General features: G+C 45.1%; 1 long non-coding RNA gene across 1 annotated transcript; it reads left to right on the plus strand.

The window, feature by feature from the left end:
* Window positions 1-17,110: 17,110 nt before the first annotated feature.
* Window positions 17,111-32,061, plus strand: LOC141084351 (uncharacterized). Its single transcript, XR_012230982.1, has 2 exons — window positions 17,111-17,725; window positions 29,877-32,061. It is a non-coding gene; the product is annotated as an uncharacterized lncRNA (long non-coding RNA).
* Window positions 32,062-72,089: the final 40,028 nt, after the last annotated feature.

The raw sequence follows: 72,089 nt of genomic DNA on the forward strand, positions 1-72,089 counted from the left end.
CTGCTGTTTGATGTTGGTCAAAACTAGACAGAGACAGCGTGTGTCAGGCCCTATACAAATAGACGGAGATTGACAATTTTCCATACAGCTTATAGTGGTGTACGCTCCTCACACACTATCGTGTACCACCTTGTATCACAGACAAATAGAAGCTATCTGTGTGTGACTCTGGAAAAAAAGCAGAGGATTTTTTCCATTTTTCCAGACCTACACCTTAGAGTGCTGTCCGCTTTTCAAACAGTTTCGTATATCTTCTATTTGATAACGGTCAAAACCAAATAGTGACAGCGTGTGTCAGTCCCAATACAAATAGACGGAGATTGACAATTTTCCATACAGACACCCTATAGTGGTGTATGCTCCTCACACACTATCGTGTACTGCCTTGTATCACGGACAAATAGAAGTTTTCTGTGTGTTATTCTGGAAAAAAAAAGCCAAGGAGTTTTTCCATTTTTCCAGACCTAAAGCTTAGAGTGCTGTCCGCTTTTCAAACAGTTTCATATATCTGCTGTTTGATGACGGTCAAAACTAGACAGACAGCGTGTGTCAGGCCCTATACAAATAGACGGAGATTGACAATTTTCCATACAGACATCGTATAGCGGTGTACGCTCCTCACACACTACCGTGTATCGCCTTGTATCATGGACAAATAGAAGCTATCTGTGTGTGACTCTGAAAAAAAAAGCCGAGGAGTTTTTCCATTTTTCCAGACCTACACCTTAGAGTGCTGTCCGCTTTTCAAACAGTTTCGTATATCTGCTGTTTGATTACAGTCAAAACTAGACAGAGACGGTGTGTGTCAGTCTCTGTACAAATAAACGAAGATTGACAATTTTCCATGCAGACACCATATAGCGGTGTGCGCTCCTCACACACTACCATGTACCGACTTGTATCATGGACAATTAGAAGCTTTCTGTGTTTTACTCTGAAAAAAAGCCAAGGAGTTTCTCCGTTTTTCCAGACCTACACCTTAGAGTCCTGTCCGCTTTTCAAACAGTTTCGTATAACTGCTGTTTGATTACAGTCAAAACTAGACAGCGACAGCGTGTGTCAGTCCCTATACAAATAGATGGAAATTGACAATTTTCCATACAGCCACAGTATAGCGGTGTACGTTCCTCACACACTACCGTGTACCGCCTTGTATCACAGACAAAATAGAAACTTTCTGTGTGTGGCTCTGGAAAAAAAAGCAGAGGAGTTTTTCTGTTTTTCCAAATCTACACCTTAGAGTGCTGTCCGCTTTCAAACAGTTTCGTATATCTGCTGTTTGATGACGGTCAAAACTAGACAGAGACAGTGTGTGTCAGTCCCTATAGAAATAGACGGAGATTGACAATTTTCCATACAGACACAGTATAGTGGTGTAAGCGCCTCACACACTACCGTGTACTGCCTTGTATCACGGACAAATAGGAGCAATCTGTGTGTGACTCTGGAAAAAAAAGCCAAGGAGTTATTCCAGACCTACACCTTAGAGTGCTGTCCGCTTTTCAAACAGTTTCGTGGTCTAAACTAGACAGAGACAGTGTGTGTCAGTCTCTGTACAAATAAACGGAGATTGACAATTTTCCATACAGACACCGTATAGCGGTGTAAGCTCCTCACACACTACCGTGCACCGCCTTGTATCACAGTCAAATAGAAGCTATCTGTGTGTGACTCTGGAAAAAAAAGCCGAGGAGTTTTTCCATTTTTCCAGATCTACACCTTAGAGTGTTGTCCGCTTTTCGAACAGTTTCGTATATCTGCTGTTTGATGACGGTCAAAACTAGACAGAAACAGCGTTTGTCAGTCCCTATACAAATAGACGGAGATTGACAATTTTCCATACACACACCGTATAGAGCTGTCCGATTCTCAAACGGTATTGTATATCTGCCATTTGCATTACAGTCACATCTATACAGAGTCAGCGTGTGTCTGTGTGACACTCCGTAAATACATATACGGAGATTGTTAGTTACACAAAAAACGTATACAGCTGTACACTTCTGATACAGTTCCGTATATCTGCATGTTGAATTACGGTCGAATACATACTGTGAGAGCATCTGTGCCTAACAAAATATATACGTAGATTTAATTTTTTTAATACACCTTACACAGCTGGATGCTCCTCATACAGTACCATCTCTCTGCTGTTTTTTTTGGTACATTTTCCCAAACATGAGAAAGTATGGTGGAAGAGGCTGCGGACGTGGGCAGGGGGGCGCAGCTGGTACTCATTGTGGTGGTGCATCGGCTGGTTCTGGCAAAAGCACAATAGCAGCTAAGGCAGGAAGTGTTGAGCCTGCGTCATCGTCTGGCCCAAGAAGGCCTGTAAAGTTGCCTTTTCTTGGAGTAGGAAAACCGCTTTTAAAGCCGGAGCATCAGGAACAGGTTTTGGCATACATTGCCGAAACAGCCACCAGCTCTATTGTCTCCTCTTCTGAACGTTCGAAACCCGCAAGCACAGAGTCGTCAGTGCAGGGTTCTGGTCAGGAAAAACACCTTTCGTTGTGTCCTTCACCCACACCAAAAGTTAAGGATGCGGCAGCCCACACTTCAGATTACTCTATGGAGCTCTTTTCACATACCATGTCTGGGTTATCTAGTCAAATCCAGAATTCCCCAGTCCAAGATGAATCTGAAATGGAGTGCACTGATGCACAGCCACTGCTAGATGATTCTGCTGGTACATCGACCCAGAGCACTACATTGCCCTCGCAGTCTATTGCGCCAGAATCTGACCCTGATGAAACTCAGGTACCCCTTCCCGCATATTATACCACCTTACACGGTGACACAGAGGAAGGTAAAGAGGAAGGTGCAGATAATTTTGAAGAGGAGCTGATGGATGACCCAGTTCTTGACCCGGATTGGCATCCATTGGGGGAGGAGGGTGGCGCTGGCAATAGTTCAGATAAGGAGAAGGATCCGCAGCAGGCATTGACATCGCAGCAGCGGTTATCTGGCAGGACTTTAGCTGTCCAAAAACGTGGAACAAAAACTAAAAGAGTTGCAGGACAGCTTTGCCAGATGGTCAACTTAGCACAGTGTGCAAGGCCAGAAAATGTATACCATAGTAGTAAGAGTACAGTGTGGCACTTCTTTGTCCAAAATCCTACTGATGAGGCAAAGGTTACCTGCAAGAAGTACGGAAGGACCTTTAGCCGAGGTAAACAACTCAGAAATTTGAATACCAGTTGCATGCTTAGACATTTAATCAACATGCACTTGCAAGCGTGGACGGACTACAAAACCTCAGGTAGCCCAAGCGCACCTGCTCCGACTGAAGGTAGCCAGCAGCGCTCCATCGCTTCCCCCACTGTAAGACCACCGCCACCATTAAGCACCCCACCAGCACTAAATGTGGAGGTGTCGTCGCAAGGCCAAAGCACTCAGGGAATCACAATGATTTTGCAACACAACACTGAATCTAGGCCATCACCAACAATACCATCACCAACCACCTCTCACTCTGTCCGGTCCTCCGCTACTGTCAAAGAAATGGTTAATCTTATTTCTCTTAAGTCTAGGAAAATATCAGAAAATCAATTCTGTAACCCATGACACCATTTTTAATTGTTATCATCTGTCTACGTGGTTGAATACTTCTGCCATTTATTGTGTAAACTCTAATTCATTTTGCCAATTGTTACACAATGTTACGGAATTGTCCAAATTTGTCCATTTCCTCTTCTGATGGGCTATAAAAGATCTACCCTGACCCCCCTATTAAAGGAGATTTACTTGATAGACAAGAAACCTGTGTCTCTCGTTTTATTTCTCCCACTCCTAGGTTCCTAGGTAAGAGAAGTTCCACCGAGCTTCAACCGAGGTTGATGATTAGAGAAAAAATCCCGACGCTGACACTACTTCCCTCATATTCAGCTCTCCAGTCCAGCTCACCCTACCAGACACTCTGAGTAGGACAAGAAAGTACTCAACCTCTCATCCGTGTACACTTTGTTTGAACGCCTACATTGCCAAACTAATCTCATTAGAGATGATGCCCTACCGTTTGGTTGAAAGCGAAGCTTTCCGTGACCTCATGGCCTATGCTGTCCCACGCTATGACCTACCCAGTCGGCACTTATTTTCTCAAAAAGCCATCCCTGCCCTCCACCGGCATGTGAAAGACCGCATTGTCCATGCACTAAAACAGTCAGTGAGTGGACAGGTGCACCTCACAACAGATGCATGGACCAGTAGGCATGGCCAGGGCCATTAAGTGTCCGTCACTGCCCACTGGGTTAATGTGGTGGATGCAGGCTCCACTGGGGACAGCGGGGGTGGAACAGTGCTGCCTAGCCCATGGTATAGGAAACAGTTGGCTGTAGGCTTTCGATCCTCCTCCTCTATCAGCGAAAGCTCGTCCACAGAGCGAAGTCGCACGAGCACTCCATCCACAGCTGGCAGTCTTGGACATGAGGTGTCCCACTATCGAACAGATAGTGGTATATGTCAGCAGGCTGTGTTAAAGATGATGTCTTTGGGCGACAACAGACACACCACGGAGGTACTGGCCGACTACTTGCAGCGACAAACTGAGTCATGGCTGGGCAGTCTACATCTTGAGGCAGGCAAGGTAGTCAGTGATAACGGACGTAATTTTGTGGCAGCCATAGCCCGTGCAAAACTCACACACATACAGTACCTTGCCTGGCTCACACTTTGAACCTGGTGGTGCAGTGCTTCCTTAATAATTATCCGGAGTTAACATCCCTGCTCCATAAGGTGCGAAGACTGTGCACGCACATCCGTCGCTCAAACATCCACTCCACTCGTATGCAGAAGCTGCAGCGATTGCTCCACCTCCCCAAGCACCACCCAATCATAGACATTGCAACAAGTTGGAACTCCACCCTGCACATGGTTGAGAGGCTGTGCGAACAGATGCAGGCTGTAATGCATTTGTGGGAGGATACAAGGGCAGGCAGTTTGAGGGAATACATGGAATTGTCGGGTGTGCAGTGGTCAAAGCTGAAAGACCTCTGCAAAGTCCTTCAGTGTCTTGAGGAATGCACATGGCTGGTAAGCGCAGAGGACACCATCATAAGCATGAGCATCCCACTTATGCGTCTGCTCATGCAAAGTTTGTCGCACATTAAGGATCAGGCGTCTGCAGCGGAGGAGGAGGAGGGAAGCCTTGATGACAGTCAGCCATTGACTGGTCAGGGAACTGTCCTGGACAAGGTGGAGGAAGAAGAGGAAGAGGAGGAGGATGAGGGGGATGATTGTTTAGGGCAGGAGGATGCTTCTCAGGGGGCAAGAGAAATTGTTGGCGTTCCAAGGTCAGGTACAGTGTTTGTGCGTGACTGTAGGTATGTGGATTTGCCAGAAAGTGCTCCTCCACCCACCACTGGCAGTGCATCATTGACACCTGGAACATTGGCCAACATGTGCGATTATGCCTTGCGGATCCTAAAAAGGGACCCCCACATTGCCAAAATGATGAGGGATGACGACTACTGGCTGGCCAGCATCCTCGATCCACGCTACAAAGGCAAAAACAACATCATGCCACAGGAGAACCTAGAGATAATATTGGCTAACAAACAAGCAACTCTGGTAAACTGTTTGAGGCTTTCCCAGCACACAGCAGCGGTGCTGGTTCTCCCACGAGCCGTAGTGGGCACAATGGAAGAGGTGTTCGTGGTGCACACAGCTGAAGTGGGGTTGGAGACAGGGGTTTAATGACCACGTTGTGGAATGATTTCTCAAGTACCGCTCACATGACTGCTAATACTGCAGTATGGTTACAAACTACTTCTCCCTCACAGGTCATTCCCCTTTGACTATTGGGCCTCTAAACTGGATGCCTGGCCTGAATTGGCACAATATGCCTTACAGGAGCTCGCTTGCCCTGCTGCTAGTGTGTTAGTTGGCCAGATACTACTGTCGTTTCATAAAGAATTTTGCACGCCGAGCCCGAGCCCTGCAGGACATGCTAAAGGGGGCTTTGGCCGGGGCGAATGGGTGGAAAATCCAGTGGCAACAACCGCAAGAGGAATCCTTCCAAGACCTTAAGGCTGCACTCTCGGGTGTCCCAGTGTTAGCTTATGCGGATTTCTTGCAACCGTTCATACTGCACACCAACGGGAGCCTCCACGGGCTAGGGGCTGTATTGTCCCAAGTTCAAGATGGCCGGGAGAGGGTGATCGCCTATGGTAGCCAATCACTTCATGACTCCGAATGTAACCCTGACAATTACAGCGCCTTTAAACTCAAACTCCTCGTGGTAGTGTGGGCCATAACGGAGCGGTTCACAGAGTACCTGGCAGGCTCCGAAGTGGTGGTGCGGACCGACAACAACCCGCTGGCCCACCTGGAAAATGCCAAACTAGGAGCTCAGGAGCAGCGATGGGTGGTCCGGATGGCCAAGTTCAACTATAAGATCATCTATAAAAGAGGGGCAGAAAATGTACACGCTGACGCGCTCTCCAAGATCCGGCATACCACTGCAGGGAGAGGTCGAGACGACGAATTAGAAGGGGAAGAGACGCCAATTGCCCTCACTGCCACAGTGCTCATGGCTTCCACACAGGAAGAATCCCATCTAAGACCCCCAAGGGGTATGCTGGAACAATTGCATGACAGATGGATCCAACAGCAGCAAGAAGATGAAGAAATCGGGCTCCTACGCTGATGGGTGACCACCGGCAGGCTACCGGCCGACTCCCAAAGACAGACCTTGACTCAGGATATGTTGCTGATGTTACGCGAATGGGAGAAATTAGTCATCAAGAAAGGACTATTGTATCATAAGGCATTATCACGGGCGACGTTGGCAACAACTTGGCAGGTAGTTGTGCCCGGAGCCCAACTCAGTGAACTGGCTCGGGAAGCGCACGCAAAGGGGGTTCACTTCGGAGCTCAAAAGACCTTGCAATGATTGCAGCATATAGTTTACCATCCGCGCTTGCACGCTGCTGTGGAAGAAACTTGCCGGGCCTGCCGCCTATGCGAGCTAGCTAAACCACCCACACAACGGGCCCCGGTCCAAACGATAGTGACATCAGCACCCCTCGAACTCTTGATGGTGGACTATTTGACCATTGTTCCCGCATACCAAGGGTATGAGCATTGTCTCGTCATGTTGGATCATTTCACCAAATTCGCCGTGGTAACCCCCACCCGAGATCAAACTGCGGAGTCGGCCGCCTATGCAATCTGTAAAAACTTTATCCAAGTGTACGGCTGCCCTCAGCGGATACATTCAGACCAGGGGGCGTGCTTCCTGGGGAAAGTCATGGAGGAATTACATCGTCTCTATAGTATCAATTAGAGTTGAGCGAAACGGGTCGAAAAAATTCAAAAGTCACCGACTTTTGGCAAAGTCGGGTTTCATGAAACGAAACCCGACCCTAGGATGAGGTCGGCCATGAGGTCGGCGACTTACGCGCCAAAGTCGCGTTTCAAAAGTTTGTTTTGCGCTCTTTTTCAGCCAATCAGGATCCACGGACACTGTGGGCAACGTGATGACATAGGCACGGGTCACCACCATCTTTCAGAAGGGCATGCAAGTGATTGGCTTGCTTTGGTGGGCGTCACAGGGGGTATAAAAGGGCGTGCATGCCGACCGCCATCTTACTTCTGCCGATCTTAGTATAGGGAGAGGTTGCTGCTGATTCTGTAGGGAGAGCGTTAGGCAGGGAAGAAGACAAAAAAACTGCTTCTGCTGCTAGCGATTTGGCCTGCACAACACACAAGTCACTGTGTTTGCAGTGCAAGGGGAGGCTATATTGTGGTGTACCAGTGGTGTTGGTTGTTGGGCTGCCTTCTAAGGCTTCCTGACACACTGGCATTGCTCTTTACCCACTGCTCCGCAAACTGCTTTTTTAAAAGCAATCCAATCTCCCTTATCCTCTCGTCACTTTGGTCACAGGCAGCTGTGCCATCGAGCGTGTCACATAGCGCTCAGATATCAGTGGGCCGCACACAATCCACAAGTGTCCAGTGTCCAAAAGTGTACGCAGAGATTCAAAATCTCCATTATCCTCTCGTCACTTTGGTCACAGGCAGCTGTGCCATCGAGCGTGTCACAGAGCGCTCAGATATCAGTGGGCCGCACACAATCCACAAGTGTCCAGTGTCCAAAAGTGTACGCAGAGATTCAAAATCTCCATTATCCTCTCGTCACTTTGGTCACAGGCAGCTGTGCCATCGAGCGTGTCACATAGCGCTCAGATATCAGTGGGCCGCACAAAATCCACAAGTGTCCAGTGTCCAAAAGTGTACGCAGAGATTCAAAATCTCCATTATCCTCTCGTCACTTTGGTCACAGGCAGCTGTGCCATCGAGCGTGTCACATAGCGCTCAGATATCAGTGGGCCGCACACAATCCACAAGTGTCCAGTGTCCAAAAGTGTACGCAGAGATTCAAAATCTCCATTATCCTCTCGTCACTTTGGTCACAGGCAGCTGTGCCATCGAGCGTGTCACATAGCGCTCAGATATCAGTGGGCCGCACACAATCCACAAGTGTCCAGTGTCCAAAAGTGTACGCAGAGATTCAAAATCTCCATTATCCTCTCGTCACTTTGGTCACAGGCAGCTTTGCCATCGAGCGTGTCACATAGCGCTCAGATATCAGTGGGCCGCACACAATCCACAAGTGTCCAGTGTCCAAAAGTGTACGCAGAGATTCAAAATCTCCATTATCCTCTCGTCACTTTGGTCACAGGCAGCTGTGCCATCGAGCGTGTCACATAGCGCTCAGATATCAGTGGGCCGCACACAATCCACAAGTGTCCACTGTCCACAAGTGTACGCAGAGATTCAAAATCTCCATTATCCTCTCGTCACTTTGGTCACAGGCAGCTGTGCCATCGAGCGTGTCACATAGCGCTCAGATATCAGTGGGCCGCACACAATCCACAAGTGTCCAGTGTCCAAAAGTGTACGCAGAGATTCAAAATCTCCATTATCCTCTCGTCACTTTGGTCACAGGCAGCTGTGCCATAGAGCGTGTCACATAGCGCCCAGATATCAGTGGGCCGCACACAATCCACAAGTGTCCACTGTCCACAAGTGTACGCAGAGATTCAAAATCTCCATTATCCTCTCGTCACTTTGGTCACAGGCAGCTGTGCCATCGAGCGTGTCACATAGCGCTCAGATATCAGTGGGCCGCACACAATCCACAAGTGTCCAGTGTCCAAAAGTGTACGCAGAGATTCAAAATCTCCATTATCCTCTCGTCACTTTGGTCACAGGCAGCTGTGCCATCGAGCGTGTCACATAGCGCTCAGATATCAGTGGGCCGCACACAATCCACAAGTGTGCAGTGTCCAAAAGTGTACGCAGAGATTCAAAATCTCCATTATCCTCTCGTCACTTTGGTCACAGGCAGCTGTGCCATCGAGCGTGTCACATAGCGCTCAGATATCAGTGGGCCGCACACAATCCACAAGTGTCCAGTGTCCAAAAGTGTACGCAGAGATTCAAAATCTCCATTATCCTCTCGTCACTTTGGTCAAAGGCAGCTGTGCCATCGAGCGTGTCACATAGCGCTCAGATATCAGTGGGCCTCACACAATCCACAAGTGTCCAGTGTCCAAAAGTGTACGCAGAGATTCAAAATCTCCATTATCCTCTCGTCACTTTGGTCACAGGCAGCTGTGCCATCGAGCGTGTCACATAGCGCTCAGATATCAGTGGGCCGCACACAATCCACAAGTGTCCAGTGTCCAAAAGTGTATGCAGAGATTCAAAATCTCCATTATCCTCTCGTCACTTTGGTCACAGGCAGCTGTGCCATCGAGCGTGTCACATAGCGCTCAGATATCAGTGGGCCGCACACAATCCACAAGTGTCCAGTGTCCAAAAGTATACGCAGAGATTCAAAATCTCCATTATCCTCTCGTCACTTTGGTCACAGGCAGCTGTGCCATCGAGCGTGTCACATAGCGCTCAGATATCAGTGGGCTGCACACAATCCACAAGTGTCCAGTGTCCAAAAGTGTACGCAGAGATTCAAAATCTCCATTATCCTCTCGTCACTTTGGTCACAGGCAGCTGTGCCATCGAGCGTGTCACATAGCGCTCAGATATCAGTGGGCCGCACACAATCCACAAGTGTCCAGTGTCCAAAAGTATACGCAGAGATTCAAAATCTCCATTATCCTCTCGTCACTTTGGTCACAGGCAGCTGTGCCATCGAGCGTGTCACATAGTGCTCAGATATCAGTGGGCCGCACACAATCCACAAGTGTCCACTGTCCACAAGTGTACGCAGAGATTCAAAATCTCCATTATCCTCTCGTCACTTTGGTCACAGGCAGCTGTGCCATCGAGCATGTCACATAGCGCTCAGATATCAGTGGGCCGCACACAATCCACAAGTGTCCACTGTCCACAAGTGTACGCAGAGATTCAAAATCTCCATTATCCTCTCGTCACTTTGGTCACAGGCAGCTGTGCCATCGAGCGTGTCACATAGCGCTCAGATATCAGTGGGCCGCACACAATCCACAAGTGTCCAGTGTCCAAAAGTGTATGCAGAGATTCAAAATCTCCATTATCCTCTCGTCACTTTGGTCACAGGCAGCTGTGCCATCGAGCGTGTCACATAGCGCTCAGATATCAGTGGGCCGCACACAATCCACAAGTGTCCAGTGTCCAAAAGTGTACGCAGAGATTCAAAATCTCCATTATCCTCTCGTCACTTTGGTCACAGGCAGCTGTGCCATCGAGCGTGTCACATAGCGCTCAGATATCAGTGGGCCGCACACAATCCACAAGTGTCCACTGTCCACAAGTGTACGCAGAGATTCAAAATCTCCATTATCCTCTCGTCACTTTGGTCACAGGCAGCTGTGCCATCGAGCGTGTCACATAGCGCTCAGATATCAGTTGGCCGCACACAATCCACAAGTGTCCAGTGTCCAAAAGTGTACGCAGAGATTCAAAATCTCCATTATCCTCTCGTCACTTTGGTCACAGGCAGCTGTGCCATCGAGCGTGTCACATAGCGCTCAGATATCAGTGGGCCGCACACAATCCACAAGTGTCCAGTGTCCAAAAGTGTACGCAGAGATTCAAAATCTCCATTATCCTCTCGTCACTTTGGTCACAGGCAGCTGTGCCATCGAGCGTGTCACATAGCGCTCAGATATCAGTGGGCCGCACACAATCCACAAGTGTCCACTGTCCACAAGTGTACGCAGAGATTCAAAATCTCCATTATCCTCTCGTCACTTTGGTCACAGGCAGCTGTGCCATCGAGCGTGTCACATATAGCTCAGATATCAGTGGGCCGCACACAATCCACAAGTGTCCAGTGTCCAAAAGTGTACGCAGAGATTCAAAATCTCCATTATCCTCTCGTCACTTTGGTCACAGGCAGCTGTGCCATCGAGCGTGTCACATAGCGCTCAGATATCAGTGGGCCGCACACAATCCACAAGTGTCCACTGTCCACAAGTGTACGCAGAGATTCAAAATCTCCATTATCCTCTCGTCAATTTGGTCACAGGCAGCTGTGCCATCGAGCGTGTCACATAGCGCTCAGATATCAGTGGGCCGCACACAATCCACAAGTGTCCACTGTCCACAAGTGTACGCAGAGATTCAAAATCTCCATTATCCTCTCGTCACTTTGGTCACAGGCAGCTGTGCCATCGAGCATGTCACATAGCGCTCAGATATCAGTGGGCCGCACACAATCCACAAGTGTCCACTGTCCACAAGTGTGTGCAGAAATTCTAAAACTCCCCTGTCCTATAGACACCTTGTACCTTGTTTTACATTACTATATAGTTTGTTGGATTTTGTCTACATTTCTACCAAAAATGAGGAAGGCTGGTGGAAGAGGCCGTGGAATTGGGCGGGGGTTGGCAGCTGGTAATGATGGTGTTGGTGGTGGATCTGATGGTAGTGGCAAGAGCAAAATAGGACCAAATGCAGGAGGTGCTGACCCTGCGTCATCGTCTGTCTACATAAGGCCTCGAACGCTTAGTTTACTAGGAGTTGGCAAACCGCTTTTAAAGGCAGAGCATCAGGAAAAAGTTTTGTCTTACATTGCTGACTCAGCCTCCAGCTCTATCGCCTCCTCTTCTTCAGTTGTAAAAAGTAAAAGCACTGAGTCGTCATTGGAGGCTCATGTTCATGAACCACACCTTTCCTTGTGTCCTTCACCCCAACCAAGATTGAAGGATGACGCAGGCCATACTACTGATTACTCCATGGAGCTGTTTTCACATACCATGCCTGGATTATCAAGTCAAATGGTGAATTACCCAGGCCAAGATGAATCTGACATGGAGTGCACTGATGCACAGCCGCTGATGGATGATTCTGCTGGTACATTCACTCAGAGCACTACATTGTCCTCGCAGTGTACAGAGCCAGATTTTGACCCTGATGAGACTCAGGTGCCCCTTCCCGCACACTATACCACCATACACGGTGACACAGAGAAAGGTGCACATGACATAGAAGAGGAGTGACCGGTCTGCAAACCCTGTCTTATGAGGAAAGGTTGCAGGATTTGGGAATGTTTAGTTTGCAAAAGAGAAGACTGAGAGGAGACTTAATAGCTGTCTACAAATATCTAAAGGGCTGTCACATTGTAGAAGGATCAACTTTATTCTCATTTGCACAAGGAAAGACTAGAAGCAATGGGATGAAGCTGAATGGGAGGAGACACAGATTAGATATTAGAAAAAACTTTTTGACAGTTAGAGTGATCAATGAGTGGAACAGGCTGCCACGAGAAGTGGTGAGTTCTCCTTCAATGGAAGTCTTCAAACAGAGGCTGGACAGACATCTAACTGGGATGATTTAGCGAATCCTGCTTTGAGCAGGGGGTTGGACCAGATGGCCCAGGAGGTCCCTTCCAACTCTACGATTCTATGATTCTATGATTCTATGAGGAGGTGATGGATGACCCAGTTGTTGACCCAGATTGGCATCCATTGGGGGAAGAGGGTGCTGCTTCCAATAGCTCAGATGAGGAGCATCCACAGCAGACATCGACATCGCAACAGCTGTTATCTGGCAGTCCCGGAGCACTCCAAAGACAGGTTCCAAACATCAAAAGAGTTGCTGGACAGCTTGTCCAGAGGGTCAAAAGATCACAGCGTGCTAGGCCGCAAAATGTCTGCCAAAGTAGGAAGAGTGCAGTGTGGCAGTTTTTTGAACAAAATCCTCATGATCAGGCCAAGGTTATCTGTAAGAAGTGCGCAAAGACCTTTAGCCGAGGGAAAAATCTGAAAAATTTGAATACCAGTTGCATTCTTAGACATTTAACCAGCATGCACTTGCAAGCGTGGACACAACACCAAACCTCAAGTGCCACATGTGCAACTGATCACAACGAAGGTAGTCAGCAACGCTACATTGTTTCCCCCACTGTAAGCACACCGGTTAGCACAGCAGCAAATGTTGAGGTGTCGTTGCAAGGCCACAGCAGTCAGGGAATCCCACTGTTATATCAACGAAAGACTGATTCTAGGCCATCAGAAAGAACACCAACTCCATCACCATCATCAACCCTCTCTCAGTCCGCCCTGTCCACCGCTACTTCCACCATATGCAGCTCTCAAGTCCAGCTCACCCTCCCAGACACTATGAGTAGGTCAAGAAAGTACTCAGTCTCTCATCCGCGTACACTGGGTTTGAACGCCCACATTGCCAAACTAATCTCGTTTGAGATGATGCCCTTTCGGTTGGTGGAAAGCACAGCTTTCCGCAAACTCATGGCCTATGCAGTACCACGCTATGACCTACCCAGTCGCCACTTCTTCTCTCGCAAAGCCATCCCAGCCCTCCACCATCATGTGAAAGACCGCATTGTCCATGCACTCAAGCAGTCAGTGAGCGGAAAGGTGCACCTCACAACTGATGCATGGTCCAGTCGGCATGGCCAGGGCCGTTACGTGTCATCACTGCGCACTGGGTTAATGTGGTGGATGCAGGGTCCACAGGGGACAGCGGTGGTGGGACAGTGCTGCCTAGCCCACGGTCTAGGAAACAGTTGGCTGTAGGCGTTCGACCCTCCTCCTCCTCCAGAAGCGACAGCTCGTCCACAGAGCGCAGTCGTACGAGCACTCCATCTGCAGCTGCCACTGTTGCACACGATGTGTCCCCCTATTGAGCAGCTAGTGGAAAGCGTCAGCAGGCTGTGTTGCAGATGATGTGTTTGGGCGACAGACACACCGCCGAGGTGCTGGCCGAGTACTTGAAGCGACAAACTGAGTCATGGCTGGGCAGTGTACATCTTGAGGCAGGCAAGGTAGTTAGTGATAACGGCCGTAATTTTGTGGCAGCCATAGCCCTTTCAAAACTCAGCCACATACCTTGCTTGGCTCACACCTTGAACCTGGTGGTGCAGTGCTTCCTCAAAAATTATCCGGAGTTAACAGCCCTGCTCCAGAAGGTGCGAAGACTGTGCGCGCACATCCGCCGGTCGCCTGTACACTCCGTTCGTATGCAGAAGCTGCAGCGATTGCTCCACCTTCCCAACCAGCGCCTCATTATCGACATTGCAACAAGGTGGAACTCCACCCTGCACATGGTGGAGCGGCTGTGCGAGCAGAGGCAGGCCATAATGCATTTGTGGGAGGATACACGGCCAGGCACTTTGAGAGGAGACATGGAGTTGACAGGCGTGCAGTGGTCAAAGCTGAAAGACCTTTGTAAAGTCCTTCAGTGTTTTGAGGAATGCACACGGCTGGTAAGCGCAGACGACGCCATCCTAAGCATGAGCATCCCACTTATGCATCTGCTCATGCAAACTTTGACGCACCTTAAGGAGCAGGCGTCTGCAGCCAATGTTGATGAGGAGGAAGAGGAGGAGGGAATCCTTGATGACATTCAGCCATTGTCTGCTCAGGGACCTCTCCTGGACGAGGTGGAGGAAGAAGAGGAGGAGGAGGAGGAGGATGATGGGGATGATTACTTAGGGGAGGAGGATGCATCTCGTGGGGCAAGTGAAAATGTTGGCGTGGCAAGGTCTGGTACAGGGTTTGTGCGTGACTGGAGGGATGTGGATTTGCCAGAAAGTGCTCCTCCACCCAGCACTCGCAGTGCATCATTGACACCGGGAACATTGGCCCACATGTCAGATTATGCCTTGCGGATCCTAAAAAGGGACCCCCGCATTGCCAAAATGATGAACGATGATGACTACTGGTTGGCCAGCATCCTGGATCCACGCTATAAAGGCAAATTACAAAACATCATGCCACAGGAGAACCTTGACCTAATATTGGCTAATAAACAAGCAACTCTGGTAAATCGGTTGCTTGAGGCATTCCCAGCACACAGCAGCGGTGATGGTTCTCACACGAGCCGTACGGGCCGGGGGCAGCTTGGCAGAGGTGTTCGTGGTGCACACAGCAGAAGTGGCGTTGGAGACAGGGGTTTCATGACAATGTTGTGGACTGATTTTTCAAATACCGCTCACACAACTGGTAATACTGCATCGATGGAAAGTGACAGGAGACAGCAGTTGTCAACTATGGTTACAAACTACATTTCCTCCCATATCGATGTTCTCCCACACAGGTCATTCCCCTTTGACTATTGGGCCGCTAAACTGGACACCTGACCTGAATTGGCCCAATATGCCTTACAGGAGCTCGCTTGCCCAGCTGCAAGTGTGCTATCGGAAAGAGTCTTCAGTGCAGCTGGATCAATCCTGACAGAAAAAAGGACCCGTCTGTCAACCCAAAATGTGGATGATCTAACCTTCATTAAAATGAACCACGCATGGGTTTCCAAGGATTTTGTCCCACCTTCCCCTGATGACACATAGGGTGACAGAAAAATGGCTTGCTTTGGTCCACCTCTTCCTGGCACTTCACCTATTTCGCCTTTTGCATCAGTTGAATGTCCAACATCAACATATGCCACTTTCTAAAACTCCCTAACTGTGCTGCCTCCCCCCCCATGGCCGGGGTCACCACCTAGCGCATGACACCGTGCGAGTGCCGTTGCCCTGGACAGGTGGGTAGGCCGACTCTTGGGCGCGGGCACTGGCTCAGGGTCCCTCATATTGCAAACAAGTGTCTCTGACGGTGGTGGTGCACACCCGCCGTCAGACACACCGCTGTACTATGAGGGGCCCAGTGCCAGTACCGACGCCCACGAGTGTGCCCCCCTTGCTTGGCCAGGGCCCCAGCATTTGCAATATTTACCTCTCCCTGCTCCTCCGCTGTGTAATCTGGGCCGTCAAATCCATACTGTGCCAGACACCGTCTGAGCCTGCCTCCTGATGTATAGACATATATTTTGAATGTGTACGCTATCCATACATGTTATCCGGGGATACGGTACCCCTTCTAACCTTTGTGCAATGACGTGCAATCCATACTGGGCATAACACCGTCTGAGCCTGCCTCATGCTGTATAGACATATATTTTGAATGTGTACGCTATCCATACATGTTATCCAGGGATACGGTACCCTTTCTAACCTTTGTACAATGACGTGCAATCCATACTGGGCCTAACACCGTCTGAGCCTGCCTCATGCTGTATAGACATATATTTTGAATGTGTACGCTATCCATACATGTTATCCGGGGATACGGTACCCCTTCTAACCTTTGTGCAATGACGTGCAATCCATACTGGGCCTAACACCGTCTGAGCCTGCCTCATGCTGTATAGACATATATTTTGAATGTGTACGCTATCCATACATGTTATCCGGGGATACGGTACCCCTTCTAACCTTTGTGCAATGACGTGCAATCCATACTGGGCCTAACACCGTCTGAGCCTGCCTCATGCTGTATAGACATATATTTTGAATGTGTACGCTATCCATACATGTTATCCAGGGATACGGTACCCTTTCTAACCTTTGTGCAATGACGTGCAATCCATACTGGGCCTAACACCGTCTGAGCCTGCCTCATGCTGTATAGACATATATTTTGAATGTGTACGCTATCCATACATGTTATCCGGGGATACGGTACCCCTTCTAACCTTTGTGCAATGACGTGCAATCCATACTGGGCCTAACACCGTCTGAGCCTGCCTCATGCTGTATAGACATATATTTTGAATGTGTACGCTATCCATACATGTTATCCGGGGATACGGTACCCCTTCTAACCTTTGTGCAATGTGATATAGAAGAGTTAATGGTTTGCTTTTATATCCCTTTAAATGCCTTTAAGACTTCAATTGCCTTTTGCCTTATTATTGCTAGAATTATTCTTATGTAGACTAGTAGTCTCTGTCTTCAAGGAAACTATACTTGTTATCATATTTGTTCTCAACAACGTGTTCTGGGTATATTGTAAACAAGGTACGTACGACCCTGAGGTGATGGTGGGGGCCAAATGAGCTCCAGAGTCACATATTGTTGTAAATGGTATAAAAACATGTCTTATATTTCATTACGTCAGATAAAGTGATTTGACCACGACCCGTGTGTGTTGAGTCCTTTGTCTCCAAGCGCTTGTCATCAGAAGGGCGACAAAACCTCTCAATCCGGCCTCACTGGTGATCTGGAAAGATCTGACGCTTGGTCAGAACAAAAACAGCTACGACAGTTTGGCGCCCGAACAGGGACCGTGGAAACCAGTCTATTCGGAATCCGTATGTGGGAGCTTCCTGGGAGGTTGAAAATGCAGAATCCAGGCTGCAGCAGGTGAGAACATTTATTCTTACATTGATTCTGCATCTGCAACCTCTCTAAGGATGTCCACATACCTCTGGGTAAGACTGTAACAGCACGGTTCAAAAGAACCCACATCACCAGTGAGGGGTGAGTATGTCTGTATGAGAGTTGAATAATAGAGTAATAAGATAATAATTGTCATCTGTATTATCTGTTAAACTGTTCTGGCAATATACTAATATACTAACTGGTTGTGTACTGGTGTACTGTGTAGCACAAAGTCTGGGATAGACTCTGTGCAGTGGTTGTTGTTTTGGATTGGCAGTAAATCATATGAGGCTGTATTTTGTATAGGGCTGTGGTTTTTTGGTTGCTCTGGTTTTCAATGTTTCTTGTTGTTTAAGAAGTTGGCTTTGGTGTTCTCGGAGTGTCAGTGGATACTGCTGTAGGTTAAAGTGTCAATCAAATCCAAAGTGCAAGATAGGCAGGCTGTGTGAATCCTTGTATGTATGTCTATGAGAACCTCTGAATAAGATGAGAGATGAGTAATTGTGTATAAAAAAAGTCCCTGAATGTGATGAATGAATCATCACACATCATTTTTGTGTCAAGAGATTGTTACCTTTCTAGTTGTGGGGGAATCCCGGACAGATGCGTTATAGATATTTCAAATCTACATCTGAGACTGAATGAATTGAGTAATGATATAGCTCGTGTTATATGTGGCATTACATTGCAAAGTTTCCTGAATGCATTTGGCCAGAAAAAGGGCAAGGCATGGTTAATCTCATTATACAGTTATCTGCTCTTACAGTGAAATCCCGTGATTTTGAGTTTTCTTTGTAGAAATTGATTTTGATAAGTCTAAAGAACTACGGAACTCTGTGAAGGACGCTCTGATGGGAGGGGGTAATGATACCGCTGCACAGTTTTTCTTCTCCCTTCGCTCTTATCTCTGCTGAGTGTGAGCTGTGCTCAAAATTCTCTGTATCGTTCCAATTTTGTACGCGCTGAAAGATTTGTGCATTTTAAAGCAACAGTACTTAATTGAAGTTGGAAGTTAAAAGTAAAATATGGTGCCTAATTTAGAAGGAAATTGCAAGTGATTGATGGTCATTGTAAGTGATTGTTTGGTCATTAATGTGTTTGAACCTGCTTCTAGTTGTGTGATTGATTTGCATAGCAAATTGTGTATCAACAGAGGAGGTAGCCGACTGTACGGCTGATAAAGTGGGTTAGAGTCCTATCACACCTGGGACTTCTTACTTTAGTCAGCAGGTTTTATTGTTGTGGGTGAGAGGCGAGGGTGAGGAGCCCTCTGGATATACCTTGGCAGGCTCACTCTGACTTGCTAAGTGTGGCCTGTAAGACAGAGGTCCAGGCACACTGGGAGGGCATTTCAGAAGAAAGGTGAGCTGTCTAAGGTTGAAATAGCCTTCCCACAACAATCCATGGAGCTGGGCTGGAAGGATGCAGGCCTGATCCTATTCTAGCCAGCTGATCTAGCGGGTGAGAGGCAGAGAGCCTTCCCGCTACATCCTGTAGGTCTAACAACAGAAGTCCCATAAATGAGGGATATGAAGGAGACAAGGGACAACCCAGCTCCAACACCCTAAAGCAAGCTCAATAACATGTAATACTTAGGAGAAAGAACATGAGAGCACGCCATAAATTCCATATAGAAAAAATATAAATTTTTTTTATTATTATTATTATTAAATAGTTGACAAAAGATGGATAAAACAAGATGTGCTCATAAACAATATGGACCATAAATCCCATGTACCGACCAAATCCCCTCCAGATGGAAAACCAGGTAAGAATATACTGACGGCCTCAAATCATGTCCAGGAAATAAAAATCGCCCCAGCAAATGTGGAATCCACAAATCACAATAGCGGTAACTGGTATTACCCGTATCAATATACGCTACCAGCAAAAATCAAAGTGCTGGTGGACATGGTAGATGACCATCAGAAAAAAGCCACCCCAGCAGATGTAAAATAAGTAGTCATGGAGGTAGAGGCTAGTAATACAAATGCCAAAAATACACTGCCAATAGTATCAAAGAGCGCTGGTAGAGGTACAAAGTCAAATAAATGACAACTCACCAAGGAGGGGAAAAGGGGGGGGGTCCGGTAGTGGGGCCTCCGACGCGCGTTTCGCGACGTCCCCCGCCGCTTTATCAAGGAGGAGAGTGAATAGAGAGATCCCAGTAGGGCCTTCAAATAGCCCCTGACCCCGGTCACATGACCGGCGTCAGCCAATCAAAATGGCCTAAACGGCGCATGCGCCGTGGTGTCCGCAGGTCCTATGCTGCAGCCCGGCGTCCACACACTGCGCGTGCGTCGGTACCCGAGGCATAGCGCACTGTGTAAAGGGACGCCGACCGCAACATGGAGCAGCACACAGCACGGCGATGCGCACAGCCATGTAACGATTGAACTAGGACACAGTGTATGTAATCCCTGATCCAAGATTCCCTAGCAAGGGGCCAGGATGACATAAGAATAAGCCCCATAATAACAGGAGCAGCGATGCTGTATGAAAGTCCTAAAAAATACTATAAACAATGATCCACAAATAACCCCCCCATCCGATAATATGTATATAGTATCGTACATTATATTAATTATAAGGAGTGAGCAGAAGATCATTAATACATAAAGAGTAAAATACAACAATGTACAGCAAAAAATTCCAATAAACAGCAATTTCGATGTTATTCAACCCCTGGATAGATGTTCTTGATTGTAGACAAAGGGAAATCAGATCCAGTATGTAGGGCTACTTGAGGCAAAACCGGGACATATAAGATGATACTGTAAATAAGAAAACACATATCTCAAAATTAAAAACAATAAGATTAGAAAAACGATGGATTAAAAACAACCACTAAGGGAGAACATAGGAAATATAGAGTCCTGCGGGACTTAACAAAGACTGGGGAGACCATGTTACAATTCATTTTAGTTGGGTCAAAGAAGAAAGGGTAATCTCACATGAAGTGAGATATTATGAATGAACAGGGGTCAAAAAAAGGGGGGAAAGGACAACCACAGAATTTTATTTGGCAAAATGGAGTGTCACAAAAATGGAATAAAACTCAAGGACTCATTCAGTCCCCTAGGTCTCATAGTGTCCAATCGGACAATCCACTTAACCTCCATTTGCCCAAGGATCTTTCTATGGTCCCCACCCCTTATGCCCATATGCAGAGCATCAATCCCCCTGATCTTTAATAGACTTGCCTCACAGTTATGATGAGCCCGGAAGTGTCTGGGGATAGTTTTCAATTCAGTGGAATCAGACACCGCCCTGGCTGCGCCAATGTCCCGCACGTGCTCACGTGTCCGCACCCTCAGCTCCCTCGTGGTGAGGCCCACATAAATTTTAGGGCACGGACAAGTTGCATAGTAGACAACGTTAGACGTCCCACATGATATCCGTTGTCTAATTGTAAACTCCCTACTACCATCAGAGGAGCTGAAGGTGGAACAGCGTAGGACATTAGCGCAAGCCAGGCAGTGTCCACACTGAAAAGATCCCCAGACCGGGCCACTAGTCCCAAAGAAATTTCTGGGGGTTGGTACATAGTGGCTCCGAACCAAGAGATCCCTTAGGTTCCTAGATCTACGTGGCGTCATGGAAGGGGAGTGTCCAAGGACGGTCCTCAGGGCTGGTTCTGTCTCCAAAATGGACCAATACTTTTGTAGAATGGTGCGCATATTGGACCATTCATGATTGTATGTTGATATAAAACGTATAGGTCCATCTTTATCTCGTCTGCCAGTCTTCATAGTAGATTGTAGGAGACCATTACGCGGGGTACATCTTGCTCGATCATAACCCCTCTTAATGCACCTACGACTGTAGCCCCTTTTGAGAAAACGATCCCTCATGTCTTGGGCTTGTTTTTCAAATCGATCATTGGTGGAGCAGATGCGTCGCATGCGGAGGAACTGTCCGACCGGGATGGCCCGCACAGTAGCCGGATCATGGGCCGAAGATGCGTGCAATAAAGAATTGACAGAGGTGGGTTTCCTAAAGACGTCCGTCTGGATACGCCGATCAATGTCGATCTCCAGGCGGACGTCCAGGAAATCCACAACCCTGCCATCATGCTTATATGTCAAGCGAATATTGTAATTATTGACATTTAATGACCTCATGAAATTCCCGAGCAGGTCGACCCCACCATCCCACAAAAATAAAATATCGTCAATAAAGCGGTACCAGCACAGCACATGGGAAGCGTCACGTGGGCCCCCGTCGCCAAAGAGATCCCTCTCCCAAGCCCCCAAAAAGAGGTTGGCGTACGAAGGCGCACAAGCCGCTCCCATGGCTGTGCCCCGCTTCTGCAAATAAAATTGGTCCTTGAAAACAAAAAAATTGTGGGTTAAGATGAAGTCGACCAGCTCGAGTACCAGCTCACATAGCGGGCCATCCAGGTCGGAGGCCCCCAAAAACAGGCGAACAGCATCAACTCCAACCGAATGATCGATACATGTATAGAGGCTCTCTACATCGGCAGTGACGAGAAGAGTGGACGGTTCCACAAGGATGCCATCAACCCGAGCCAGGACATCCGTCGTGTCACGTATATAGGATGGCAGTGCTTCTACTAATGGTTTAAGATAGAAATCAATAAAGCGACATACAGGCTCACAGATACTGCCAATCCCTGACACTATAGGACGTCCTGGGGGGTCGAGGGCATCCTTGTGGACCTTGGGTAAAAGATAAAAAGTGGGGGTTCTGGGGAATTTTACCACCAAGCCCTCAAAGACCTTCTTAGTTATAACACCGCTTTCAAATGCCCTAACCAGGATCAGTCTAAGTTCATGCAAAAAACGACTCCCTGGATCAGAGGGTAGTTTTTTATATGTTTCTGGGTCCCTCAGTTGGCGATACACTTCTTTCTCATATTTCTGACTAGGCCATACCACTATGTTCCCCCCCTTATCAGCAGGTTTAAACACGACATCCTCCAATGATTGTAATTGGGAGATCGCCAACCGTTGTTTATGAGTTAGGTTATCCAATTTACGTCGTGAGGATAGTTTTTTAAAATCCTCACTCACCAATTTGGTAAAAATATCCACAGAGGGACACAGCGACAAGGGAGGGAACCTAGTGGATTTAGGCCCAAATGAGGGGGGGAACTTACTCATAGATGGACCATCCTGTTCGGCAAGCAACTCCTCCAAATCACGAATTGCCTCCCTTTCAGTGTTGCTCAGGGACCCAGGAGCATACCGTGCGGTATGAAGTTTTTTCAAAATTAATTTCCTTGAAAACAATTGAAGGTCTTTCAGGGCTGTAAAGTAATTAAAAGAATTAGTGGGTGAAAATGTTAGACCCTTCCCCAGAACCTCCAATTGTACATCAGTTAATACATAATCTGAAAGGTTTAATACCTGTAGATCCCCCTGAGGACCACCCTTGGGGACTCCCGATCCCCCAGTTCTGGTTTTTGTGAACTGGCGTGTCTCGACCCTCTTGGGAGCAGCCACCTTCGGGCCAAAGTTCGACCCAATACCTCTCTGTCCCTGATCATCATCCTGAGTTGATATATTAGAACGAAGTGAGGTCGATCTTGACCGTGAATATGATGCATTTCTATTTCTAGGGCGGGATCGCCCACTCATATCACGCCATCTATACACCCTAGAGAGTTGTTTGTCTTGAACATCTCTTTTGAATTTTTTTGCCTTATTTACTTGGATGTCCAGAGCCCATTTTTGTAGATCCGAATCAATCTGATCATTCAATTTTTTAAGGGCGTCACTGGACATCTCTTTATGTAGAATAGATTGCAATTCGTCAATTTCTGTTTCAATAACAGCAAGGGAATCATGATCCATCTGCTTTAAGAGGGTCAGAAAACCTTTTGAACAGTTATTGGTCAATTCTTCCCATTTGTTCTTAAAAGTCTCATCCAAAATCGGAAAAGATGGGAAAACTTGAATTCTAAGTCCCCTCGGTATCAACTCTTTCTGAATGTATTGATCTAAAAATTCATGGTTCCACCATGTCTTGGTGCGCTTTCTCAACAGTTCCTTAAATCGAACAATAACTTCCTGCACATCCTTGTTAGAAGTCCCGCATTCCCCGTCCACATCATTCTGAAACACATCATGAAGTTGTGCTCGCCACGTAAGGTCGCGTGAGCGAAAATCCATAATATAAGTCGGACCAGCTGTGAAAAACACAGAAACAGTTACTAACAACAGAAGTCCCATAAATGAGGGATATGAAGGAGACAAGGGACAACCCAGCTCCAACACCCTAAAGCAAGCTCAATAACATGTAATACTTAGGAGAAAGAACATGAGAGCACGCCATAAATTCCATATAGAAAAAATATAAATTTTTTATTATTATTATTATTAAATAGTTGACAAAAGATGGATAAAACAAGATGTGCTCATAAACAATATGGACCATAAATCCCATGTACCGACCAAATCCCCTCCAGATGGAAAACCAGGTAAGAATATACTGACGGCCTCAAATCATGTCCAGGAAATAAAAATCGCCCCAGCAAATGTGGAATCCACAAATCACAATAGCGGTAACTGGTATTACCCGTATCAATATACGCTACCAGCAAAAATCAAAGTGCTGGTGGACATGGTAGATGACCATCAGAAAAAAGCCACCCCAGCAGATGTAAAATAAGTAGTCATGGAGGTAGAGGCTAGTAATACAAATGCCAAAAATACACTGCCAATAGTATCAAAGAGCGCTGGTAGAGGTACAAAGTCAAATAAATGACAACTCACCAAGGAGGGGAAAAGGGGGGGGGTCCGGTAGTGGGGCCTCCGACGCGCGTTTCGCGACGTCCCCCGCCGCTTTATCAAGGAGGAGAGTGAATAGAGAGATCCCAGTAGGGCCTTCAAATAGCCCCTGACCCCGGTCACATGACCGGCGTCAGCCAATCAAAATGGCCTAAACGGCGCATGCGCCGTGGTGTCCGCAGGTCCTATGCTGCAGCCCGGCGTCCACACACTGCGCGTGCGTCGGTACCCGAGGCATAGCGCACTGTGTAAAGGGACGCCGACCGCAACATGGAGCAGCACACAGCACGGCGATGCGCACAGCCATGTAACGATTGAACTAGGACACAGTGTATGTAATCCCTGATCCAAGATTCCCTAGCAAGGGGCCAGGATGACATAAGAATAAGCCCCATAATAACAGGAGCAGCGATGCTGTATGAAAGTCCTAAAAAATACTATAAACAATGATCCACAAATAACCCCCCATCCGATAATATGTATATAGTATCGTACATTATATTAATTATAAGGAGTGAGCAGAAGATCATTAATACATAAAGAGTAAAATACAACAATGTACAGCAAAAAATTCCAATAAACAGCAATTTCGATGTTATTCAACCCCTGGATAGATGTTCTTGATTGTAGACAAAGGGAAATCAGATCCAGTATGTAGGGCTACTTGAGGCAAAACCGGGACATATAAGATGATACTGTAAATAAGAAAACACATATCTCAAAATTAAAAACAATAAGATTAGAAAAACGATGGATTAAAAACAACCACTAAGGGAGAACATAGGAAATATAGAGTCCTGCGGGACTTAACAAAGACTGGGGAGACCATGTTACAATTCATTTTAGTTGGGTCAAAGAAGAAAGGGTAATCTCACATGAAGTGAGATATTATGAATGAACAGGGGTCAAAAAAAGGGGGGAAAGGACAACCACAGAATTTTATTTGGCAAAATGGAGTGTCACAAAAATGGAATAAAACTCAAGGACTCATTCAGTCCCCTAGGTCTCATAGTGTCCAATCGGACAATCCACTTAACCTCCATTTGCCCAAGGATCTTTCTATGGTCCCCACCCCTTATGCCCATATGCAGAGCATCAATCCCCCTGATCTTTAATAGACTTGCCTCACAGTTATGATGAGCCCGGAAGTGTCTGGGGATAGTTTTCAATTCAGTGGAATCAGACACCGCCCTGGCTGCGCCAATGTCCCGCACGTGCTCACGTGTCCGCACCCTCAGCTCCCTCGTGGTGAGGCCCACATAAATTTTAGGGCACGGACAAGTTGCATAGTAGACAACGTTAGACGTCCCACATGATATCCGTTGTCTAATTGTAAACTCCCTACTACCATCAGAGGAGCTGAAGGTGGAACAGCGTAGGACATTAGCGCAAGCCAGGCAGTGTCCACACTGAAAAGATCCCCAGACCGGGCCACTAGTCCCAAAGAAATTTCTGGGGGTTGGTACATAGTGGCTCCGAACCAAGAGATCCCTTAGGTTCCTAGATCTACGTGGCGTCATGGAAGGGGAGTGTCCAAGGACGGTCCTCAGGGCTGGTTCTGTCTCCAAAATGGACCAATACTTTTGTAGAATGGTGCGCATATTGGACCATTCATGATTGTATGTTGATATAAAACGTATAGGTCCATCTTTATCTCGTCTGCCAGTCTTCATAGTAGATTGTAGGAGACCATTACGCGGGGTACATCTTGCTCGATCATAACCCCTCTTAATGCACCTACGACTGTAGCCCCTTTTGAGAAAACGATCCCTCATGTCTTGGGCTTGTTTTTCAAATCGATCATTGGTGGAGCAGATGCGTCGCATGCGGAGGAACTGTCCGACCGGGTGAGAGGCAAGGAGCCTTCCCGCTACACCTTGGCAGGCTCTCTCTGACTTGCTAAGTGTGGCCTGTAAGACAGAAGTCCAGGCACACTGGGAGGGCATTTCAGAAGAAAAGTGAGCTGTCGGCAGAAAAAGGTTGAAGCCATGGCAACTTTTTCTGTGTACCATCGGTGCCCCCAATGAGATCCAAGAGAGCTATGCAAATTGAAAAAGACAGAGAAGAAAGGAAGCAGTAATACAGGTTGGACCAATTTAAAAAAAAAAAAAGGCAAAAATATCAGAGTGTGAATGTTTGGATGTACAAAAAGGCACAGACAAGGGAAGAAAATAGCAAGTGAATAAATGATGCTTGAGAATGAATGTGCAGCAGTGTGGAAGGTGTATTATGAATGTTTTGATTGACAAAGAGTAACCAGAGACTCAGACAAAACAGATGGACTTGTAAACACTGTGATCAGACTCAGACAAACCCAGACTGAATAGCTATTTGTGTGACCTGTGCTACTGACCTAAGCAAGTTGCGCTAAATCCTGTCCAGACAAGATCATATGTAGTGACATAAGAAGCTGACATAATAGAGTGGGTAGTGGGGACATTGACCTTTGAGGAGTAAGCTGACAGTAGACATCAGACGACCAACCCCATCAGTGCGACTAGAATAAGAAAGATGCAGGTGTATTATCCCTGGAGCCCCTCTGACCAGCTAGCTTTGTTGAAACAGTTGCCTGACCCTGAAGACCAACCATTCCCATTTTACAGACACATACAGGAAATACAGCAGACATATAAGTGTACCTGGGCAGACCTAGAGAGGTTGGTGAGTTTAAAGGCAGGTGACGCACTAGGACATATAATTAAGACACACACAGATGTGACAAAGAATCAGGCTTGGGGCATGGATGATAAATCTGCACTGTCTGGGGAGACATACTGTGAGTCACTAAGACAATGGGCTACAGTGGAACAATCAGAGCAGTCTGTACTCCTGATTAACGTGACACAGCAAAGAGGAGAGAGTGTAGAGATGTACTTTGGACGGTTACAGCTGAAATGGGCAGACATGGGGTACATTTGCATAAACCCACTTGATGTTAGAATACTGGTGAATACATTCATTTACGGTATGAACAAAGACTTGCGAGACGCAGTACAGACAGCCAGACCTGAATGGAGACATGTAGATCCGAAAGACCTCCTTAAGGTAGCTAAAGAAATTGAGCAAACAAGGACAATAAGACGACCTGTCATGTATGCTGGAGCACAAGGAAAACAGTGGAGACGTAGTAAGGTACCAAGGGACCTAGAAACAGTGAGGTGCTGGAATTGTGGTACTTACAAAACTTATTGTTAGTGACAATACCCCTATGAATTTACTGGGAGCAGATGTGCTGAGTGCGATCCAGGCCACCATACAGTACTCTCCTGAGGGTATTACAGTCACAAGTCCCCTCTCAGATAAACATTTGTGTAAGATTGCGGCAATGGTGTATATGACAAAAGCGGTGAAACTAACACCTGACACCAAAATGCCTGAGGATGAGGAAATGGGACAGGTGCCAGACACTGTTTGGGCAAGGGGAAAAACGGATGTGGGTCAGTTGCCCATTCCCCCTGTCATGATTAAAATGAAAGAAGGAACCACTCCCCCTTGTTTAAAGCAATACCCCTTGAGCCTAGCAATATCAATAGCCAAATCAATTGCCCCGAGCAGAGATATTAGAGAGTATGTTAAGGCAGGGGTTCTGGTGCAAAGAAACCCCCCTTTGGACTGCAAAGATCTTCCCCCTGTGACACCACTTTGTATCCCATTAGGAAAAAAGAAAAAAAAAAAAAAAGGAACTCAAGGGTTTGCTGACACTTACAGAAAGGTTCATGACTTAAGGGCTATTAATGATGATACAGTGAGTGTGACCTCAATCGTCCCTAACACACACACACAATATTGTCACAGATCCCAGTAATGTTACTAGGAAAGGCATGTGAGATCACACTGACGTTTCTTTTGACAATCTATTCCCCACATGACATCTATGCCATACTCCTACAAGTTCAACCAAAACATCTGTCTATGGCCAGACAGCTCCGACTTGAGTGTGCTCTACTAATTCCTGAGTATGTCACCCCTCAAAAGATGTAACGTTCTGAATCCAGCCACCCTCCTGCCTGTGGATTCAGAAAAGGGGGAATTGGTGACCGTATTAGCAAGTGAGGAAGGATACTTTGACATGACGCATGAACATGTCTGCATAGAACTGATGAGTCAGGAGACAGTTGGGTTTGCACACGTTCATGAAAAACCTGTTCCTAATGCAGACTTTGAGTTTCTTTTTTGTAGATGGCCCCAGATACCACCAGGATGGACGATTCTACACTGGGTATGCAGTAGTATCCTCACATGAGGTAATCCGAGCGGAACCACTCTCTCCTCACATGTCGGCGCAGGAGGCAGAGTTGAAGGCACTCACTGAGGCGTGTAGAGCCGCTGCAGGTAAAGTCGCTAATATTTTCACAGATTCGAAGCCCATTAAAAATGCAGAGCTGGTGAAACAATTGATGGAGGCATTGATGTTACCAGTCCAGGTTGGCATTGTCAAGGTAAAAGCACACACAAAGGTGACTCCGTGGAGGTAGAGGGCAATAGAAGGGCGAACAAGGCTGCTAAAATAGCACAAGGTGGCCTAGAGAGAGCAGTGGATGGTGGCAGGGAGTCAGCGTATTCCAGCCACATTGGGTCTAGATGTCCTGAAATCCCTCCAGTAAAAGGCTGCCCAAACAGAGAAGGTACACCGGGGGAGACTGGGAGCTGAGCTGAACTCAAATGGAGTATGGGAGAATAAGGATAAAATGTGCCCACCAAAGTCCCTGTTCCCAATCATGGCGCAAGCAGCACATGGCCCCAATCACACCTCAAAAAGTCACATGTGTGCCATGGTAGATGCCTTCTGGATCGCTCCTGGTTTCAGTTACGCAGCCGCGAAACTTGTACAATCATGCCTCATCTGTGCACAGCACAACCCAGGTAGAACAGTAAAAGTCCCTAAGAAAGCGACACCTAGGCCTCTCTACCCGTTTCAGAGACGGCAGATTGACGACATACAGCTACCAAGGTAGGAGTGTATGCAAATATCCCAGTATGTGTAGATCTCTTCTCTGGTTGGCCGGAAGCCTATCCGGTAGAACGTGCAAATGCTAAAATGACTACAGACAAACTGATGAAAGAACTGATCTGCAGGTATGGTGTCCCAGAAACCACAGAAACAGATAGGGGTGCACACTTCACGGGAGAAATAATGAGGGAAGTCATGCAGGCCCCGGGTGTACAGCAAACATTTCATACACCATATAGGCCACACAGTAGTGGGAAAGTGGAAAGACTAAATGGGACACTTAAACTGAAAATTCAAAAGGCCATGGCAGACACAGGAAAGAGCTGGGTAGAGTGCTTGCCTCTTGCACTCTTTTCAGTCAGACACACTCCAAATAGAAACACAGGCTTGTCTCCCTTTGAAGTCCTGTTTGGTAGTGCACCAAAGACTGGTCTGTACTTCCCACAGGTGCTACAAATGCAACACGGTGCTATGACAGCCTACGTCCAGGCCTTGCAGGAAAGACTTAATGTGGTGCATAAACATGTGTTCTCATACATTCCAGATCCTAATGCCAGTGCAGATGTGCATCAGCTGAATCCAGGTGATTGGGTGGTTATACGCAGACACGTGAGAAGGATCCGGGACCCACGATTTGACGGCCCCTTCCACGTCCAGCTGACCACATCCACTTCAGTAAAACTTGAGGGAAAGTCCACCTGGATCCACGCCTTTCACTGCAAGAAGGTCCTGTCAACAGCAGAATGACTGTTCTCCTCATCACCTTGCTGGCAGTGACAGGGTTACTGCACTCTACAGAGACACAGGACAAACTCTTAAATGCTGATTGGGACAACAAACTTGTTCGGCATCATGCTCTTCTTATAAAGGACATGGAAGGACAGAAACCGAAAGACTGTTGGATCTGTACACACAGCCCTGTATCCGTGAGGACTATGCCGTTCTTAGCCTTACCTCTGGAGACATGGGAGGTATTAACCCCACACTGCATATACAATGAGACTTGGACTCAATCTAGGTGTGCCCCATGATATATCTGCCTCATTGGCTATAGTCGAATGGGCCGCTAATCCCTGGTTTCAGTTTAATATAACGCGGCCTAAAGGTACAAATGTGGTGGCGGGAATATGATTCAGATGTCGGAAATATGGTCGCCAGGAGGAGGACTGAGATCCCTCACTCAGACCCTATTCCCAATGATGGACGGTGGTTCAGTCTTCAACACACTGGAGCAGACACCTGTGGTGAGGACAATAATTACACTCATGATCAAACACAGGTTAATAAGATGATGTACCAGGATGGTATTGAAGGCTGTAGAGCATCTACGGGTAAAATAATAAGGAAAGAAAGGGGTAAATGTACATCTGGTATAAGGGGAAAACCAATGAATAATACTTGGTGTGCCCATAAGCCTGCAGTAGGTCAGGACTTTTGAGTTTATACCAATGTATACAGACCCCTGGTCACGTTTGTGTTCACCCTGAAGGAGTATTCTTGGTTTGCGGACATCGTGCCTACAGGTGGGTGAGCCCAGCCATAAGAGGGGTCTGCACTCTTGCTAAACTGACACCAGCCACTTTCATAGTTCCTCATAGTAAAATAGACACAGCAGCAGTCCCAATTCACACTTTGTATAGAAGGGCTGCAGACAATAAGCCCCAGCCAAATGGTAGGCCGCATCTAGTAGAGATGGGGATAACAAAATATTCAGTAGTATGCTAATATACCCCTTCATAACACAACTGTGGGATAAATTAGTGGAAGGTACCGACTACCTGGACGATCAGATTTTCCAGATTCTTGAAGTTCTAAATGAGACTAATACAATACAGAGACAATTAATGACAGTTACTAACCAGCATTCTATAGTACTAGATTACCTGACAGCAAAAGGAGGAGGAATGTGTCAAATAATTGGTCCCACCTGTTGTGACTATATTGACCCTGCTGGCAATCTCCAGATCGGGGCCAGTATAGACAGAATAGGTGAACTTAGAGACCAATGGTTAAAACAACACAGCGCAAAGAGAGACTCCTGGTGGGGTAACACATTCTCTTTCCTAAATCCAGTAAATTGGTTTAATGGCTTAGTAGGATGGATTTTTGGCATTATATAGACTTGTATGCAAATTTTGTTGGTTTGCTTATTGCTTTATGTAGCCATAAAAGCGCTAATATATGTATTACTTAAGCTACTGAATAATGTATGCATAAAAAAAGAATCTAAGGCTGAACCTTCTGTAGTGTACCATAGACCCCAGGTGGCCATTGCTGATGGGGAAAGTGAGTGTCCACACTGAGGGTGGATGGGCGAAGCAGGTAGGAAGCCCCCTTATGGGTACTAGACCCATGAGACAGTAGCTCCTATGTGGACATCAGCTGACCCTGTGGCAAAGGTTATACCATTTACAAAAGGGGGAAATTGATATAGAAGAGTTAATGGTTTGCTTTTATATCCCTTTAAATGCCTTTAAGACTTCAATTGCCTTTTGCCTTATTATTGCTAGAATTATTCTTATGTAGACTAGTAGTCTCTGTCTTCAAGGAAACTATACTTGTTATCATATTTGTTCTCAACAACGTGTTCTGGGTATATTGTAAACAAGGTACGTACGACCCTGAGGTGATGGTGGGGGCCAAATGAGCTCCAGAGTCACATATTGTTGTAAATGGTATAAAAACATGTCTTATATTTCATTACGTCAGATAAAGTGATTTGACCACGACCCGTGTGTGTTGAGTCCTTTGTCTCCAAGCGCTTGTCATCAGAAGGGCGACAAAACCTCTCAATCCGGCCTCACTGGTGATCTGGAAAGATCTGACGCTTGGTCAGAACAAAAACAGCTACGACAAATGACGTGCAATCCATACTGGGCCTAACACCGTCTGAGCCTGCCTCATGCTGTATAGACATATATTTTGAATGTGTACGCTATCCATACATGTTATCCGGGGATACGGTACCCCTTCTAACCTTTGTGCAATGACGTGCAATCCATACTGGGCCTAACACCGTCTGAGCCTGCCTCATGCTGTATAGACATATATTTTGAATGTGTACGCTATCCATACATGTTATCCAGGGATACGGTACCCTTTCTAACCTTTGTGCAATGACGTGCAATCCATACTGGGCCTAACACCGTCTGAGCCTGCCTCATGCTGTATAGACATATATTTTGAATGTGTACGCTATCCATACATGTTATCCGGGGATACGGTACCCCTTCTAACCTTTGTGCAATGACGTGCAATCCATACTGGGCCTAACACCGACTGAGCCTGCCTCATGCTGTATAGACATATATTTTGAATGTGTACGCTATCCATACATGTTATCCGGGGATACGGTACCCCTTCTAACCTTTGTGCAATGACGTGCAATCCATACTGGGCCTAACACCGTCTGAGCCTGCCTCATGCTGTATAGACATATATTTTGAATGTGTACGCTATCCATACATGTTATCCAGGGATACGGTACCCTTTCTAACCTTTGTGCAATGACGTGCAATCCATACTGGGCCTAACACCGTCTGAGCCTGCCTCATGCTGTATAGACATATATTTTGAATGTGTACGCTATCCATACATGTTATCCGGGGATACGGTACCCCTTCTAACCTTTGTGCAATGACGTGCAATCCATACTGGGCCTAACACCGTCTGAGCCTGCCTCATGCTGTATAGACATATATTTTGAATGTGTACGCTATCCATACATGTTATCCGGGGATACGGTACCCCTTCTAACCTTTGTGCAATGACGTGCAATCCATACTGGGCCTAACACCGTCTGAGCCTGCCTCATGCTGTATAGACATATATTTTGAATGTGTACGCTATCCATACATGTTATCCGGGGATACGGTACCCCTTCTAACCTTTGTGCAATGACGTGCAATCCATACTGGGCCTAACACCGTCTGAGCCTGCCTCATGCTGTATAGACATATATTTTGAATGTGTACGCTATCCATACATGTTATCCAGGGATACGGTACCCTTTCTAACCTTTTTGCAATGACGTGCAATCCATACTGGGCCTAACACCGTCTGAGCCTGCCTCATGCTGTATAGACATATATTTTGAATGTGTACGCTATCCATACATGTTATCCGGGGATACGGTACCCCTTCTAACCTTTGTGCAATGACGTGTAATCCATACTGGGCCTAACACCGTCTGAGCCTGCCTCATGCTGTATAGACATATATTTTGAATGTGTACGCTATCCATACATGTTATCCAGGGATACGGTACCCTTTCTAACCTTTGTGCAATCACGTGCAATCCATACTGGGCGTGAGAACGGCTGGTGAGCTGTTAAGCAAGCTACAGCACCTGTCCAGACAAGTACAGGGATTCCCTAGCGAGGAGACTTATTTGATTGTTTTCTATGTTGGGACAGCAATTTTTGGGGAGCACTATACTCTGGAGAATGATAGATGGGGCCCACCATACACTGGAACATTCCAATGGTGGACATCAGACACTGGAGCAGCATTTACAGGGCCCATTATACACTAGAGCATTAGAAATGGGGCCCATTATGTTTGGAGCATTATTTGGGCCCATAAGACAGTGGAGCTTCATCCATGGGGACCAACATATACTGTAGCATTATGTGGAGCTCATCATATACTGTTTCAAACATTATATGGGACCAATGATTTTGTATGGAGAAATAGATGGGCCTCGTCATGAGATGTAAAAAGTGAGGTATTTTTCATTGTACTATACCGCTATTTCTCTGCCGTATCGGAGCATGATGAGTTGTGGTATGTGTTAAAGGGGCGCTCTTTCGCCCAGGGCACATGAAAACCTGCAGCCAGCCCTCCCCCCCCCACAAATTTAGCCAAATAACCCCCATTTTTCAGTGCGTAACTTGTATTATGAAGTTAATTAAGGTTGACAAGCTTAAGTAAGAAGAATTGATGCTTTTGGCATTCAAATGGGCACTGTAGGTGTGTTTCCTGTCCTCCTCTCACTGCCGACTTTTATTCCCCATTGACTTACATTGGGTTTCGTGTTTCGGGACGACCCCGACTTTTCCCTATAATCGGACGATCTTGCTCGACCCGACTTTTGGAAAAGTCGGGTTTCACGAAACGAAACGCGACCCTAAAAAAGCAAAAGTCGCTCAACTCTAGTATCAATAAATCTTGGACCACGAGAAACCACCCGCAGGGAAACGGGGCCTGCAAACGATTTAATCAGACACTAATTCAAATGTTGCGTACCCTGGAGAGTGACCCTGAACCAGTGTGGGTCTATAACAACCGGGTGCACCGGGTTACTGGCTATACCCCCTACTCACTGTTCTTTGGGCGAAAAGGCAAAGAGATCACGGAGGTAGAACTGAACCCGGAGGAACCCCAACCCAGGACCGGGGTGTCATCATGGGTCCGAAACCATCGACATCGGCTACAAACTCTTCACCGGATCGTCCATACAAAACTTCGGGAACTGGAACACCCAGGGGGGACTCTGCCTCTGCCCACCGACCTCCAGACTGGGATCGAGTACTCGCACTAAACCAGCGCCCCCAGAACAAGTTAGAGCCTCAGAGGGAAGAAAGTCCTTACAGAGTATTGCGCCGAAAAAGCTCCGACGGGCCTGTGTACGAGATACAACCTGAAATAGATGGGACACTCCCCACTCGCACTGTGCACCGTAATATGTTACAGCCTTGTACATCCACTGACCAAATGCAACCTGAGCCTACTCCTCAGGTCCCCGAACCACTGCCAACGGTCTGGGACCTGGATGACGAGAAATATTTCCCCGCAGTGCCAGCGGGCCCTCCTAGAAACAACATCCCAGTAGGACCAGTCAGCTCGCCAGAATCGACCAGCCCACCACCTTCCACCATCCCAGAAAGCTCCACCGCAGTCGAACTGAGACGCTCCAAGCGGTCAACAAACCCCCCGAATGTTACAAACAAGTTTGCATGGCAACAAGATCTTTTGTCTAAAAAGGCCAACCCGAGCCTACCAAAGCCCTCGCCCGAGGACTGGCGAGCATACAGAATGGGGGAATGTAGGAGGAGGGGCCCGGGCCGTTACTAAGGGGACCATCATCTTTGTTCCTAGGAGGTCTGTTTCTGGGGAGCAGAGTTAAGGGTCGGACCGCTGGGACTTCCAAGACAGTTGGGGAGGAGCCTCTATAAAAGGGGTGGGGAGCGCCAGTCAGAGTGAGTCAGCAGAATGGGAAAGAAGGAGCAGGAGACCGTGGGAGCGCCAGGGAGCTAGAACCATGAGCAGCAACCAGAGAGGAGGACAGCGACAGGAGGGAGACTCTTGGTGGACAGTCGGGAGACAGCGCCGAGCCGACCGACAGAAGACCACCACTTCACTCCAGCCCACGGCCGTTGCCGCCTCGATCCAGCCTGCGGTTGCAGCCTGCCCGCAGCCACCCGCGGCCGTGCCGCCTCACTCCAGCTCACGGCTGCGGCCCGCCCGCTCGCTGCCGCCCGCAATCGTTGCCGCTCCCCTCCCGACCACGACTGCAGCTTGTCCATTGCCGCCCGCAGCCGCCACCACCCCGCTCCAGTCCGCGGCAGGGGCCGGGCAGTCGCCCGCCGCTGGTCCCCTAGTGCAGCCGCTAGATGCAGCGGTGGCCTACCAACCGTCACTCAGTACCGAGCTGCCTGCCCCTGTCTGGGGGCTGCAGCCCCCACTCTCCCACTTCCAGGCAGTATCCCGCTGCCTCTGCTGGGGGACACTCCACCAAAGAACTCTTCTAGGGCCTGTTGTGCACCTGCTTCACCTGGGCGTCAGAGCGCGCGAAGACTACGCCAGATCCTCAGCGGCTGGGCCCAGCGGCTGCGACGTCGAAGCACCATCGAACAGGACGCCAAGAGACGTCAGGACGGATAATTGACATATCATAGCTAAGGACCCGTAGTCGGCCATACCGCAGCCCTATAGTGACCGGCCTTTGCCGGAGTAGTCATGTTCTCATAATCAGTGTTTGCTTGTATTTAGTCCCTGCGAGGACAATTTCTGTTATCTTGTTTGGTTGCTTGGGATAGCCCTACCGACATCTGTCTATAAAAGCTAATACCTAAAGTTCAATCCTTCTCGCGTCTTGTCACTGCATCCGGTATCTGCCATTACCACATCTGAATGGAGTGAATGGGGTAACACATCATTGATGCAGTCTGTACCAGAGGCCCAAGAGGTAAGGGGGTCCATTTGCACCTTTAAAGCAGGTGGAATTTTGCATTATGATATGCTATTGGACTACAAAAAGCCCATAAACCGTTCAGGCACAGTGACCTCTTCTCTCTGTGTTTACCAGTAAGAGTGGAGGTCCAGCATGCAATCCTCTGCTTCATTCATTCTAAATAGATACGAGCTCAACACTTGATTATGTCCAATGGCCTCATTGAGAATGAATATAGCAGAGTTGTGCATGCTCAGTTGCCATTCTACTGAGAGTGGGCTCTCCAGAGCTCCATTCTCAAGATGGGAGGGGTCCCAATTGGTTGGACCTTCAATAATCATAAACTTATCCTCTATCTGATTCATAGGGGATAACTTCCAAGCTTGACACAATTTTAACTAGAGCAGTGTCTGACCAAAAGGAAGTGAACCCTGTTTGGTCATGGGATTTTGCTCCTTGTCCCTAATTTACGCATGTTTTCCTTAAGGGTTTGTGGACACAATCATTAAAAACTGTAGGTTGCATGCTTCGTTCTTGTGCAGTGTCCAACCTGCAGCGTCCAGATTTTACAGCATAGGGGACGGGATTTCAAGAAATCCCATTCCCACTATACGTGCACAGACGCCCGCGGATCACCCGCAGAGACGAACATCTTTCCAAACCGTAGCATGTCTATTCATCTTGCAAGAGAAATTTCACCCATACAATGAACACATGTGGATTCACCTGCGTTCAATAGCCGGCAGCACTTTGGACGTAGCGGACATGTTCTGTGTCCAAAGCGCTGCCAGTTCCTGAACATGTGCACATACCCTTACAGTGGTTCACAATGATGTGTAATGAGTTTTGAAAATGTAGACAAAGATACTGTAGTATGGATGTATGACATCACATCCAGCTTTGGTTCAGTTACTCATTTATGACCATTAAAATGGAAATTATGGTAAGAACAGCTCAATGAAATCTAGAAAAATTGCACTTAGAATCATAGAATCATAGAATCATAGAATCGCAGAGTTGGAAGGGACCTCCTGGGCCATCTGGTCCAACCCCCTGCTCAAAGCAGGATTCGCTAAATCATCCCAGTCAGATGTCTGTCCAGCCTCTGTTTGAAGACTTCCATTGAAGGAGAACTCACCACTTCTCGTGGCAGCTTGTTCCACTCATTGATCACTCTAACTGTCAAAAAGTTTTTTCTAATATCTAATCTGTGTCTCCTCCCATTCAGTTTCATCCCATTGCTTCTAGTCTTTCCTTGTGCAAATGAGAATAAAGTTGATCCTTCTACAATGTGACAACCCTTTAGATATTTGTAGACAGCTATTAAGTCTCCTCTCAGTCTTCTCTTTTGCAAACTAAACATTCCCAAATCCTGCAACCTTTCCTCATAAGACAGGGTTTGCAGACCGGTCACCATTCTGGTCGCTCTTTTCTGAACTTGCTCCAGTTTGTTGATGTCTTTTTTAAAATGTGGTGCCCAAAACTGGACACAATATTACAGATGAGGTCTGACCAAAGAGGAGTAGAGGGAAATAATGACTTCACGTGATCTAGACTGTATGCTTCTGTTAATACATCCTAGAATTGCATTTGCCTTTTTTGCTGCTGCATTACACTGTTGACTCATATTCAGTCTGTGATCTATTAGTATACCCAACTCTTTTTCACATGTGCTGTCACTTAGCCCTATTCCTCCCATTCTATATATGCTTTTTTCATTTTTATTGCCCAGATGTAGTACTTTGCATTTCTCCCTGTTAAAAACCATTCTGTTAGTTGCTGCCCACTTTATTTAAATCTTTTTGAATCCTCTCTCTCTCTTCTCTAGTATTAGCTATCCCTCCTAGCTTTGTGTCATCAGCAAATTTAATCAGTTTACCCTCAATTCCTTCATCTAAATCGTTGATAAAGATGTTGAACAATACAGGGCCCAGGACAGAGCCCTGTGGTACCCCACTTGAGACATTCTTCCAACTGGATGTGCAGCCATTTACGACCACTCTTTGGGTCCGATCACTAAGCCAGTTATGAATCCACCTAACAGTTGTCTTGTCCATTCCATACTTAGTCATTTTTTCAATAAGGATTGTATGAGAGACTTTGTCAAATGCTTTGCTGAAGTCAAGATATACTATATCTACAGCATTTCCTTGATCCACCCAATCAGTGATACCGTCATAGAATGAAATTAAGTTAGTCTGACATGACTTATTAGTTACAAACCCATGCTGACTCTGTTTAATCACTTCATTCTTATCCAGGTATTGACATACATGTTGCTTAATAATTTGTTCAAAGATCTTTCCTGGTATAGAAGTCAGACTCACCGGCCTATAGTTGCCTGGGTCCACCTTCTTCCCCTTTTTGAAGATAGGAACAACATTTGCTCTTCTCCAGTCTTCTGGCACTTCTCCTGTTCTCCAAGAATTTTCAAAGATTATGGAGAGGGGTTCAAAAATTTCTTCTGCTATCTCCTTCAGTACTCTGGGGTGTAATTCATCTGGACCTGGAGACTTGAATTCATTTAGGTTAGCTAAGTGTTTCCTCACTATATTTCTGTTTGTAGATATCCTGGATTCTTCTATTCCCTTAATAGGACAGTGAATATCAGTTGATGTTACATTTCCTTTCTGAGAGAAAACAGATGCAAAATAGGAATTTCAAAGTTCGGCCTTTTCAACATCCTGTCTTACCATTTCAGCATTTTCAGCCTGTAAAAATCCTATAGCATCTTTGACTTTTCTTTTACTTTTGACATATCCCCAAAATCCTTTATTATTGCTTTTGACATCTCTTGCAAGCCTCAATTCATTTTCAGCTTTAGATAATCTGATTTGTGCCCTGCAGGTTCTGCAGACAGCATTATATTCTTCTTTAGATATGCCTCCCTCTTTCCATTTTATAAACATTTTTTTCTTCCTTTTTAGCATGTGCTTAAGTTCTGTGTTCATCCATCCTGGCTTCCTTAAATGCTTCCTATTCTTCCCTCTTTTCGGAATTGTTAACAACTGTTCTTTGAGAATTTCATTTTTCAAGATTTCCCATCCCTCCTGGACATTTTTGTCTTTTAGGATATCCAGCCATTGGATCCCTCCAATTCTCTTTCTGAATCCCTTAAAATCTGCCTTTCTGAAATCTAACCTTGACGTCTGAGTCTTCACAGGTCTTCCGCCTCTAGTTATCCAAAATTCTAAAATAGCATGGTCGCTACCTCCTAGGGTCCCAGCCACTTTTACCTCCTCAACCATTTCCTCCCTGTTTATAAGGATTAGATCCAAGGTAGCAGTTCCCCTTGTTTTCTCCCCTACCTTTTGGAAGATAAAGTTGTCAGCAAGAGAGGATAAGAATTTCCTTGACCTGTTAGTTTTGCCTGAGAGAGATTCCCAACAAATGTTTGGATAGTTGAAATCTCCCATGACAACTATGTCATATTTTTTGGAGAACTTGGCCATTTGATGCATAAAGAGTTCATCCATATCTTCAGCTTGCACAGGCGGCCTGTAGTAAATGCCTACAATGGTGTCCTTTCCATTGTTCTGTCCTTGTATTCTTACCCAAACAGTTTCCACAGAACTCCCAGTCTCTGAAGCTTCAATCTCTGTGCAGACATACGTGTTTCTAACATACAATGCGACACCCCCTCCTCGTTTATCAAGTCTGTTTCTTGCAAATAAGTTGTATCCTTCTAGTCTTGTATTCCAATCATGTGTATTGCCCCACCAAGTTTCAGTGATTCCAATGACATCATATTTCTTTTCCTGTGTTAGTAGTTCCAATTCTCCTTGTTTGTTGCCCATGCTTTGTGCATTATTATAGAAACATTTTAGTTTGTGATTGGTTTCTCTTTCTCCAATATTTTTATTAATTAGATTCTTTCGTCTTTGTTCTTCCTTTCCACTTCTAATAGCAGAGTTCTCAATAGCATTTGTCAGGTGTATGGCTTTTTCTGGTCTTTTGCTTCCCTTCCCATGTTGTTCTAGTTTAAAGCTCTCCTTACAAGTGTAGCAAGGCGACTTCCAAATACATGCTTTCCAGTCTTCGTAAGGTGCACCCCATCTCTAGCAAGTAGTCCATCGTATAAGTAGTTCACTCCGTGATCCAGAAATCCAAATCGTTGCTGACGGCACCATCGACGTAGCCAGTTGTTCACCTGCAGAATCTTATTCCACCTCCTTGTTCCATGGCCATCCACTGGGAGGATGGAAGAGAAGACCACCTGCGCTCCCAGTTCTTTCACTTTCTTGCCTAAGTCTTCAAAGTCTCTGCAGATGGTTTCCAGGTAGTTTCTTGCGGTGTCATTTGTCCCCACATGTAGTAGCAGGAATGGGTAGTCATCGTAGGTCTGAAGAGTCCTGATATCCTGTCAGACACATCTTTAATTTTTGCTCCTGGAATACAGCACATTTCTCTTGAAGCTATATCCGGTCTGCAGATAGCGGCCTCTGTTCCTCTCAACAGGGAATCCCCCATGACCACCACTCTCCGTTTCTTCTTCACAACATTTTTCTTTCTCCATCCAGGAGAAGGCGTACAAGGTTGCTGTTTGTTGGCAAAGTCTTATCCAACACAGTAGGGGCTGTAAAAATTAATAATAATTTGACATATTTACATGTGCATATCTTCTGAAAAGTACACAATGAACAAAATGACCAATCGCTTGATTAACCTTGGTAATGAAATGTTGAAAAGGTGATATGACTTTTTAGATAGAGCAAATCTGTCCTCTTACACTCGGTTTGCATCCTTTCCGAGGCATATTAAACAATGTTCCCCACCCGATTGTTTATGCATCCACACAATTTTTGCATACGGAACAAAGCCTAACCTTTTAACAATTTACATTATGGAATGTAAGAAAAAGGACATACCACATTCTTATTCATGGCTCCCGCATAATGAGGCAATTCAATTGTTCAGTATATTTTCCTCTGCGAACGACTCCTTAAATTTTCACAGCTATCTGCAAAAATGTAAAGGAGTCTAACAAAAGATGATAATAATTATTATAATGAGGCAGAGAAAGCTGTAATTGAATTGAAAAGCTACATTGCCAAAGCAAATTATCAGTGAAACATTTCTGACGCCTTCTTGTAAGCATTCTTCCAGTGGAGCAAAAATTCCCTTTGTGTCCCCATAAACAGTGAAAAACATGAGGCCCTGTGTCATGTTACAAGGGGAGTCGTACATGTGTAAACTGATTTCATTCTACCACCAACACACAAGCAACTGACATAGAAAATTTGTAGAAAAAGTGTAGCTAAAATATTTTTTTCATTTTATAAAATGTTTTTTTTTTAAAAAACCTCCTGAAGATTGGTGAGTTCTATTCGATCACATTAGCATACAGTAGAAGCACGAGGATAATAGATTTGTCTTTGCTTACACAAGATTTTATACAGTATGAGTCTTAGGTCACGTTCACACATTCAATATTTGGTCAGTATTTTACATCAGTATTTGTAAGCCAAAATCAGGAGTGGGTGAAAAATGAAGAAGTGGTGCACCTGTTTACAATCAGTGGTGGGGCAGGGATACATTTAATAGCTTGACTTGCTTGCTCTTGTGACCTAGCCAGGCAGCGATAATCTCCTGCTGATGAAACACTGATTGTATTGAAAATACAACAGATAGCATAGTGACACATTGCTGTAATTAGGCTCTCTTGCACTATACTATGCTGCTCTCTAATTAAACATAGGAAACTTGCTGACAGCTTCCCTTTAAAGGTCCCGTTACATTTAGCAATGCACCAGCGATCCCGACAACGATACGACCCGGTCAGGTTCGCTGGTGCATTGCTAAATTGTCGCTAGTGAGCTGCCAAACAGGCAGATCTCACTAGCAATGCAGCAGCGGCCGGCAGTCGATACTTACCTGTCACACGCAGCAAGGGTGACATCTTTCACCTGCGTCCATGGAGTCGCTCGTCAGCGCCAGCAGGAAGCCGGCGACGAGAAATGGACTAGGCCGATCTCATGCGATCAGTAGAGTTGAGTAAAGTTGAGCGAAACGGGTCGAACAATTTCAAAAGTCGCCGACTTTTTGCAAATTCGGGTTTCATGAAACGAAACCCGACCCTAGGATGAGGTCGGCCACGAGGTCGGCGACTTACGCGCCAAAGTCGCATTTCAAAAGTTTGTTTAGCGCTCTTTTTCAGCCAATCAGGATCCACGGACACTGTGGGCAACGTGATGACATAGGCAGGGGTCGCCACCATCTTTCAGAAGGGCATGCAAGTGATTGGCTTGCTTTGGTGGGTGTCACAGGGGTTATAAAAGGGCGTGCACGCCGACCGCCATCTTACTTCTGCCGATCTTAGCATAGGGAGAGGATGCTGATTCTGTAGGGAGAGCGTTAGGCAGGGAAGAAGACAAAAAAACTGCTTCTGCTGCTAGCGATTTTGCCTGTGCAACACACCAGTCACTGTGTGTGCAGTGCAAGGGGAGGCTATATTGTGGTGGATCAGCGGTGTTGGTTGTTAGGCTGCCTTCTAAGGCTTCCTGACAGCTGCATTGCTGTTTCCCCACTGCTCTGCAAACTGCTTTTCTAAAAGCAATCCCAATATTTTTTTGTCCTGCTAAGGTACTGAGCGTGCATTTATTCACACCATACAGCGGTGTACACTCCTCACACAGTACCGTGTAACGGCTGTTATTACAGCCACAGTAAAGCTATCTGTGTGTCACTGTGGAGGACTTGTTCCGTTCTTACAGACCTACACTCTAGGGAGATTCCTATTCTGCCCAATTCTACAATTCACTTTTTTCACACCTGTGCCATCGAGCCTGTGACATAGCGCTCTGATATTCAGTGGGCCTCACACAATCCAAAAGTGTCCAGTGTCCACAAGTGTCTGCAGAAATTCAAAATCTCCCTTATCCTGTAGTCACTTTTTTCACACCTGCTGCATCGAGCCTGTGACATAGCGCTGTGATATTCATTGGGCCTCACACAATCCAAGTGTCCAGTGTCTGCAGAAATTCAAAATCTCCCTTATCCTGTAGTCACTTTTTTCACACCTGCTGCATCGAGCCTGTGACATAGCGCTCTGATATTCATTGGGCCTCACACAATCCAAAAGTGTCCAGTGTCTGCAGAAATTCAAAATCTCCCTTATCCTGTAGTCACTTTTTTCACACTTGTGCCATCGAGTCTGTGACATAGCGCTGTGATATTCAGTGGGCCTCACACAATCCAAGTGTCCAGTGTCAACAAGTGTCTGCAGAAATTCAAAATCTCCCTTATCCTGTAGTCACTTTTTTCACACCTGTGCCATCGAGCCTGTGGCATAGCACTGTGATATTCAGTGGGCCTCACACAATCCAAGTGTCCAGTGTCCACAAGTGTCTGCAGAAATTCAAAATCTCCCTTATCCTGTAGTCACTTTTTTCACACCTGCTGCATCGAGCCTGTGACATAGCGCTGTGATATTCAGTGGGCCTCACACAATCCAAGTGTCCAGTGTCCACAAGTGTCTGCAGAAATTCAAAATCTCCCTTATCCTCTAGTCACTTTTTTCACACCTGCTGCATCGAGCCTGTGACATAGCACTGTGATATTCAGTGGGCCTCACACAATCCAAGTGTCCAGTGTCCACAAGTGTCTGCAGAAATTCAAAATCTCCCTTATCCTGTAGTCACTTTTTTCACACCTGTGCCATCGAGCCTGTGACATAGCGCTGTGATACTCAGTGGGCCTCACACAATCCAAAAGTGTCCAGTGTCCACTAGTGTGTGCAGAAAATCTAAATCTCCCCTGTCCTATAGACACCTTGTACCTTGTTTTACATTACTATATAGTTTGTTGGATTTTGTCTACATTTCTACCAAAAATGAGGAAGGCTGGTGGAAGAGGCCGTGGAATTGGGCGGGGGTTGGCAGCTGGTAATGATGGTGTTGGTGGTGGATCTGATGGTAGTGGCAAAAGCAAAATAGGACCGAATGCAGGAGGTGTTGAGCCTGCATCATCGTCTGGCTCCATAAGGCTTCGAAGGCTTAGTTTTCTAGGAGTTGGCAAACCGCTTTTAGCACCAGAGCATCAGGAAAAAGTTTTGTCTTACATTGCTGACTCAGTCTCCAGCTCTATCGCCTCCTCTTCTGAAGTTGTAAAAAGTAAAAGCACTGAGTCGTCATTGGAGGCTCATGTTCATGAACCACACCTTTCCTTGTGTCCTTCACCACAACCAAGATTTAAGGATGATGCAGGCCATACTACTGATTACTCCATGGAGCTGTTTTCACATACCATGCCTGGATTATCAAGTGAAATGGTGAATTACCAAGGCCAAGATGAATCTGACATGGAGTGCACTGATGCACAGCCGCTGATAGATGATTCTGCTGGTACATTCACTCAGAGCACTACATTGTCCTCGCAGTGTACAGAGCCAGATTCTGACCCTGATGAGACTCAGATGCCCCTTCCCGCACACTATACCACCATACATGGTGACACAGAGGAAGGTGCACATGACATTGAAGAGGAGGTGATGGATGACCCAGTTGTTGACCCAGATTGGCATCCATTGGGGGAAGAGGGTGCTGCTTCCAATAGCTCAGATGAGGAGCATCCACAGCAGACATCAACATCGCAACAGCTGTTATCTGGCAGGCCAGGAGCACTCCAAAGACAGGTTCCAAAAATCAAAAGAGTTGCTGGACAGCGTGCTAGGCCGCAAAATGTCTGCCAAAGTAGGAAGAGTGCAGTGTGAAACTTTTTTGAACAAAATCCTCATGACCAGGCCAAGGTTATCTGTAAGAAGTGAGCAAAGACCTTTAGCTGAGGGAAAAATCTGAAAAATGTGAATACCAGTTGCATGCTTAGACATTTAACCAGCATGCACTTGCAAGCGTGGACACAACACCAAACCTCAAGTGCCACATGCACATGTGCAACTGATCACAAAGAAGGTAGTCAGCAACGCTACATTGTTTCCCCCACTGTAAGCCCACCGGTTAGCACAGCAGCAAATGTTGAGGTGTCGTTGCAAGGCCACAGCAGTCAGGGAATCCCACTGTTATATCAACGAAATACTGAATCTAGGCCATCAGAAAGAACACCAACTCCATCACCATCATCAACCCTCTCTTAGTCCGCCCTGTCCACCGCTACTTCTACCATATGCAGCTCTCAAGTCCAGCTCACCCTCCCAGACACTATGAGTAGGTCAAGAAAGTACTCAGTCTCTCATCCGCGTACACTGGGTTTGAACACCCACATTGCCAAACTAATCTCGCTTGAGATGATGCCCTATCGGTTGGTGGAAAGCGCAGCTTTCCGCGAACTCATGGCCTATGCAGTACCACGCTATGACCTACCCAGTCGCCACTTCTTCTCTCGCAAAGCCATCCCAGCCCTCCACCATCATGTGAAAGACCGCATTGTCCATGCACTCAAGCAGTCAGTGAGTGGAAAGGTGCACCTCACAACTGATGCATGGTCCAGTCGGCATGGCCAGGGCCGTTACGTGTCCATCACTGCGCACTGGGTTAATGTGGTGGATGCAGGGTCCACAGGGGACAGCGGTGGTGGGACAGTGCTGCCTAGCCCACGGTATAGGAAACAGTTGGCTGTAGGCGTTCCACCCTCCTCCTCCTCCTCCTCCTCCAGAAGCGAAAGCTCGTCCACAGAGCGCATTCGTACGAGCACTCCATCTGCAGCTGCCACTGTTGCACACGAGGTGTCCCCCTATCGAGCAGCTAGTGGAAAGCGTCATCAGGCTGTGTTGCAGATGATGTGTTTGGGCGACAGACACACCACCGAGGTGTTGGCCGAGTACTTGAAGCGACAAACTGAGTCATGGCTGGGCAGTGTACATCTTGAGGCAGGCAAGGTAGTTAGTGATAACGGCCGTAATTTTGTGGCAGCCATAGCCCTTTCAAAACTCAGCCACATACCTTGCTTGGCTCACACCTTGAACCTGGTGGTGCAGTGCTTCCTCAAAAATTATCCGGAGTTAACAGCCCTGCTCCATAAGGTGCGAAGACTGTGCGCGCACATCCGCCGGTCGCCTGTAGGAGGATGATGGGGATGATTACTTAGGGGAGGAGGATGCATCTCATGGGGCAAGTGAAAATGTTGGCGTGGCAAGGTCTGGTACAGGGTTTGTGCGTGACTGGAGGGATGTGGATTTGCCAGAAAGTGCTCCTCCAACCAGCACTCGCAGTGCATCATTGACACCGGGAACATTGGCCCACATGTCAGATTATGCCTTGCGGATCCTAAAAAGGGACCCCTGCATTGCCAAAATGATGAACGATGACGACTACTGGTTGGCCAGCATCCTGGATCCACGCTATAAAGGCAAATTACAAAACATCATGCCACAGGAGAACCTTGACCTAATATTGGCTAATAAACAAGCAACTCTGGTAAATCGGTTGCTTGAGGCATTCCCAGCACACAGCAGCGGTGATGGTTCTCACACGAGCCGTACGGGCCGGGGGCAGCTTGGCAGAGGTGTTCATGGTGCACACAGCAGAAGTGGCGTTGGAGACAGGGGTTTCATGACAATGTTGTGGACTGATTTTTCAAGTACCGCTCACACAACTGGTAATACAGCATCGATGGAAAGTGACAGGAGACAGCAGTTGTCAACTATGGTTACAAACTACTTTTCCTCCCATATAGATGTTCTCCCACACAGGTCATTCCCCTTTGACTATTGGGCTGCTAAACTGGAAACCTAGCCTGAATTGGCCCAATATGCCTTACAGGAGCTCGCTTGCCCAGCTGCAAGTGTGCTATCGGAAAGAGTCTTCAGTGCAGCTGGATCAATCCTGACAGAAAAAAGGACCCGTCTGTCAACCCAAAATGTGGATGATCTAACCTTCATTAAAATGAACCATGCATGGGTTTCCAAGGATTTTGTCCCACCTTCCCCTGATGACACATAGGGTGACAGAAAAATGGCTTGCTTTGGTCCACCTCTTCCTGGGACTTGACCTATTTCGCCTTTTGCATCAGCTGAATGTCCAACATCAGCATATGCCACTTTCTAAAACTCCCTAACTGTGCTGCCTCCCCCCCCCATGGCCAGGGTCACCACCTAGCGCATGACACCGTGCGAGTGCCGTTGCCCTGGACAGGTGGGTAGGCCAACTCTTCGGCGCGGGCACTGGCACAGGGTCCCTCATCGTGCAATCAAGTGTCTCTGACGGTGGTGGTGCACACCCGCCGTCAGACACACCGCCGTACTATGAGGGGCCCAGTGCCAGTACCAACGCCCACGAGTGGGCCCCCCTTGCTTGGGCAGGGCCCCAGCATTTGCAATCTTTACCTCTCCCTGCTCCTCCGCTGTGTAGTCTGGGCCGTCAAATCCATACTGTGCCTGACACCGTCTGAGCCTGCCTCCTGGTGTATAGACATATCTTTTGAATGTGTACGCTATCCATACATGTTATCCGGGGATACGGTACCCTTTCTCACCTTTGTGCAATCACGTGCAAGCCATACTGGGCTTAACACCGTCTGAGCCTGCCTCCTGATGTATAGACATATATTTTGAATGTGTACGCTATCCATACATGTTATCCGGGGATATGGTACCCTTTCTCACCTTTGTGCAATCACGTGTAACCCATACTGGGCGTGAGAACGGCTGGCGAGCTGTTAAGCAAGCTACAGCACCTGTGGTTTGCACACGTAAGTTTTTCATTTTTTTCAGGAATGACGGTTAGGCCTAATTCCGGAACTGCGGTTGACCTGCACTTACTGGGAAATCATCGTTCGCGAGTAATAATTGTAATCAGTGATCCCCATCACTAACGTTGTTCAGCGGGTTATCTGCACCTGTAAGCGACAAACGCTGGCCTTTTCAGTGTAGCGCACATGCAGCCACGGACATGTAAGGGCATGACACACCAGTTATTGGCCAATCTCATGTGCCAGAGCCTCACGTGTCCCTCTAGTAAGCCAGACTCGGACCTCGGGGCATGACGGAGTCTCGTTCGTTAACGGAATTAAGCTTGCAATGTGTGCATCTGTTCTATAGCTGGCATGGTTGAGGTTGCCCGTGTTGAGTCAAATTACGCCGTAGGCTCCATTCCTGGTGGTGCCCTTCTGGACATTTCTTTAAGGTTCAGCTTTGCAACCATACTGCCCACGTAAAACAAACACTTTGCCTTCATGAACGCTGTTTGGAGGGTCATGACTCGTGGGAATAATGCCGCCCAATCAGTTAACCTGCTAGAGAGATCCTTCGTTGCTCCAAAGCATGACATCACACTCCCTAGGAGGAAGGTAATGCCACTGTGGCGACCGTACTCCTGGGGGCGACACAAGTGCACTGATGCCCAGCCACTGCTCGATGAATCTGCTGGTACATTGACCCAGACCACTACATTCCCCGCGCACGCTACCCAGCCTGAATCTGACCCTGATGAAACTCAGGTTACCCTTCCCATGTACAGTTCCATCTTACACGGTGACAAAGAGGAAGCTGCAGATGAAAGTGCAGGTTCGGCCCACCCGCCATCAGACACACCACCGTACTATCAGGAGCCCTGTGCCAGAGCCGTCGCCAACGAGTGGGCCCCCCCTGCTTGCTCAGGATCACAGCACTTGCAAGGTTGAAATACTGTGCAGTGAGATGGAAGATGGGGACGACGAGGAGTCCAGACTAGTACAGGGATTCCCTAGCGAGGAGACTTATTTGATTGTTTTCAATGTTGGGACAGCAATTTTTGGGGAGCACTATACTCTGGAGAATGATAGATGGGGCCCACCATACACTGGAACATTCCAAAGGTGGACATCAGACACTGGAGCAGCATTTACAGGGCTCATTATACACTAGAGCATTAGAAATGGGGCCCATTATGTTTGGAGCATTATTTGGGCCCATAAGACAGTGGAGCTTCATCCATGGGGACCAACATATACTGTAGCATTATGTGGAGCTCATCATATACTGTTTCAAACATTATATGGGACCAATGATTCTGTATGGAGAAATAGATGGGCCTCGTCATGAGATGTAAAAAGTGAAGAATTTTTCATTGTACTATACCGCTATTTCTCTGCCGTATCGGAGCATGATGAGTTGTGGTATTATGTGTTAAAGGGGCGCTCTTTGGCCCAGGGCACATGAAAACCTGGAGCCAGCCCTACCCCCCCACAACTTTAGCCAAATGACCCCCATTTTTCAGTGCGTAACTTGTATTATGAAGTTAATTAAGGTTGACCAGCTTAAGTAAGAAGAATTGATGCTTTTGGCATTCAAATGAGCACGGTAGGTGTGTTTCCTGTCCTCCTCTCACTGCCGACTTTTATTCCCCATTGACTTACATTGGGTTTCGTGTTTCGGGACGACCCCGACTTTTCCCTATAATCGGCCGATCTTGCTCGACCCGACTTTTGGAAAAGTCGGGTTTCACGAAACGAAACTCGACCATAAAAAACCAAAAGTCGCTCAACTCTAGAGTTGAGCGACTTTGGTAGGATCGGGTTTCATGAAACAAAATTTGTTTCAGATGAAACTGGTCCAACTAGGGCAAAAAAAAGTCGGAGTTTCATCCAAAACCCGACCCCAATGCAAGTCAATGGGAAATAAAAGTCATCATTGAGCGGATGACATTCATCCACTCAATGCCGACTTTTATTCCCCATTGACTTGCATTGGGGTCGGGTTTCGGACGAAACTCCGACTTTTATTGCCCTAGTCGGACCAGTTTCATCTGAAACAAATTTTGTTTCATGAAACCCGATCCGACCAAAGTCGCTCAACTCTAGCGATCAGCGATATCCAACGGGGGGCCGGGTCACAGGTACGTGTCACATGTAGCAAGATCGCTACCGATATCGCTGTTGCGTCACAAAATCGGTGACGCTTTAGCGATATCACTAGCAATCTCGCTATATGTGAAGGGGGCTTAAGAGTGGAAAAGAGCAAATCTCCCAAATCTCCTGCTTCGGGCAAATTTACTCAGCTTTGATCCAGAAAAATTTATACTTTAGATGACAAGATATAGTAAGTTAGGGGAAGAAAAGGGGTTAAAAAAAAACAACAACGCTCATCTGTTGTAGTATTTCACCTGGCTCCTTATAACACGACACCTTTCTGGTCCTTAATGAGGGTCTATGAGAGTCTTAGGCTGGAGTCACACACAACGTAGAAAAATATAGACCGTATTGTACGGCCGTAATACGCATAAATGGTCCTAAATAGTGCTCCGTATGTCATCCGTTGTCAGGGTGTGGCCGCGTATTTTTCTCATGTAAGCATCCGTATGTAATCCGTATGTGATCCGTATGGCGTTTTTTTCTCACAACCTTGCAAAATGGACATTTAACGGTTTTGAGGCCTGCACATGATTTATGTCTTGTCTATTACATTACTTAGTTCTCTTAGTACTCGTGGGTGTATGCCTTCCAGACCCAGAGATTTATCTATTTTCATCTTATTTAGCTGGGTTTGCACCTCTTATTGGGTTAGATTGGTGACTAGGGATGAGCTTTCCGATATTGAAATATCGGAAATCGGCCCGATATTTGCGATATCGGAATTCTGATTCCCGATTCCGATATTTTTTTCACATCGGAAATCGGATATCCCACAATCCTTCAGCCTCTGAGCGCTTCGTGGAGCCATGTCAGTCAAATGGCATATTGACACCACCACCGGCAGTTTTAATTTAATAATGTAAAATCACTAACCCTTACCCTAACTATGCCTAACCCTAACCCTTAACTCTTACACTAACCCTAACTCTAACTAACCCTAACCCTAACCCCTAACCATAACCCTACTAATCCTAACCCCTAACCCTAACCCTACTAACCATAACCATAATCCCTAACCCTAGCCCTAACCCCTAACCCTAACCCTACTAACCATAAGCATAACCCTAACCCTAACTAACCCTAACCCTTACCCTAACCCTAACCCTACTAACCCTAACCATAACCCTAACTAACCCTAACCCCTAACCCTAACCATACTAACCCTAACCCCTACCCTACTAACCATAAACCCTAACCCTACCCAAACATCCTAACCCAAAGAAAAAACACCTCTGTTAAGAAGATGGCGACCAGTTTTCCTGCTACAGCTTTCGCTCTGTGCATTTTTCTAGCGATTTTTTTGCTCCTCTGCCTCTGCAAACTCCTTCCCCATTATCCTGAGGTCTTTCCCCTCCATTTTATCCATTATATAGCACTGTAGTGGTCATTTTGTAATTCTGATTTTTTTCTCCCATTGACTTGCATTGATATCGGAAATTCTGATATCCGATATTTTCCAATATCGGAAATCGGAATTCCTATATGATATTGGGCAATATTGCTCATCCCTATTGGTGACCCTTAATATAGGGTTTTCTTTGTCTCTCGACATTTCACCTAGCATTTAATTTTCCACCGTGAATACCGTGGAGAAGAAGGTGTTTAATATATTATTTTTTACCTCGTCATCTACAACCTTTCTTTCCTCACAATTATTTAAGGGGCCTACACTTATACTTATGATTCTTTTACTATTGATATAGTTGAAGAACAGCTTGGGATTAGCTTTACTCTCCTTAGCAATGTGCTTCTCTGTTTCCTTTTTGGCAGCTTTAATTAGTTTTTCAGATAAAGTATTTTTCTCCCTATAGTTTTTTAGAGCATCAACGGTGCTATCCTGCTTTAGTAGTGTAAATACTTTCTTTTTACTGTTAATTGCCTCACTTCTTTGTTTAGCCACATTGGGTTTTTCCTATTTCTTGTCCTTTTATTCCACAAGGTATAAACCGCTTACAGTGCCTATTAACCCCTTTCTGCCATCCGACGTACTATCCCGTCCATGGGACCCGGGACCCTATGCCCATGGACGGGATAGTACGTCGGCGCAATCAGCGGCGCCCACGTGGTGAGCGCCGCTGATCGCGGCCGGGTGTCAGCTGATTATCACAGCTGACACCTGGCACAATGTGTCAGGGGCGGTCACGGACCGCCCCCGACACGTTAACCCCTTGCACACCGCGATCAAACACGATCGCGGTGTACCGGGGGTTAAAGGGAAGCATCGGCAGGGAGGGGCTCCCTTCGTGCTTCCCTGAGCCCCCCACGGCAGCGCAATGTGCAGCGCTGCTGCGGGGGACTCCTTTCCTCCAGGCCCCCGAATCCAAGATGGCGACGGGGGCCTTTGGGGGCCTGCAGGAAGCTGGCTTCCTCAGTGCCTGCAAAGCGCAGGCATGAGGAAGCCTTCTGCAGTGCCTGTGTCAGATCGCTGATCTGTCACAGTGATCTGTGATGTGACAGATCAGCGATCTGTCACAGGACAGTGATGTCCCACCTGGGACTATTTAATAAAGTAAAAAAAAAAAATAAAAAAGGTAAAAATGATTAAAAAAAATCGCCAAATATATTAGAAAAAAAAAAAAATATTCCCCCAATAAATCCATTTTTTGGAAATAATAAAAAAAAAACAATAAAAGTACACATATTAGGTATCGCCGCGTCCGTAACGACCCGCCCTATAAAACTGTCCCATTAGTTAACCCCTTTAGCGAACCCCTTAAAAAATAAAAATAAAAAACGAAGCAAAAAATAATGATTTATTATCATACCGCCAAACAAAAAGTGTAATAACGCGCGATCAAAAAGACGCATATAAATATCCATGCTACCGCTGAAAACGTCATCTTGTCCCACAAAAAACGAGCCACCACACAGCATCATCAGCGAAAAAATAAAAAAGTTATAGCTCGCTGAATAAAGCGATGCAAAAATAATTATTTTTTATATAAAATAGTTTTCATTGCATAAAACCGACAAAAACATAAAAAAAGACCTAAATGAGGTATCGCTGTAACCGTACTGACCCGAAGAATAAAAACGCTTTATCAATTTTACCGCACGCGGAACGGTGTAAACGCACCCCCCCAAAAGAAATTCATGAAACGCTGGTTTTTGTTCATTCTGCATCCCAAAAATAGGAATAAAAAGCGATCAAAAAATTTCACGTGCCCGAAAATGGTACCAATAAAAACATCAACTCGTCCCGCAAAAAATAAGACCTCACATGACTCGGTGGGTCAAAATACGGAAAAATTATAGCTCTCAATATGTGGTGATGCAAAAACTATTTTTACAATAAAAAGCGTCTTTTAGCGTGCAACAGCCGCCAAACATAAAAACCGCCATAAATAGTAAATCAAACCCCCCGTTATCACCCCCTTAGTTAGGGAAAAATAATAAAATAAAAAAAATGTATTTATTTCCATTTTTCCATTAGGGTTAGGGCTAGGGTTAGGGCTAGGGGTGTGTTGGGGTAGGGTTAGGGCTAGGGTTAGGGTAGGGCTAGGGTTAGGGCTAGGGCTAGGGTTAGGGTTAGGGCTAGGGTTAGGGCTAGGGTTAGGGCTAGGGTTAGGGTTAGGGACGTGTTGGGGTTCGGGTTGGAGTTAGAATTGGGGGTTTCCACTGTTTGGACACATCAGGGGCTCTCCAAATGCAACATGGCGTCTGATCTCAATTCCAGCCAATTCTGAGTTGAAAAAGTCAAATGGTGCTCCTTCCCTTCCAAGCTCTGCTATGCGCCCAAACAGTGTTTTACCCCCACATGTAGGGTATCAGCCTACTCAGGACAAATTGCAAAACAATTTTTGGGGTCCAAGTTGTCCTGTTACCATTAGGAAAATAAAAAATTGGGGGCAAAAGTATCATTTTTGTGGAAAAAAATGATTTTTTTTATTTTCAAGTCCGAGTGTTATAAACTTGTGTGAAGCACTTGGGGGTTCAAAGTGCTCACCACATCTAGATAAGTTCCGTGGGGGGTCTAGTGTCCAAAATGGGGTCACTTGTGGGGAGTTTCAATAGTTTAGGTACATCAGGGGCTCTCCAAACGCACATGACACCCGCAGACCATTCCATCAAAGTCTGCATTCCAAAACGTCACTGCTTCCCTTCCGAGCCCCGACGTGTGTCCATACAGTAGTTTTCTCCCACATATGGGGTGTCAGCGTACTCAGGACAAATTGGACAACAACTTTTGGGGGTCCAATTTCTCCTGTTACCCTTGGGAAAATGAAAAAATTGGGGACTAATTGATCATGTTTCTGGAAAAAATACGATTTTTTTATTTTCATGCCCGCTCATTATAAACTTCTGTGAAGCCCTTGGGGGTTCAAAGCGCTCACCACACATCTAGATAAGTTCCTTAGGGGGTCTCGTTTCCAAAATTGGGTCACTTGTGGGGGTTTCCACTGTTTAGGTACATTAGGGGCTCTCCAAAGGCAACATGACACCCGCAGACCATTCCATCAAAGTCTGCATTCCAAAACGTCACTACTTCCCTTCCGAGCCCTGACGTGTGTCCATACAGTAGTTTTATCCCACATATGGGGTGTCAGCATACTCAGGACAAATTGGACAACAACTTTTGGGGTTCAATTTCTCCTGTTACCCTTGGGAAAATAAAAAAATTGGGGACTAATTGATCATGTTTGTGGAAAAAATACGATTTTTTTATTTTCATGCCCTGGCATTATAAACTTCTGTGAAGCCCTTGGGGGTTCAAAGTGCTCACCACACATCTAGATAAGTTCCTTGGGGGGTCTAGTTTACAAAATGGTGTCATTTGTGGGTGTTTCCACTGTTTAGGTACATTAGGGGCTCTCCAAAAGCAACATGACACCCGCAGACGATTCCATCAATGTCTGCATTCCAAAACGTCACTACTTCCCTTCCGAGCCCCGACGTGTGCCCATACAGTAGTATTCTCCCACATATGGGGTATCAGCATACTCAGGACAAATTGGACAACAACTTTTGGGGTCCAATTTCTCCTGGTACCCTTGGGAAAATAAAAAAATGGTGACTAAAAGATCATGTTTGTGGAAAAAATACGAATTTTTTATTTTCACGCCCGGGCGTTGTAAACTTCTGTGAAGCACATGGGGGGGTCAAAGTGCTCACCACACATCTAGATAAGTTCCTTAGGGGGTCTAGTTTCCAAAATGGTGTCATTTGTGGGGGGGTTCCACTGTTTTGGTACATCAGGAGTTTTCCAAACGCGACATGGTGTCCGATCTCAATTCCAGCCAAAAACGTCAAATGGCGCTGCTTCCCTTCCGAGCTCTGCCATGTGCCCAAATAGTGGTTTACCCCCACATGTGGGGTATCAGCGTACTCAGGACAAATTGCACAATAACTTTTAGGGTCCTGTTACCCTTGGAAAAATAAGAATTGAGGGTGAAAAGATCATTTTTGTGGAAAAAATATGATTTTTTAACTGTATGGCTTTATGTTATAAACTTCTGTGAAGCCCATGGGGGTTCAAAGTTCTCACCACACATCTAGATAAGTTCCTTAGGGGGTCTAGTTTCCAAAATGGTGCCATTTGTGGGGGGTTTCCACTGTTTTGGTACATCAGGAGTTTTCCAAACGCGACATGGTGTCCGATCTCAATTCCAGCCAAAAACGTCAAATGGCTCTGCTTCCCTTCCGAGCTCTGCCATGTGCCCAAATAGTGGTTTACCCCCACATGTGGGGTATCAGCGTACTCAGGACAAATTGCACAATAACTTTTAGGGACCTGTTACCCTTGGAAAAATAAGAATTGAGGGTGAAAAGATCATTTTTGTGGAAAAAATATGATTTTTTAATTATATGGCTTTATGTTATAAACTTCTGTGAAGCCCATGGGGGTTCAAAGTTCTCACCACACATCTAGATAAGTTCCTTAGGGGGTCTAGTTTCCAAAATGTTGTCATTTGTGGGGGGTTTCCACTGTTTTGGTACATCAGGGGTTTTCCAAACTCGACATGGTGTCCGATCTCAATTCCAGCCAAAAACGTCAAATGGCGCTGCTTCCCTTCCGAGCTCTGCCATGCGCCCGAATAGTGGTTTACCCCCACATGTGGGGTATCAGCGTACTCAGGACAAATTGCACAATAACTTTTAGGGTCCTGTTACCCTTGGGAAAATAAAAATTGGGGTGAAAAGATCATTTTTGTGGAAAAAATATGATTTTTTAATTGTACCGCTGTACGTTATAAACTTCTGTAAAGCCCTTGTGGGTTCAAAGTTCTCACCACATATCTAGATAAGTTCCTTGGGGGGTCTAGTTTCCAAAATGGGGTCACTTGTAGGGGGTTTCCACTGTTTAGGTACATCAGGGACTCTCCAAACGTGACATGGTGTCCAATCTGAATTCCAGCCAATTTTGCATTGAAAAAGTCAAACGGCGCTCCTTCCATTCTGAGCTCTGCCATGCGCCGAAACAGTCGTTCCCCCCCACATATCAGGTATCTGCGTACTCAGGACAAATTGCACAATAACTTTTGCAGTTCAATTTCTCCTGTTACCCTTGGTAAAATAAAAAAAATTGAACCTGAAGTATTTTTTTATGAAAAAAAGTTAGATGTTCATTTTTTTTTAAATATTCAAAAAAATTCCTGTGACACACCTAAAGGGTTAATAAACTTCTTGAATGTGGTTTTGAGCACCTTAAGGGGTGCAGTTTTTAGAATGGTGTCACTTTTGGGAATTTTCTATCATATAGACCCCTCAAAGTGGCTTCAAATGTGATGTGGTCCTAAAAATAAAATGGTGTTGTAAAAATGAGAAATCGCTGGTCAACTTTTAACCCTTATAACTTCCTAACAAAAAAAAATTTTGGTTCCAAAATTGTGCTGATGTAAAGTAAACATGTGGGAAATGTTAGTTATCAAGTTTTTTGTGTGCCGTATCTCTGTGATTTAAGGGCAAAAAAATTCAAAGTTGGAAAATTGCAAAATTTTCAAAATTTTCGCCAAATTTCCGTTTTTCTCACAAATAAACGCAAGTTATTTGAATTAAATTTTACCACTAACATGAAGTACAATATGTCACGAGAAAACAGTGTCAGAATCACCGGGATCCATGGAAGCGTTCCAGAGTTATGACCTCATAAAGGTACAGTGGTCAGAATTGTAAAAATTGGCCCGGTCATGAACGTGCAAACCACCCTTGGGGGTGAAGGGGTTAAGGATGTTCTTAAACATTTCCCATTTATTTTCTGTATTCTTATTTCTGAGGACATTGTCCCAGTCAACCAGATTAAGGGCATCTCTAAGCTGGTCAAACTTTGCCTTCCTAAAGTTCAGTGTTTTTGTGACTCCCTGACATGTCCCCCTAGCGAAAGACAAAAGAAACTGTACAATATTGTGGTCGCTATTTCCTAGATGCCCAACAACCTGCAGATTTGTTATTCTGTCAGGTCTGTAAGATAGTATTAGGTCTAAAACTGCTGCTCCTCTGGTTGGATTCTGCACCAATTGTGAAGGATAATTATTCTTGGCTATTAGCAGAAACCTGTTGCCTTTATGGGTTTCGCAGGTCTCTGTTTCCCAGTTAATATTCATTGTCTATGGAGCTTTATAATATGTAAGCTACTTTGTGACATCAGGAACAAAAGTTAAAATGGAAGATTTTATACCATCATACCTGCTAGAAATATTTTTATGATGACTGAAAGAATACTTTCTTATGACATTCTTATAGGGAAACTTTACAATGCAATATTCTAAAATTTGTTGTACCTATACTTTTGCTGAAAGTGTGATTCGCATTGAGACAACTTGATTTTAAAATATCAGACCCAATGGTTGTTGAAATTAAATATATCTTAGTGGAACCTCACAAGAAAAGCTGAGTTATTTCACATAGGATAAGCAAGGGAAATGTCTCAGAACAGAACTGTCTCAAACAGAAATGTCTCTTTGATGATGGTGGCTAGAAATAATATGAAAGATCAAAAAATAATTAAAAGACTGAAATACAAGAGAAATATGGGGAATATAAAGAATTTCTTTTCTGTGAAAAAGCATTCAGTCTGTGATATCCCTTTACACTTGGGTGAAGGACAAGTAGACCATAAAGTGGGAAGCTTCTTTCAGGAGAGGGTGATTCTTTTAGAGATGCTATAATCTTTTTGTCCTGATAGGCTTAAAGAAATAAGATTTTCTTTTTGCGGAATGTGAATGTAAGAGGAAAATAAAAAAGTGAAGAGGTTAATTGTCTAACATAGCTATTGATATGTGTTCTTATATTCTTCCACAAAACCTCCAGAAGGCATAAACCTGAAAGGTTTTATCCAGTGGTTTACATTGGGGATATAGAATATTACATTATTTAATCCAGATGAATCATACCTGCTAAAGAAAGTACTCTTTCTTAGAATTTCTCTTCTTTAACGTGGAAAAGGGGTCTCAAGATACCACTCCTGGACAGAACCCGGTACTGCAGCTGATGACCCCAGACACCCCGGTCAAGGGTACTGGAACAGGGACTGGCCACACACAAACCGGTTGATAATGTTCATGCATTGGCCATCCTAGGACCAAGGGACGAGGTTCAGGCAATGGCAGCACTGGGAACAGGGGAAGAGGATCGGGCTTTGCCTGCTCCAGGACCAAGGGACGAGGTTCAGGCACTGGCCGCTCCAGTTCCATTGTACAAAGCTGAGGTCCTGGACACTGTGGGAGCAGGGGACTACGGGAACCAGATTGGCCACTCAGTAACTTAGTTAGGGTAATGGATGACCTCTTTAAAGTTTGTATGTTACCAGATTTCACACTACAAATTATTAAACAGATCTCTCACACTTGATGGAACTAGTGTATGTACTTTGAATATCCATGTAAGAATGAAAGTATAATACTGATATTAAGAAAAGTATTTTAAGAGTCCATTGAAAGAGCTCATGAGTCTAAAGGCCCCGTTTCACTAAGCGATCTCGGCAGCGAGATCGCTGCTGAGTCACAACTTTTGTGACGTAACAGCGATCTCACCAGCGAGATTGCTATGTGTGACAGTGATCAGCGAGCGGCCCCCCTGCCGGTATCGCTAGAAGAAACCTCTGGACATTTCTTTGGTCGCTGGTCTCCCGCTGGCCAGCACGCATCGCTGCGTGTGACAGGCGGGAGACCAGCGATCAGGTGTAAAAAATAATAAATAAAATAAAAAATATAGCTATTCTCACCTTCCAACGTCCTGTTCAGCCATCCCGCCTCTCTCCACCCTCCGGTCCCAGTGATCCTTTGCACGAATGACCGCGAGACTTTGTTATCCCTCGAGACCGTGACATCTCGCGGTCATTCGTGCAAAGGATCACTGGGACCGGAGGGTGGAGAGAGACAGGATGGCTGAACGGGACGTCGGAAGGTGAGAATAACTATATTTTTTATTTTGATTTTATTTTCTACAGCGATGGCAAGCGATGCCGGGCGCTCGGCATCGCTGTGCTGATCGCTGGTGAAGCTGTCTGTGTGACAGCTCACCAGCGATCACATAGTGACTTACCAGCGATCCTGACACCTTGATATCGGTGTTGGGATTGCTGGTAAGTCGCTTAGTGTGATGGGGCCTTAAGTGTATTCAGTTTCCGCCCACTCACCCAGTCTGAGTGACATGTGCTGCTTGTACTGAGCCATGTTAGATCTCAGCAGCCGAACAGTCATTGAGGAGCTGGTATAGATTGAGATAACTTTCATACTGCGATTCTTATATGTATTTTTAAAGTAAATACAGCTAAAGAAGTCAATTTAGTAATGCACAAAATTTTCATTGTGAAATCTGCTGACAGTTACCCTTTAGCTATTCTTTGCTTGATAGGATGTGTATCAATAGAGTTCCTGGACAAAAAAAAACTTTTATTCATCTCTATATATATAAAAATCAATGTATGTATGTGTGTATTGGCCACGCCCACTCCACATAGTCCCACCCAATCACTAAGCATCTTTAGCACTTCACCAGAACTGTTTAAAAGAAGCTGAGCTGTGATTGGTTGCTATGAGCAACAGTTTTCTCGCTCCACAACACCTCTGCAGACAGTGACCGGGTGGGAGAAATCTAGCATCCCCAGGAACATAAGCTCCCAGTGATTGTCTGCCCCCTAGAAAGTAGCAGAGAGCACATGACAGAAATGAATCCCCCCTCCCATATACCCATCACACATCCTCCATCCCATAGGCACATCTTCCCTCTTAAAGGAATTTCCGTTATGGAAGTCAGTGCAAATCCACTCTGCTCTCTGGTTCTTACCCCAGGCCCCTCTTAAAGGGATCCCCAGTATGGAATTCAGGGCAAATCCACTCAGCGCTCTTGTTCTGACCCCAGGATCTCTTAAAGGGATCATTGTTATGGAAGTTAGGGCAATTCCACTCAGTGCTCTGGTTCTGACCCCAGGCCCCTCTTAAAGGGATCACCAGTATGGAAGTGAGGGCAAATCCACTCTGCCCTCTTGTTCTGACCCCAGGCCCATTTTAAAGGGATCTCCGGTATGGAAGTGAGGGCAAATCCACGCTGCGCTCTGGTTCTGACCCCAGACCCCTCTTAAAGGGATCCCTGGTATGGAAGTCAGGGCAAATCCACTCGGTGCTCTGGTTCTGACCCCAGGCTCTCTTAAAGGGATCATTGGTATGGAAGTTAGGGCAATTCCACTCAGTGCTCTGGTTCTGACCTCAGGCTCTCTTAAAGGGAACATTGGTATGGAAGTTAGGGCAATTCCACTCAGTGCTCTGGTTCTGACCCCAAGCCCCTCTTAAAGAGATCCCCGATATGGAAGTGAGGGCAAATCCACTCTGAGCTCTTGTTCTGACCCGAGGCCACTCTTAAAGGGAACCCCGGTATGGAAGTGATGGCAAATCCAATCTGCGCTTTGGTACTGACCCCAGGCCTCTCTTAAAGGGATGAGGAATTTAGGACATTTCCACTCTGGTTCTGACCCCAGGCTGAAGGGATGATGTGGCATATTAAGGGTAGTAATCCAGTGGCTCTGGCTGACGGGATGATGTGTGATATTAGGGGTAGTAGTCCGATGGCTCTGATGGGATGATGTGGGATATTAGTGGTAGTAGTCCGGTAGCTCTGGATGACAGGATGATGTGGGATATTAGCGGCAGTAGTCCAGTGGCTCTGGCTGACGGGATGATGTGGGATTTTAGTGGTAGTAATCCGGTGGCTCTGACGGGATGATGTGTGATATTAGGCGTAGTAGTCCGATAGTTCTGATGGGATGATGTGGGATATTAGAAGTAGTAGTCAAGTGGCTCTGGCTGACGGGATGATATGGGATATTATGGGTAGTAGTCCGGTGGCTCTGGCTGACGGGATGATGTGGGATATTAGTGGTAGTAGTCCGGTGGCTCTGGCTGATGGGACGATGTGGGATATTATGGGTAGTAGTTCGGTAGCTCTGGATGACAGGATGATGTGTGATATTAATGGTAGCAGTTCGGCAGCTCTGACGGGATGATGTGTGATATTAGGGGTAGTAGTCTGGTGGCTCTGGCTGACGGAATGATGTGGGATTAGGGGTAGTAGTCCGGTGGCCCTGACAGGATGATGTGGGATATTAGGGGTAGTAGTCGGGTGACTTTGATGGGATGATGTAGGATATTAGTGGTAGTTGTCCGGTAGCTCTGGCTGATGGGATGATGTGGGATATTAGGGGTACTAGTCCCGTGGCTCTGACGGGATGATGTGGGATATTAGGGGTAGTCGTCCGGTGGCTCTGACGGGATGATGTGGGATATTAGTGGTAGTTGTCCAGCGGCTCTGGATAACGGAATGATGTGGGATATTAGAGGTAGTAGTCAGGTGGCTCTGACGGGATGATGTGGGATATTAGGGGTAGTAGTACAGTGGCTCTGGCTGACGGGATGATGTGGGATATTAGGGGTAGTTGCTGGTAGCGCTGGCTGACGGGATGATGTGGGATATTATAGTGAATGTGGCAATGTGGAGTGGGCGGGACTATAGAGTCAGCTTTATCTAATATATAAAGCTCAAGTCTGTGTATGTATGTATGTGTGTGTGTGTATGTGTGTGTGTATGTCCGGGATTGGCATCCGCACCATCACAGCTACAGCCACAAAATTTGGCACAGTCACACGTCTGGACCCCGAGAGTGTCCTAAGCTATGTTGTGAGGCGAAATTTTAACCCCGCGCATTCCAATTCACCAAACAATTTTGCCCCTATCTGCATAATGGGGAAAAAGTGTGTGTGCATCAAGCCCCGCCCCTCATTATGATGTCATAATGGTTGCCATGGCGACTCTGATGTCATCATAGGTTGCAAGTCCCGCCGCTCATTATTTTGTAATAATGGTTGACTATGGGATGGAGGATGTGTGATGGGTATATGGGCACTGGACTATGGGATGGAGGATATGTATGACAGGTATATGGGCACGCGACTAAGGGATGGAGGATATGTATGATGGTATATGAGCATGGGACTATGAGATGAAGGATGTGTGATGGGTATATGGGCACTCGACTATGGGATGGCGAATATGTATGATGGGTATATGGGCACTCGACTATGGGATGGCGAATATGTATGATGGGTATATGGGCATGGGACTATGGGATGGAGAATATGTATGATGGGTATATGGACATGGGACTATAGGATGGAGGATGTGTGATGGGTATATGGGTGATGGGTATATGGGCACTCGACTATGGGATGGAGGATGTGTGATGGGTATATGGGCACGGGCCTATGGGATAATTATAATTTGTTATACTGTAACTAACCACAGTTAGCCGAGCTCTTCAACTAGTATATAAATAAATATAATCATCAGATTATTCTAGGGGCACATTATCTTTGTGAAGATTTGATCCTGTAAAAAAGAAACAAATATAAACCATGAAGCACTATACTTTGTTACCTTTGGTTACCTTTACCTTTTTTTATACATGAGCACAAGATATAACTTCGGCTTTCATTGTAGCATAGTCTAGCTGTTGCTGGCTGAGAATCCGCCAGTGAGCTCTTTATGACGGACGAGAGAGTTTGTAGCTTTTTTCTCTTTCTGAGTTGCTCTCAGCTGATATATGACCACAGACCACATCAAATTTGAATGTGTTTGGAAACAAAGAGCTTGCAAAAGCCAAATGGTGCAACATTTTTACATCTTTAATGGAACCCAATTGCAAAAATTATACTTATCCCTAAATACATGCATTTAAAGAAAAAATTGCCCTCAAAGATGGACAACTCCTTTAATGATACTTGTCGTTAGCTGTCTACCAGCTGGATAAAGAAAAGTTTGGGAGAAAAATAGCATTATTTTTTCAACAAAATTTCTACAAGACTATGTATTTCATGAGAACATTGTCAAGTTTAGAAGTTTACTTACTTATTAATTTCCCGATTTTCTGTTACTTTAAAACTTAATAAGAATTTAAATTTATTCCTGTATGATGTAATTGATTTAACTTTAGTAGAGGTTTTAATAAGCAGCTTTTCTGATACAGCATAATGCTACATGTAGAGAGACAAAATTACTGCCTTGAGCAAATCCAAAATGCAGACAGGTTAATTTAGTAATTTGTTCACTTCTGTGCATGCTACACTAGAGTCTCTGAGCTTGTAAACTATATATCTTTGGTTTTACTTTATTTGCATGCCTCTAAACGATCTGTAACCAGCCTTAAAAAGTGCTAAATAAACGCTAAACAACAAATGAATGTTCAGTTTTTGGAGCTTCACATTTCCAAGGACGTTGTTAAAAGACATGACCTGATCATTTTTATATGTCTTCTGCTTGGAAGCTGCTCACTGGTTTCTACAGTACAACTTTTAAAAAATTTTTGCAAAACAAAACCCCCCTAAAAACTGCAAAAGTTTCTACAGGAGAATAAATAGTGATGTTCCTAAAGCTTCTTTGGCTTGAACAACAAGCCAAGTATGAGTACGTCCAAAAAACATCATTTGGACATACTCTTAGCCATGCTATTCTAAAGCAGTTCAAGAAAAACATTAATACTGAAAAGGAAAATAGTAAGATTTAGATATGTAGACTCACAAATACAGTCTCTATGGACATTAATATTGGACACACCTCTTAAAAGGGTTGTCTTCTACTTGACGACCCCAGTGGAATAGGCACCTAATCTCTTCTTTGCAAAGTAAATTGGAGGTTTATCAATGTAACTTTTCTCTCACTCCAGCTTATACATCTCAGGGCCCCATGTGAAAAAATTATTAACCTTTATTCAGTGACTAAAGAGGTTTTTCACTTATTAATAGTGTTTTCTACTAGCTTTATCACTTCAGGGCCCCATATCAAAATAGATATGGATGGAAACTCACTTCTAGCCGTATAGTGGATCAGCAGCTGCTGATTGGCTGCAGCAGACCTGTCACATAGCAAAGTCATGCAAACTGCCGGTAACAACAGCGCCGACAATGCTGCACGTGAGTATCCAGACCTGATGTGATTAAGTTGGTGAAAACCCTTTCAATCATTGAATTCAGGTTAATCATTTCAAATCAGTCATGTTGTCACAGGCTAATAAAATAGAGATTAGTAAACTGATTAAAATGGAATTGATTCTATCTGAATTTTACAAAAATCCGCATTCGCCCAAAAAATGTCTTTTTTTGTCAAAAGCTTCCACACATATTCAGGATAAACGTGACCACTGGCTAGTACTTTTTCTGAACGGTAGTGATCCATCAAATGGTTATAAAAAGTAAAAAATCCTTATACTCACTTTATTGCTCTCCGCTGTGACCTCTCTTCCCCATACCATCTGGTCCTCACTGCATGTTTTTTTATCATTGCACTAAAATCCTCTGACTGCTCACACTTTGATGGGATTCTTCCAGCTCTGATTAAGCCTGAGATGGTTATGTGCATGCACACATAAGGTCATGGACCATGTTGTGACATCATGACGTTCTGACCTATTGTGCACTTGTGAGTTCTATGCAAGCGGCAGCGATAAGTAGATGCGGTGAGGCCCTGATGCATGACAATGAGAAGCAGAGTGACCAGACAGGTGAGCGGTAAGGTGAGTATAAATATTATTTTATTTTTTATATTTTCTGTTTATTTTGCTATGAGGTGTGGAAGCCCCTAAATCATAATAAGGGACAATAAACCCAGAGAATTACTTCTCTGCTAATCAAATTCCACAACAGCATGCAAATTCAAATTTTGCCTGATCCACTCATCTTTAATGTAAAATTCTTACAACCCTAAACAGCTTTTCAACACTTTCAATTCTCTACTCCATCCCCCAGCACTTCCTCCCTCTCCTCTCACTACTGCTGAAGACTTTGCCTCTTTCTTTAAGCAGAAGATCGATAACATCAGGGAAGGCTTTGGCCCGCAGCCCACAATGCCCCTCCTCTTAACTGCTCAGCTCTGTTCTTCCAAAACCAGCTTCTCCACCATGACAGAAGATCTGCTCTCTACCCTTCTGTCAAGATCACATCTCACCACTTGCACGCTTGACCCGCTCCCCTCCCACCTCATGTTTAACCTCGCCACAGTCTCCATTCCAACCCTAACACACCTGTTCAACCTTTCACTTACAAATGGTGTCTTCCCCTCATCCTTCAAATATGCCTCAATCACACCCATCCCCAAAAAGCCCTCCCTCGACCCATCCTCTGTGTCTAGCTATCGCCCAATATCACCTCCCTTATACCTCAAAATTACTGGAACAACACGTCCATCTTGAACTGTCCTCCTACCTCTCCTCCTGCTCCCTCTTTGACTGGTTACAATCTGGCTTCTGACCGCATCACTAAAATGAAACCATCGTAACTAAAGTCATCAATGACCTACTAACCGCCAAAAACAAGAGACACTACTCTGTCCTCCTCCTCCTGGACGTCTCTTCTGCCTTTGACACTGTAGACCATTCCCTCTTAGCAATCATAGAATCATAGAATTGGAAGGGACCTCCTGTGCCATCTGGTCCAACCCCCTGCTCAAAGCAGGATTCGCTAAATCATCCCAGACAGAGGTCTGTCCAGCCTCTGTTTGAAGACCTCTATTGAAGGAGAACTCACCACCTCCCGTGGCAGCTTGTTCCACTCATTGATCACTCTAACTGTCACAAAGTTTTTTCTAATATCTAATCTGTGTCTCCTCCCATTCAGTTTCATCCCATTGCTTCTAGTCTTTCCTTGTGCAAATGAGAATAAAGATGATCCTTCTTCAATGTGACAGCCCTTCAGATATTTGTAGACAGCTATTAAGTCTCCTCTCAGTCTTCTCTTCTGCAAGCTAAACATTCCCAAATCCTTCAACCTTTCCTCATAAGACAGGGTTTGCAGACCTGTCACCATTCTGGTCTCTCTTTTCTGAACTTGCTCCAGTTTGTTGATGTCTTTTTTAAAATGTGGCCCCCAAAACTGGACACAGTATTCCAGATGAGGTCTGACCAAAGAGTAGTAGAGGGCAATAATGACTTCACATGATCTAGACTGTATGCTTCTGTTAAAACATCCTAGAATTGCATTTGCCTTTTTTGCTGCTGCATCAAACTGTTGACTCACATTCAGTCTGTGATATATTACTATACCAAAATCTTTTTCACATGTGCTGTTGCTTAGCCCTATTCCTCCCATTCTGTATATGCTTTTTTCATTTTTATTGCCCAGATGTAGTACTTTGCATTTTTCCCTGTTAAAAACCATTCTGTTAGTTGCTGCCCACTGCTCCAGTTTATATATATCTTTTTGAATCCTCTCTCTCTCTTCTCTAGTATTAGCTATCCCTCCTAACTTTGTGTCATCAGCAAATTTAATCAGTTTACCCTCAATTCCTTCATCTAAATCATTGATAAAGATGTTGAACAAAACAGGGCCCAGGACAGAGCCCTGTGGTACCCCACTTGAGACATTCTTCCAACTGGATGTGCAGCCATTTACGACCACCAGCGTCGGACTGGCCCACCGGAGAACCGGTGGATTCTCCGGTGGGCCCTGGCATCTGGTGGGCCCTGGCACCTGCAGGCATACAGGGCCAGCAGTTGCCTAGGGCCCCCGCTGCTCCAGGGGCCCCCAGCCAGTGGTGTGTCGCACACCATGCAGCTGCTATGGGGGCCCCTGCCAGCGGAGCAGCAGCGGGTATCAGGAGGCAGGAGCCCCTGTCCCCGCTGCTAAAGAGAAATGAATATTCACTGCAAAGCAGTGAATATCATTTCACAGTCTCCACCCCCAGAGGCCCCGCCCCCAGCCCAGTAAGCTGCTCTGCAGACTACAGCTGTAAATCAGGGCCGGTGCCGCCCTCAGTCCTCTCTGCTCCTGGCTCACAGCCAGTGCGCGATGACGTCACTACATCGCGCACCCGCTGTGTGTCTGGCAGAGGGGGCAGCTCCTGACGCTGAAGCCGGCTGCCGGAATCAGCGTGGGAGCGAGGTGGAGAGGTGAGTATTGTGTTTTGTTTTGTTTTTTTATATCTCTCTCGCTCTCTCTATCTATCTATCTATCTCTATATATCTCTCTCTCTATCTCTCTTATATCTATCTATCTTTCTATCTCTATCTATTATATCTATATCTATCTATCTCTATCTATTATCTATATCTATCTATTTCTATATCTATCTCTATCTATCGCTCTATCTTTATATCTATCTTTCTATCTCTACATCTATCTCTATATCTATCTATCTCTATATCTTTCTATATATATCTCTATATCTATCTATTATGTCTATCTATCTCTATATCTATCTTACTCTATCTATCTCTATATCTATTATCTCTATATTTATTATCTATCTAGCTACCATCTATATCTATCTATCTTTATCTATATATATCTCTATCTAATATCTATATCTATCTATCTCTACACCTATCTATCTATTTATCTATCCGTTATCTATCTCTATATCTTTTCTCTGTATCTATCTATATCTATATATCTCGCTATCTATCGCTCTATCTATCTTTATATCTATATCTATATATCTATCTCTATCTATCTCTATATCTATCTCTATATCTATATCTATTTCTCTCTATATCTATCTCTATATCTCTCTCTATAGCTATCTATCTATATATCTCTATCTATCTCCTTATCTATCTCTCTGTATATCTATCTATCGCTCTATCTCTATATCTATCTCTATATCTATATATCTATCTTTCTCTATCTATTTATCTCTATATCTTTTCTCTGTATCTATCTCTCTCTATATCTATATCTATCTCTATATATATATCTATTATCTCTATATCTATATCTATTTCTCTCTATATCTCTCTCTATATCTATCTATTTATCTCTATCTCTATATCTATCTCTCTGTATATCCATCTATCTTTCTATCTCTATATCTATCTATCTATCTTTCTCTATCTATCTATCTATTTATCTCTATCTATTATCTATATCTATCTCTATCTATCTATCGCTCTATCTCTATATCTATCTTTCTATCTCTACATCTATCTCTATATCTATCTTTCTATCTATCTCTATATCTATCTATATCTATATCTATCTATTATGTATATCTATCTAGCTATCTCTATTATCTATATCTACCTATCTCTATATCTTTCTATCTTACTCTATCTTTATATCTATCTGTTATCTCTATATTTATTATCTATCTTTATCTATCTATCTATATCTATTATCTCTCTCTATATCTATCTCTCTCTCTATCTCTATCTATCTTTATATCTATATCTATCTATCTCTATATCTATCTATTATCTCTATATCTATCTATCTCTATATCTATCTATTATCTCTATATCTATCTATCTCTATATCTATATCTGTTTCTCTCTATATCTATCTCTATAGCTCTCTCTCTATAGCTATCTATATATTATCTCTATATCTATCTATCTATCTATCTCTATATCTATCTATCTCTATATCTATCTATCTATTATCTCTATATCCATATCTATCTCTATATCTATCTATCTCTATATCTATCTATCTCTATATCTATCTTTCTATCTAACACTATATCTCTATATCTATCTCTATATCTCATTATCTATCTATCTCTATCTCTCTCTTTATCTATCTATTGATCTATCCATCTATCTCTATATCTATCTCTATATCTATCTATTACATCTATCTATTATCTCTATTATCTATATCTATCTATCCATCTATCTATCTAGCTATCTCTATCTATCTCTATATCTTTCTCTATATCTATCTATCTTTCTAACTCTATATCTGTCTATCTCTATACATATCTCTATATCTAGCTATTATCTCTATATCTATCTCTATATCTATCTTTCTATATCTATCTGTCTCTATATCTATCTCTATATCTATCTATCTATCTCTATCTATTATCTCTGTATCTATCTATCTCTATATATATCTCTATATCTATTTTTATTTATAGCCATCTATCTATATATATTTATCTCTATATCTATCTATATATGTCTATATTATTATTATTATTATTATATCTGTATATCTCTATCTATTATCTATCTCTATCTATTATCTATCTCTATCTATATATCTATCTCTCTATATCTTTCTATCTATAGCTATGTATCTCTATATCTATCTATCTATCTATCCATTATCTATTTTCTATCTATCTCTATATCTATCTACCTATCTATCTATCTATCTATATTTCTTTCTATATCTATCTTTATATCTATCTCTATCTATCTCTATCTATCTCTATGAATCTTTCTATCTATATCTATCCATTATCTACTTTCTATCCATTATCTACTATCTATCTCTATATCTATCTATTTCTACTTCTATCTTTCTATCTATATCTATCTAACTCTATATCTATATATCATTATTCCCTATGAGGGGGTGCATTATTCCCTATGAGGGGGGCAGTATTATACCCTATGAGGAGGCAGCATTATACCCTATGAGGAGGCAGCATTATACCCTATGAGGAGGCAGCATTATACCCTATGAGGAGGCAGCATTATACCCTATGAGGAGGGCAGCATTATTCCCTATGAGGGGGGCAGTATTATACCCTATGAGGAGGCAGCATTATACCCTATGAGGAGGGCAGCATTATTCCCTATGAGGGGGCAGTATTATTCCCTATGAGGAGGGCAGCATTATTCCCCATGAGGGGGGCAGTATTAAACCCTATGAGGAGGCAGCATTATACCCTATGAGGAGGGCAGCATTATTCCCTATGAGGGGGGCAGTATTATACCCTATGAGGAGGCAGCATTATACCTTATGAGGAGGGCAGCATTATTCCCTATGAGGAAGCAGCATTATACCCTATGAGGGGGGCAGTATTATACCCTATGAGGGGGTGCATTATACCCTATGAGGGGGTGCATTATACCCTATGAGGGGGGCAGTATTATATTCTATGAGATGGCTGTATTATATTCTATGAGATGGCTGCATTATATTCTATGAGGGGTCTACATTATATTCTATGAGGGGGCTGCTTTATATTCTATGAGGGGGCTACCCCAACTCCTGCTACATAATTAAGACATGTACAACCTTATATTATACCCAGATATTAGCGTGTTTTACCGCACAATTGGTGGTCTGGTATTTAACTCTATGCAGCTACATAGTGGGCCCCAAGAATGATTTTCTCTGGTGGGCCCAAGGTGTTCCAGTCCGACGCTGACGACCACCCTTTGGGTCTGATCACTAAGCCAGTTATGAATCCACCTAACAGTTGCCTACTAAGTATTCCATACTTAGCCATTTTTTCAATAAGGATTGTGTGAGATACTTTGTCAAATGCTTTGCTGAAGTCAAGATATACTATATCTACAGCATTTCCCTGATCCACCCAATCAGTGATTCTGTCATAGACGGAAATTAAGTTATTCTGACATGACTTATTAGTTACAAACCCATGCTGACTCTGTCTAATCACTTATTTCTTATCCAGGTACTTACATACATGTTGTTTAATAATTTGTTCAAAGATCTTTCCTGGTATAGAAGTCAGACTCACAGGCCTATAGTTGCCTGGGTCCACCTTCTTCCCCTTTTTGAAGATAGGAACTACATTTGCTCTTCTCCAGTCTTCTGGGACTTCTCCTGTTCTCCAAGAAATTTCAAAGATTATGGAGAGGGGTTCAAAAATTTCTTCTGCTATCTCCTTCAATACTCTGGGGTGTCATTCATCTGGACCTGGAGACTTGAATTCATTTAGGTTAGCTAAGTGTTTCCTCACTATATTTCTGTTTGTAGATATCCTGGATTCTTCTATTCCCTTAATAGGACAGTGAAGAACAGTTGATGTTACATTTCCTTTCTGAGAGAAAACAGATGCAAAATAGGAATTTCAAAGTTCGGCCTTTTCAACATCCTGTCTTACCATTTCAGCATTTTCAGCCTGTAAAAATCCTATAGCATCTTTGACTTTTCTTTTACTTTTGACATATCCCCAAAATCCTTTATTATTGCTTTTGACGTCTCTTGCAAGCCTCAATTCATTGTCAGCTTTAGATTATCTGATTTGGGCCCTGCAAGTTCTGCAGACAGCATTATATTCTTCTTTAGATATGCCTCCCTCTTTCCATTTTATAAACATTTCTTTCTTCCTTTTTAGCATGTGCTTAAGTTCTGTGTTCATCCATCCTGGTTTCCTTAAATGCTTACTATTCTTCCCTCTTTTCGGAATTGTTAACAATTGTGCTTTGAGAATTTCATTTTTCAAGATTTCCCATCCTTCCTGTTTTGTCCTTAAGGATATCCAGCCATTGGATCCCTCCAATTCTCTTTCTGAGTCCCTTAAAATCTGCCTTTCTGAAATCTAACCATGACGTCTGAGTCTTCACAGGTCTTCCTCCTCTAGTTATCCAAAATTCTAAAATAGCATGGTCGCTACCTCCTA

Source organism: Dendrobates tinctorius, unplaced genomic scaffold, assembly GCF_039654945.1.
Source record: "Dendrobates tinctorius isolate UK_male_01 unplaced genomic scaffold, ASM3965494v1 ptg000022l, whole genome shotgun sequence".
Classification (NCBI taxonomy): domain Eukaryota; kingdom Metazoa; phylum Chordata; class Amphibia; order Anura; family Dendrobatidae; genus Dendrobates; species Dendrobates tinctorius.